This window comes from Bufo bufo, chromosome 2 (genome assembly GCF_905171765.1).
Source record: "Bufo bufo chromosome 2, aBufBuf1.1, whole genome shotgun sequence".
NCBI lineage: Eukaryota > Metazoa > Chordata > Amphibia > Anura > Bufonidae > Bufo > Bufo bufo.
Genome location: NC_053390.1, coordinates 315,950,212 through 316,022,300, shown reverse-complemented (window position 1 = coordinate 316,022,300; position 72,089 = coordinate 315,950,212).

Sequence of the window (72,089 nt, the reverse complement as noted above, 5' to 3'; positions counted from 1 at the left end):
ACCAGTTGGGGTTAAATAACTTGTTGCCAGCTGAAAGATAAATCGCCCTTGCAGTAATTATCCAATAGGAGGCTTATAACTATTTTCTTAGTTAAATCCAGGTAGCGACTTTTTTTGTGCAGCAGTTGTGTGCGGTTGTCCTGAGATACCACAGCTAGATAGAGGGACAAATGCTATTGGAATAACTAATTGCAACTGATGTTATACCTGTTGCCCCAAAAAAAACTGATTAAGGGGTGCGATATACCTGCTTCCACAAAATACTGATTAAGGGGTTTGAAATACCTGCTTCCACAAAATACTGATTGAGGGGTGAGATACACCTGTTTCCACAAAATAATGATAGAGGGGATTGATATACTGGCTTCCACCAAATATTTTTTGAGGCCTGTGATACACCGGCTTCCACCAAATATCGATTAAGGGGTTTGATTTACCAGCTTCCAGCAAATACTCATTAGGGGTTCTATATACCTATTTCCGCAAAATACTAAAAGAGGGGATTGATATACCGGCTTCCACCAAATATTCATTGAGGCCTGCAATATACCTGCTTCCACACATACTGCTCTTCTATAGGGACTTTGTCACAGGGTCATTTTGAAAATGACAGGCAGAGAAAGAGGTAGGCCATTTTGCAGGGGTGGTAGGGGTCGGGCAGGTGCACCAGGCCGGAGTCCCTGTGGGAAGTTGGAGAAGGTGTGTGCGATTACGTCAAAGGATGGACCAGAGTTGGTTGAGTGGCTCACTCAGTCTTCCGCTTCTGCACCCTCCTCATCCTCTGTATCAGCACCCTCCTCACTCTCTGCTGTGTGTACCCGTAAGGACATCACCACCACCACCACCACCACCATAGCGCCTCCACTCGAGTCAGAGGAATTATTTTCCCATCCATTCCCATCCATTCCCAGATGACATGTCGATGGATGTCACGTGGGTGCCCACAAGAGAGGAAGAGGAGGGGAGTTCAGAGGGAGAAACAGAGCAGCCGATAGGGGGTAGAAGGAAGAAAAGCAGGCAGAACTCGAAGTGCACAAGAGGCTAAAAGCAGACTGCAAATGTATCTGGAGTGAGCCATCCACTATGCACGGTCACATCTGGCGCTCCCAGGATGCCGGCACATGGTTCCGCAGTGTGGGCTTTTTTTAACATATCCGCTGCTGACAATAGTGTTGCCATCTGTAGCCTGTGCAGTCAACGCATAAGTCGCGGTAAGCCCAACACTCACCGAGGGACGACCGCATTAAGAAGGCACCTGGCCTCCCATCACCGAGCCCAGTGGGAGCAACACTGTCAGAACCCACAAACCCACACTCCCGGCGCTCCACGTCCTGTCTCTTCTCCATCTCCTCTCTCCTCCCATTTGTCCTCCACTCCACCTTGCACCGTGCGTTGTCGCGTTCATCTGGCAAAAGGCAGGCTTCTGTGGCCCAAATGTTCGAACGCAAAAAGTTGACGATGCCGGAAAACCCTCTTGCCCAACGGCTGACCGCTGGCTTGTTGGAACTGCTAGATGGCCAACTACTGCCATATAAACTGGTGGACTCGGAGGCCTTTAGAAAATTTGTGGCCATTGGCGCACTGCAATGGAAGGTCCTTGGAAGAAAATATTTCGCCCAGAAGGACATCCCAGAGCTATATGGCTCAGTGGCAAGTGAATATATCTCTGGCACACAGTGTCGGTGCCAAGATACTTCTGACCACAGACACGTGGTCTATCAAACACGGGCAGGGAAGGTACATAACTTTTACTGCCCACTGGGTGAACCGTCTGACGTCTGTCAAGCATGCAACCCGTGGCACCCGTGTGGATTTGGTGTTACCGCGACAGTTTGCATGCAGGCCTGTCTCTTCTTCTCCTCCTCCTACTCCATCCTCCGTCTCCTGCTTGGCTGACTCCTCCTTTTCCACTACTACCGCCTCTTCCACTGCACCTCCCAAGCTCCCCAGAACCTATTCAATGTGCCAGGTGAGACGTTGCCATGCTGTGCTGCTGCTATTGTGCCTGGAAGCCAAGAGCCACACCGGTCCTGCACTGCTTTCAGCTCTGCGGTCAGAGGACGATCAGTGGCTAACCACGCTCAATTTGACAGTTGGTAAAGTGGTGTGCGACAACGGTGCCAATCTGCTAAGTGTGCTGAAACAGGACAAAATGACACACGTGCCGTGCATGGCACCCATCCTGAACTTAGTCATGCAGCGATTAGTTGCCAAATACCCGGGGGTCCAGGGCGTCTTGCGGCAGGCCAGCAAAATCTCTATTTAGAAGATCGTACACGGCCATGGCTCGCCTTGCTGACGTTCAGCGGCGACACTACCTGCCCATCAGATGTCTGATTTTTGACAGCCAGACGCGCTGGAACTCCTCCTTGTATATGCTTGATAGGCTGCTCCAGCAGCAATGTGCCGTTAACGACTACCTGTATGAACTCTGCAGCAGGACAGGTTCTGGGGAGCTTGGTTTCTTTTCACTGTGCCAGTGGCTGCTCATGCGCGACGCATGCAGACTTCTGCGGCCATTTGATGAGATCACCAAACTGGTCAGTCGCAGCCAGGGCGCCATCAGTGACATTGTGCCTTACGCCTTCTTTCTGGAGTGTGCATTGCATCGTGTCATTGATCAATCCGTCGAGGAGCAGGAGCTGGAAGATGAGGAAGTCACAATGCTAAATAAATTCCCAGGGGGGCCGCTCCAGCTGATACAAGTCAGCAGGAGTCTGATGAGGAGTCAGAGGAGGATGATGCCTGGGAGGAGGAGGAGGAGGAGCAAGAAGAGCAGGCTTTAAACTTTTCGGGGATCCCTGGTGTTGTCCATGGATGGGGGGGGGAGACCGAGGACGACATTCTCCTGAGTGATGAGCAGGAGCCAGGGTGCTCCACTGCTTCCTATTTAGTGCAAATGGGGGCCTTCATGCTCCAGTGGTTGAAGAGGGACCCCCGTATAAAAAGCGTAAAGGGCAAGGGCCAGTACTGGGTGGCAACGTACTTAGACCCTCGGTACAAACACAAAATGGTGGACATGTTACCAGCATCCCAGAGGGATGTCAGAATGCAGCATTTTCAGGCCTTGCTGCGAGAGATGCTGCATTCTGCTGTTGCAGGCGCTGGCAGAGGAATTTCCACCCACAGAGAAAAAGTTGTGCATGCAAGAAGAGGGCGGTATGAAGATGTGTTGGTCACTTCGGATATGAGATCATTTTTGCAGCCAAAGTATCGACAGCCGCCCTCCGGATTCAGCCTCAGGGAACGCCTAGACCGACAGGTGTGCAACTACATCGGGTTAACGGCCGATGTGAACGCTCTGAGAAGCGAGGAACCCCTGGACTACTGGGTGTGCAGGCTTGACCTGTGACTAGAGCTGGCACAATTTGCCATGAAACTCTTGGCTTGCTCCTCGTCCAGTGTCCTGTCTGGAAGGACGTTCAGCGCAGCAAGGGGCATCTTCAATTATATAAATGTTAAAAAGTATAAATCTGAAGGTGTCGGCCCTTTAAAGAGTAATGAGGGGGGAGTCGCAGAGAGCGACGAGGAGAAAGCGAAACTGTTAAATATATTGTGTATTCACTGAGGAAAATAAACTGTCAGATGACATGCAGAATGTAAAAATAAATTCCCCATTAAAAGTGTCCTGTCTGACCCAGGAAGAAGTACATCAGCGACTTAAAAAGATTAAAATAGACAAATCGCCAGGACCGGATGGCATACACCCCCGTATCCTAAGGGAATTAAGTAATGTCATAGCCAGACCCTTATTTCTGATATTTGCGGACTATATACTGACAGGGAAAGTTCCACAGGATTGGCGCATGGCAAATGTGGTGCCAATATTCAAAAAGGGTCCAAAAACAGAGCCTGGAAACTATAGGCCGGTAAGTTTAACATCTGTTGTGGGTAAACTGTTTGAAGGTTTTCTGAGAGATGCTATCTTAGAGCATCTCAACGGAAATAAGCAAATAACGCCATATCAGCATGGCTTTGTGAGGGATCAGTCGTGCCAAACTAATTTAATCAGTTTCTATGAGGAGGTAAGTTCTAGACTTGACAGCGGCGAATCAATGGATGTCGTATATCTGGACTTCTCCAAAGCATTTGACACTGTACCACATAAAAGGTTAGTATATAAAATGAGAATGCTCGGACTGGGAGAAAACGTCTGTATGTGGGTAAGTAACTGGCTCAATGATAGAAAACAGAGGGTGGTTATTAACGGTACACACTCAGATTGGGTCACTGTCACTAGTGGGGTTCCTCAGGGGTCAGTATTGGGCCCTATTCTCTATAATATATTTATTAATGATCTCGTAGAAGACTTGCATAGTAAAGTATAAATTTTCGCAGATGACACTAAACTGTGTAAAGTAATTAACTACGTGTAAAGTAATTAACTACTACAGAGGGATCTGGATAGATTGGATGCTTGGGCAGATAAGAGGCAGATGAGGTTTAACACTGACAAATGTAAGGTTATGCACATGGGTAGGACTAATGCAAGTCACCAGTACATACTAAATGATAAAACACTCGGTAACACTGACATGGAAAAGGATCTAGAAATTTTAATGAACAGCAAACTAAGCTGCAAAAACCAGTGTCAGGTAGCTGTTGCCAAGAAAAAAGACGACTGAGTGGAGATCTAATTACTATGTATAAATATATCAGGGGTCAGTACAGAGATCTATCCCATCAGCTATTTATCCCCAGAACTGTGACTGTGATGAGGGGACATCCTCTGCGTCTGGAGGAAAGAAGGTTTGTACACAAACATAGAAAAGGATTCTTTACGGTAAGAGCAGTGAGACTATGGAACTCTCTGCCTGAGGAGGTGGTGATGGTGAGTACAATAAAGGAATTCAAGAGGGGCCTGGATGTATTTCTGGAGCGTAATAATATTACAGGCTATGGCTACTAGAGAGGGGTCGTTGATCAAGGGAGTTATTCTGATTGCCTGATTGGAGTCGGGAAGGAATTTTTTATTCCCCTAAAGTGCGGAAAATTGGCTTCTACCTCACAGGTTTTTTTATTGCCTTCCTCTGGATCAACTTGCAGGATAACAGGCCGAACTGGATGGACAAATGTCTTTTTTCGGCCTTATGTACTATGTTACTATGTTACTATGTGACCGATAAGCGCACTCGCCTAGCTCACGACAGTGTGGACTACCTCACATTTCTAAAAATTAATGAGGCATGGATCTCGGAGGAATTCAACACCTGTGACGACCACGTTTAATTGAATTTCCTCATGTCAGCCCACACATATCCGCCACCATCCAGAACAAAGAATGGCCCCTGTCTTATGTAAATAGAGTGGCTCAAAAGGCCTTTTCTTTCTGGTGAATGCCTAATGTTTGGGGCCTGTACTCCACTGGCCTGCAGTAAAATTGGTATCCAATGACCATCTAATATACCTCCAGCCACATAATCACTTGATCTTTTCTGTATGGTGAATGCCTAATTGTTGGGGCCTCGGAGGAATTCAACACCTGTGACGACCACGTGTTATCGAATTTCACCTATTATCATTTGGGGTTTATTCAAGAGGGGGGATTTCGTTAGCCATGTTTTTAATCCAATTTTATATTTTTAGTTCTTTTAAACATATGTATTTGTACTGGCTTACAGTAAAATTGTTATCCAATGACCATCTAATATACCTCCAGACACATAATCACTTGATCTTTTCTGTACGGTGAATGCCTAATGTTTGGGGCCTGTACTCCACTGGCCTGCAGTAAAATTGGTATCCAATGACCATCTAATATACCTCCAGCCACATAATCACTTGATCTTTTCTGTATAGTGAATGCCTAATTGTTGGGGCCTCGGAGGAATTCAACACCTGTGACGACCACGTGTTATCGAATTTCAACTATTATCATTTGGGGTTTATTCAAGAGGGGGGATTTCGTTAGCCATGTTTTTAATCCAATTTTATATTTTTAGTTCTTTTAAACATATGTATTTGTACTGGCTTACAGTAAAATTGTTAACCAATGAGCATCTAATATACCTCCAGACACATAATCACTTGATCTTTTCTGTACGGAGAATGCCTAATTTTTGGGGCCTGTACTCCACTGGCCTGCAGTAAAATTGATATCCAATAACCGTCTAATATACCTCCAGCCACATAATCACTTGATTTTTTCTGTCCGGTGAATGCCTAATGTTTGGGGCCTGTACTTCACTGGCCTGCAGTAAAATTGTTATCCATTGACCGCCTAATATACCTCTAGCCACATAATCACTTGATCTTTTCTGTCCAGTGAATGCCTAATGTTTGGGGCCTGTACTCCAGTGGGCTACAGTAAAATTGCTATTCAGTGACCGCATAATGTACCTCCAGCCACATAATCACTTGTTCCTTTCTGTCCAGTGACCGCATAATGTACCTCGAGCAGCATAACCACAATTTCTTTTATGTCAGATGAATGCCTAATTTTTAGGGCCCGTACTCCCGTGGCCTAAAATAAAATATTTCTAGGCTCCAGCAGGGCACATAATAATGGCCCATGATTAAAATACATATTTTTTTGTGGAAATTTTTAACATTGATCCCCCTCTATTATGTCACTGTCCATGTTTGGTGGCTGCAAATAAGACCTGAAGGTTTTTAAGGTTCGCCTGCCATTAAAGTGAATGGGGCCCACCGCGAACTTGCGAATCGTCCCGGCCGATGTTCGTCCATCAATATTAATAGTACTGATGAGCAAATTTCTATAAATTAGATTCCGCTAAATCAGTTGAATGATTCAATTCGGGTCCAAATAAATTTGACCTGACTGGAAAGTGCTCCAATTGCCCTGAAGAGTTGTTGATCATATTTTGGGGTCTCCTAGGACTGTATGCAACTCATTTCAATCTCTTTAAAGGTGTATTCCCATCTTCACTTTTCATACTTACCTTCGCTGAGTGCGATGTTCACTTCCTGGATTCTTCTCCCGGCCGGGCCGCGCTTACGCAGAAGACTGAAGATTTTCTCCCGGCCGGGCCGCGCAATGTCCTGAACATGGACGCCGCCGCTCATGCGCCATGGTGACTTATTCCTGCCCAGTATAGTACAGAGCCAGCGTGCGCATTCGCGGCTCTGTACTATACTGGCCAGGAAAAAGTCATCATGGCGCATGCCCGGCGGCGTGCGCGTTCAGGACATTGCGACAGGAGAGGTGGCTGTAACCAGGGGAAACGAAAGACAACGATCAGGTAAGATGGGACTTATTTTCTCTAAAAGGGTGGGAATTGGGTAATTAAATGTATTTACAAAAATGATCACTGTCAAATCATTAACAGATTTAACAGTGATCATTGTGATGGGAATACCCCTTTAAGGCCAATCCAGCATTAGTAATCTTAAAGTGACAGTGTCATATATAAACGCATGGCAGCAACAAACAAACTGCACTGTAGAGTCTTTTTCATTAAATAATTGTATGAAAATGTTCGCTTTTTGGAGGCAAATTCCGGCTGGTGTGTATACACACATCCTGAGGTCATCCTTCTTCATCTTTCCTGTCTTCTAATAATGGCTGCCATTTTTAGACATTCACCAGAATCGAATTGCCAAAAATTCGGATTTGACCAGAATTCGATTAATTTAGAATCGATTCACTCATCTCTATTTACTAGCATTGTACAATTAACCTGGAATAATTATGTTAAGTACATACCCAAATGGATTTTATAACTTCTTTGTAGCCTTGATCCCCTGAAACAAATGGCTTAAACGCACAATGATATGCTCATACAATGACCTTCTCTTATTCAGCACTTTGAATTATATGTGTCTAAAAGTTTTGCCCTGAACCATGTCCTACTAGGTACAGTCTTTGGCCTCTTTCACACGACCGTTTTTTTTTTCCGTTTTGGAGGCCGTTTTTTGCGTTCCGTATACGGTCCGTATACGGAACCATTCATTTCAATGGTTCCGCAAAAAAAACGGAATGTACTCCGTATGCATTCCGTTTCCGTTTTTCCGTTTTTCCGTTCCGTTGAAAGATAGAGCATGTCCTATATTTGGCCGCAAATCACGTTCCGTGGCTCCATTAAAGTCTATGGGTCCGCAAAAAAACGGAACGCATACGGAAATGCATCTGTATGTCTTCCGTATCCGTTCCGTTTTTTGCGGAACCATCTATTGAAAATGTTATGCCCAGCCCAATTTTTTCTATGAAATTACTGTATACTGTATATGCCATACGGAAAAACGGAACGGAAAAACGAAACGGAAACGGAAACACAACGGAAACAAAAAACGGAACAACGGATCCGTTTAAAACGGACCGCAAAACACTGAAAAAGCCATACTGTCCTGTGAAAGAGGCCTTTGGCAGATGCTAAGTGGCAGTGACAGCTAGTTGAAAGGAACTTGCTTCCGCTGGTCTGTAGAGTCAAACACTGTGCCAATATTATGCATTTCCAATTCAAACAAACACAGAACTTAGGTGAAAACCATCATTGGATATAATACATTATTTTTTGGAGGGGGTCATAAGCTTAACAGGTTTTTGGCTATTTTAACCATAAAGGGTTGGATTTGCAGAGGCTTGCTAGTTATGGCAATTCATATATGGTATGTGTGGCAAAAGAACAGAATAGGAAGCAGTAAAAAATTATGTACAAATACTTAGTTGCAAAAATAGCATATATGGCTCTCATTCAACAAGGATATGCAATTGTAGTCATCTATATATAAGGGGCTAGTTGAGTATACAGTGGAAGAATTATAGACTTACAATGTGAAATATTGCCCTTGAAGACAATGGGACAGATTTACTAATCCTATAGATGGCAAAAGCTTAGATAAGATGTCTAGAGCTGCACCAGATTTATCACAGTGGGTCAGGCTGGATGATAGATGTAGTGCAGGGATAGACACTTTTCTCTGACTCTACACCAACTATTAGTTGGCTTACTTCCAGGCAAAGTTTCTCACCAGAATTGTGGTGCAAAATGGTGGATCTTAGGCCATCCCCCCTTTTCTGTGAAGCCCCACCCTTTCTTCTAAGCCCCAACTACTGCTGAGCATGTGTAGATACCATAAATGCTCCAAATTAGACCAATTTGCGCCAGGTTTTAGACAAATTTATGGCAGACACATTAGTAAATCAGGTCCAATGTTCTAGTCCAATGTTCTAGTACATAATCTCATAATGACTGTCTGTCTTTTATTACCTGTACCTGTGGTGGGGTTGTGCTTATACAGAACAGGCAAAGCTACAGTGTCAGTTTTCCAGTAAAAATATGCATTCTACATAAAGAATTCTGAGACAAATTGTATTAGAATGCTACATTGTTCCTTCATTATTACACCTGGAACCGTTTCAGTAAATCAGTGCTACAAATTTCACTTTGCACTCTAACACTGGTCATGAGGTGCTGAAGACTATATAGGCACTTTACTATGAACTACAATAACTAGTACTACAAAGAACTTTGGTTGTGGGAATAACAAATAGCTGTAATAAATAGTACAGCAAATAAGCCTTTATCACATGGAAATTCTGACTTCCGACTGTCAGTGTATTTTTGCTCACTAAAATGCAGGTAGCCAAATCTTATTCTGTATTCTAGGGAGTTTACTGATGATAGCCAAATCATGCACAATGGAATGAATTTATTAAAGGTTCTACACCAATTTTCTGGCATAGAAAATGCAAAATTTTTTCCCCCAGTTTGCCCAAAAATGTGTAACTTACAGTATATGCTGCACTTGACACTGCATAGAAAAGTCGGAAGTGAGCAGGAAGGGATGATTTCAGATTTTGGTGCATGGACCTGATAAGATGTGCCAAAAATGATTGCGCTAAGTGCCTCTTGAAAAATTTGGCTCACCTCAAGTCACTGCATACTAGATCAAGAAGAAATGCTATTCTTGATAATTTCCCCCCAGTGCGTTCTTCGGCTCTGCAGTGGGAGTGCGCTGCACAGGAGGCACTTCTCATCATACATAGCACCTCAGGGAAAACGTAGACCCGGTAGCAACAACGTGTGGCAGCACCCCAAAAAGAAGAAACACAAAAACTGTAATATCATAAATAGCAAAGTATTTTTATTTTAAATATACTGTAGGATTGTGTCCTAGATCTAAGCAAAGCAAACTACTGTACAAGTTCATCACATGCTGATATGTTTTTCCTCATGACCAAGTGACTGTGTTGGCCACATCCTTTAACAGAAAAATGCAAGGTCTTTTTTGACAAACATGTAACTTTCAGTCCTGGGAAAGGTCACTCTCAAATATTCACTAGGCAAGATGTCTTATAAAGGGTCTTATCTGTATAAAATACTGTTTGGGCCTTGAAGAAGCCAGTCTAGTAGTCATCGATGCACTGTGGCGGACAGGTGTAAGCCAGAATTGGCGCAAGGATTGATTCGTAAAGCAAGTAAATTTAACAACTGAATTCCAAAAAGAGAGAAAACATGTATCATACAACCACAATATATCCATTAATCTGTTGCTTTTCAGCATAATTACTAGCATAGAAAGCCATAGTCCACTTAATGTACACAAATCCATTTGTATACATTGTGATCAAAGTGCATAAGTCCACTCACTATGTCGGAGGTTGCTTCAAGGTGTCTTCTGGGACCTACTCTAATTTGGAGCAGCACCACGTGGCAACCACCATCCCCAAAACACTGCACCCAAAGGCGATGAAACCAAGCAGACTAACAGCAGCCCTGCTGTCAGACTGAGCCCCCTTGGCACTGTGCCCCACCAACCCACAGGCACAGCATTAAAGCAACAGCAGCAACCACGCAATACTGCACCATGTGAATAGGTGTCTAGAACTCATCTGTCTATGTGGTCTTAAAACTTAAACTGAGACCAAGAGGCAACCTTGACATGGTGAGTGGGCTTATGCACTTTGATCAAGATGTATACAAATATCCTTGTGTACATTAAGTATACAACTATGGCATTGTATATTATGCTGAGAAGCAATGTAAATTGCAACAGATCAATTCAGAGCTTGTGGATGAGTGATCCACGTTTATCCACGTTTTATTTTTTAATGGAAATTTAACAATTGAATGTGTTTATATGGTCAACAATCTCTGGTGGCCCTTGGAGACCTCAGTCCTTTAGCTGGTATAGTATCAAACCTATAACGGGCAAAAAAATGTGTTACTGTTTAACCAATGCATTAAATTCATATTCCAAGGGACATCCAACATTATGTTCCCGGTGATCTCATTGACTCATTTTGATGTTACTGAATGTTGCTCTTTTGCACCAACCCTAAAGAGAAATTTTGGGAAAACTTAGAAGTATCTAGGTATTCATGATGTGGGTCTATGGAGCTTACAAAAAAGACCTTAGTTATACTGTTGCTATGTAATGTCCGATTTTGTTTGTTGATATACATTAGATTGTAAAGTGCTATGGAATATGCTGGCGCTATATAAATAAATCTTATTATTACCATATATTCCCTGCAGATGTTGCCCCTATTCATATTCAAACCCAGGACCCCTGTGCTGCTAAGCAGCAGTGCTAATTACTGAGTCACCGTGATGCCCACACCATCCAGATCTTCATAACATGCGTTTTTTTTTTTTTTTTTTTTTTCAGCAGTCAAATATATATCCTTTAACAGGAGAGGTACAGTAAGTATGTATAGTAAATTATATAATAATTTGATAGTAAGGATAGATTAATAGCCACATAGATGTCTATATACCGTATTTTTCGCCCTATAAGACGCTAAGGTTTTTGGGGAGGAAAATAAGAAAAAAAATATTTTAACCAAAAGGTGTGCTTTTGGTGGGTTTGGAACTAATGGTGGTCTGTGGATGGCACTATTACTGGGGATCTGTGAAGGACACTGTTATGGGGGATCTGTGGATGACAGACACTGTTATGGGGGGATCTGTGGATGACGGACACTGTTATGGGGGGATCTGTGGATAACGGACACTGTTATGGGGGGATCTGTGGATGACGGACACTGTTATGGGGGGGGATCTGTGACGGACACTGTTATGGGGGGATCTGTGGCTTGCACTGTTACAGGGGAATCTGTGGCTGGCACTGTTACAGGGGGGATCTGTGGATGGCACTGTTACAGGGGGGATCTGTGGATGGCACTGTTAGAGGGGGGGATCTGTGGGTGGCACTGTTAAATATATGCCATCCACAGACCCCCCAGCCCATAACAGTGCCATCCACAGACCCCCCCCAGCCCATAACAGTGCCATCCACAGACCCGCCCAGCCCATAACTGTGCCATTCACAGATGTCCCCCGCCGCTTCAGTATACAAATATAAAATGTCTTATTCAATTAAAAGTTATTACACATGCCCCCCAACTACTAATAGTACCGTACATCCTAACCGCTTCAGTACAACGCAGGCAGGCCGGGCGGCCGGCGCGTCACTCACTGACGTCACTTGCCTGCGCCGCCTGCTTCATTCATAAAGTAGGCGGCGCAGGCACGTGACATCAGGGAGTTACGCTGCCGCCCGCCCGGCCTGCCTGCCTGCATTCTACTGAAGCGGTTAGGATGTAAGGTACTATTAGGAGTGAGGGGGCATGTTTAATAACTATTAATTGAATAAGACATTTTATATTAGTATACCGGAGCTGCGGGGCGGGGCTATAGTACACTGACTGCACCGCCCCGCCGCTATTGCCGGCCCCCAGCTCCTCCTCCCAGTCCCTCCCCCCGCTCTCGCATACATCGCAGCCAGCGATGTAAAACTGCCAGCATTCGCCCCATAAGACGCAGAGGCATTTTCCCCCCATTTTGGGGGGAGAAAAACTGCGTCTTATGGGGCGAAAAATACTGTAGTTAAGGCTTGGTTCACATCTGCATTATGGTATTCTGCTAATCTGTCTGGCAGAGGAGCAGACTTCGGTAATTACTGTATCGGGCATAGCTGGAGACTGCCACGGCACGCTGGATCCCTATTCACTATAATAGGATCCACCGAGTTTCCGGTATGAATGCCGGCTTCCTGCTGGAGAAATGCCTCTTCATGCAGCAGTATTTTTCAAGCTGTCGGCATTCATACCAGAAACCTGACAGATCCCATTATCGTGACTGGAAATTATTTATATTAGTTGAAATAGGGAGGCTCTTTTCTTCATTCACATGCAATCTGTGAGCTTCCTGTCACGAAAAGGTAGGGATAAGTGCAGCCCTAATCTCCACCCACTCCTCAATCCCTACCTACTTGCACAGTTCATCCTATCAACGGGGTACAACTAGGATATGTACGTGCAGGGGCCTAAAGGAAGGAAATAATGAGGGAAGAAAACAAAAGACAAAGACAGAACAGACAGAAGCGCAAAGTTTCCCAGGCTGGGAAAGTACCACAACAGGAACAACTGGAAGCTGAGGTCAAGAGCCAGGAGGTAACACAGGCACAAAGGGTTAATACAAAATCAAAGTCAATACAAGCTGAGGTCAGGAGCCAAGAGATCGCCGCTGTCAGTACAAGGGATAACACCAGGTCGAGGTCAAATACAAGCCGAAGTCAAACAAACAAAGTCACACATGCAGAGAAGGCTAGTGAGGTAATAAGACCAATCACAGGCAACCTGTTGCCAACAGGTTAGTTACCTGTTTAAATAGATCTAATTGATGGGTCACATGATGTGGCCAGCGTCACGTGACCCATGTCCATCATATCTAAACCCCTGAGCACCGACTCATTGCCATCGGCGCTCAGTTCCCCCCCTGATCGTTGTCTAGGGGATGAAGGATGCCGGCCATGCTGAGGAGGCGTGCGCGGCCAGGTCCTCTCTGCCCCCTTGTTACTATGGAGACGAGGACGTCGGCTGCGTCCTCGCTCCTCCTCAGGAATAGGATGCCGGCGGCGCTGCAGGGAGCGATCGCATCGCTGGCTCCCCGTTACACTTCCTATTGCTTAAGACCTGTATCATTTTTTTCTGTATAGTGTCTACATTCCTTGAAATTGGTTGCTATGTGGACCTCATTGTGATGTCCTGCACCAAGATATAAAGTATTTTACAAAAGTGAGTACACCCCTCACATTTTTGTAAATATTTTACTATATCTCTACATGGGACAATATTGAAGATATGACACTTTGATACAATGTAAAATAGTCAGTGTACAGCTTGTATAACAGTGTAAATTTGGTGTGCCCTCAAAATAACTCAACACATAGCCATTAATGTCTAAACCGCTGGCAACAAAAGTGAATACACCCCTAAGTGAAAATGGCCAAATTGTGCCCAAACTGTCAATATTTTGTGTGGCCATCATTATTTTGTAGCGCTGCCTTAACTCTCTTGGTCACGAAGTTCACTAGAGCTTCACAGGTTGCCACTGAAATCCTCTTCCACTCCTCCATGAAAACAGTCATCAAGGAGCTGGTGAATGTTAGAGAACTTGCGCTACTCCACATTCCATTTGAAAATGCCCCACATATGGTCAATAGGGTTTAAGTCAGGAGACATGCTTGGTTAGTCCAGCACCTTTACCCTCAGTTTCTTTAGCAAGGCAGTGGTCGTCTTGGAGGTGTATTTGGGATCATTATCATGTTGGAATACTGTCCTGCAGCCCAGTTTCTGAAGGGAGGGGATCAGGTTGTGGTTCAGTATGTCACAGTACATGTTGGCATTTGTGGTTCCCTTATTGAACTGTAGCTCCCCACAGCCGGCAGCACTTATGCAGCCCCAAACCATGACACTCCCACCACCATGCTTGACTGTAGGCATGACACACTTGTCTTTGTACTCCTCACCTGGTTGCCATCACACATGCTTGACACCATCTGAACCACATAAGTTTTTTTTTTGTCTCATCAGAACACAGGACATGGTTCCAGTAATCCATGTCCTTAGTCTGCTTGTCTTCTGCAAACTGTTTGTGGTCTTTCTTGTGCATCACCTTTAGAAGAAGCTTCCTTCTGGGACGACAGTCATGGAGACCAATTTGATGCAGTGTGCGGCATATGGTCTGAGCACTGACAGGCTGACTCCTTATCCCCCACCCCATTAACCTCTACAGCAAAGCTGGCAACACTCATACGTCTTTTTTGAAAATACATCCTTTGGATATGATGCTGAGCACGTGCTCTCAACTTCTTTGGTTGACCATGACGAGGCCTGTTCTGAGTGGAACATGTCTTGTTAAATCGCTGTATGGTCTTGGCCACCGTGCTGCAGCTGAGTTTCAGGGTGTTGGCCATCTTCTTATAGCCTAGGCCATCTTTATGTAGAGCAATAATTCTTATTTTCAAATCCTTAGAGAGTTCTTTGCCATGAGGTGCCATGTTGAACTTCCAGTGACCAGTATGAGAGAGTGCAAGAGCGATAACACCTAATTTAAAACACCTGCTCCCCATTCACACATGAGACCTTGTAACACTAACGAATCAAATCCTACCGGGGAGGAAAAATGGCTAATTGGCACAATTTGGCTATTTTCACTTAGGGGTGTACTCATTTTTGTTGCCAGCGGTTTAGACATTAATGGCTGTGGGTTGAGTTATTTTGAGGGCACGACAAATTTACACTGTTATACAAGCTGTACACTGACTACTTTACATTGCATCAAAGTGTCATACTGTATCTTCAGTGTTGTCCCATGAAAAGATATCATAAAATATTCACAAAAATGTGAGGGGTGTATTCACTTTTGGGGGATACTGTAGTTTAGCCACAGTCCATAAGAGGCCTACACATGCAGAAGCTGACTAGCCAATTATGGGGCAAGAACTAGAAAGGGGAAGGATGCTGAATGGCACTATGGATTTTACATTGTATAAAAGGATTGTTGTTAGAAATATATTAAAGCATTCTGGTTTACGATAAATTCCGTAAATACTATCTGGAACAATCGGAGTAATTTGCAATATCCAGGTAATAGCACCGTGATACAAAACTATTAGGGCCACAACACACCACTCGGCATTTCTAGATATTTGGACTTGATCGGCCCTGGGGGGGCGGCACGCCGCAATTAGTCTATGGATATTATCATACTGCCCACTATGTGAAGGAGCAGTGAGGGCAGCAGCCCAGCAGCTCCTAGCTCATCTTCACAGTACTGTACTGTACTATACTAGGAAGACAGATGTGCCTTAGTAACGCTCATTTAAGAGATCGCTGCTAAGGGAGATTTCTGGGCAAGTTTTCTACTGTAAATGTACAAATTCTCTAAATAAACCAAAACAGAAAAATGTTCCCTATCTCTGTCCATACACATTAGGAAGAAAAAATGTATTGATGAAAGCATGCTCATGGTTCTCAAGGAGCTCTGTGCTTTGCAGATTCACAGTAAGGTTGTTATTATAGTACTTGCTGCATAGTCTGCTAAAAACAGCCCTGCAACAACTGTAGTTCATTTGATCTATCACTTATACATATAATATATAATTATACACATGGTAAGCACTGAAGTAAACGTTCACAATCTGTGATTTGGCTGAAGACACCAACCTTTTTCCAGAAAGAAGCAGTCTGGTTTTATAAAAGAGTGTAATTTGTGTTTGAGTCAAGTGCTTCTTCTGCCCCTTAGCAGAGAAACGTTACACAGATTTAGCAAACCCATATGAGGGTAGAAGACAGGAGTGATAACAGCAATGATGGTGGCAGTAGTTACACACGCTGACACTCTCCTGACCCATGCAGTGATTAGAAGGGACACACCTCTCTTCCCTTCAGGGGCACTGCTTGGCTTTGGGGATTCTCCTGGCAGATAGTGATTTGGGGCACTTGATGGTGTTAGGTTTTTGAGGTATGAAGCAGGGTTCCCTGAAACTTGAATCAATGATTAGGCGAGTACAGTTCACTGCACTGCAGCAGTTAGTAGATGGTTCACACAGGCACTGTACACATTACCTGCAGTCATTACAGTCGGCATAGTCAATTCCCAAGGTTGTATATTGGAGATAGAGTCCTGAGTCTCTGAGTCTTCAAGATCTTCCCAACTCAAACAAGGAGTATAACTAATCTCTCTCACTATATAGGTGTCTCCCTCAATATCAGTTGATTGGTCTTTCTAAACAGGTGATGTGAAGAATATGGATTATCATTTACTGGCAGCCCTGATTGTCATTTGATTCACCTTTTTTCATGTACACAGTCAATATGGATTATCATTTACTGGCAGCCCTGATTGTCATTTGATTCCCCTTTTGGCATGTACACAATCAGTGTACATGCAAAATATGTTCTCTCCCCCCAGCCATCTGCTGTCAGCTAGCAACGGAGGAAGCCCCAGGGGTCCAGGATTCAAGGAGGCCCCAGCTGGATAAAGTCTCACCTCAACCAGCCAGTTTGGAGGCAAGCTAATCCTGCAGGAAAACCCCCAGCAGGAGGTCTCAGCCCTTGCCCACGATCAATGATACCTCCCAGACATGTTAGCACCTACATTTCATAAGGAATTATGAATCGTCCTTCCATCCCAGGCTTAATTTGGTTATCTTTTTGCGATCCTGGGGCAAAGCCAAACATCCACGTAGTCCTGGCTTGACGCTAGGATGCCCGGGAGGGGAGATGTACATATCTCCCCACAGAAACCACATAGCGGCACCATGTTTGAACTCTAGTTGTAGTCAAAACCCAGGCGGATCAACTGGGCCCGGAACCATCTTCCTGCGACATTCTGGTCTGGGATCATGAGCCCTAATGGGTTTTATGGGTCATTTTTTGCCAGCACCCGAGAAGAAGGAGTGGTCCCTACCCATAGGTAGGGAGGGGAGCGGCCGGCTACAGGTCATAAGCCTATGCAAGCCAGTGGGCGGGGTCTTTTCTGAAGGGGGTCACATCATGCCAATGTGTTTGGAGAGACCGGGAACCAGCTGACATCACTGCCCCCACGTGACTGCAGCCAAGGACTATTCCACCATTATAACCCAAAGGAACTTGCTCTGCTTAACTGTAATGACCGGCGTCACGCACAGGGAGGGAAAAGGGAAAGCCCTGCCCAAGGGAGAGGGAAAGGTGGTGACCCCTGACTCACCTTGCGGCTGGCACCTGACTGCCCTGACGTCCCTAGACGGGTTCCTCACCCGTGCGGCGATCACGTGCCTAAACCCTGGCTTTCCCTAAAATGAGCCCTAGATAGTGAACAGGCCGGTGGGATCGCTTGTCCGCACCACTGACACTAAGAGGGAAACACCAGGGAGAGGACAGACAATACAGACAAACACATACACCTAGGTGGGCGACCACAGCAGACCACAAAGGTCCAACAGGGATCCGGAGGGTAGCGTTCTGGACCAACAACCAGAGAACGCAGCAACACAGCTCCAGAGGGTCAGAATAGAAGTCCAGGCAGGAAGCTCTATATCTGGCAACCAGAGAAGTGTGAGAAGGGAATATAAGGAGGTTGGGAGTGCTGGACAAGGAACAGCTGAGGAGAAGGAGCTACGGATCCCTGAGTGAGCCAAAAAGGGTTGCAAAGCAAACACAGAAAGCTACCATAAGGAAACAGCCCTATCTTACATAGAGCGTGCAGCCAACCGCTGCGACTTCCTGACCCCGGGTATAACGGAGTCAGGCGTGGTTCTTGACACCCTCGTGACAGTACCCCCCTCTCTACAAGGGGCCTCCGGACACTCAGGACCAGGTCTCTCAGGATGAGAGGCATGAAAAACCCGAACTAGCCTGTCGGCGTTTACCTCAGACGCAGGAACCCAAATTCTTTCCTCGGGACCGTAACCTCTCCAATGCACCAGATATTGAAGAGAGCGGCGGACCCGACGAGAATTAACAATTTTGGATATCTGAAACTCTAGATTACCATCCACAACAACAGGAGGGGGTGGCAGCGGTGACGGTTCTAGAGGTGGAACATATTTTTGGAGTAACGACTTATGAAAGACATTATGGATTTTAAAAGTCTGAGGTAACTCCAGGCGAAAAGCAACGGGGTTGATGATGTCTACAATTTTGTAAGGACCAATAAACCTAGGACCCAGTTTCCAAGAGGGAACCTTCAATTTAATATTCCTAGTAGACAACCACACATAGTCATTCACTCCTAGGTCCGGACCTGGCGACCGTCTCTTATCAGCCATGCATTTGTATTTACCTCCCATATTTTTCAAGTTAGCTTGCACCTTCTGCCATACCGATGAAAGAGATGACGAAAACCGTTCCTCTTCGGGAACCCCAGAAGACCCCCCCTCTTTGAAAGTACAGAATTGGGGATGAAAACCATATGCACCAAGAAATGGTGACTTGCCAGTGGATTCCTGACGACGATTATTTATGGCAAACTCAGCTAACGGTAAATATGATAACCACAACTCTTGGTTTTCAGACACAAAACATCTTAGATATGTCTCCAGGTTTTGGTTGGTACGCTCAGTCTGTCCATTCGACTGAGGATGGAAAGCTGAGGAAAAGGACAAGTGTACCCCCAAACGGGAACAAAAAGCTTTCCAAAATTTTGAAATAAACTGGGTACCCCGATCCGAAACAACATCGGAGGGGACCCTGTGAAGCTTCACGATTTCACTGACGAATACCTGAGCAAGAGTCTTAGCATTAGGTAGTGCGGGTAACGCAATGAAGTGTACCATTTTGCTAAACCTGTCCACTACTACCAAAATAACTGTTTTACCCGCAGACAAAGGTAAGTCAGTGATAAAATCCATTGACAGATGTGTCCATGGTCTATTGGGAATGACGAGAAGGTAATAGAGACCCTGCAGGACGTGTATGTGAAACTTTTGCGCGCGCACAGGTAGAACAAGAAGACACAAAATCCAATACATCCTGACGCAACCTTGGCCACCAAAAACGACGAGACAATAGCTCCAAGGTTGCTTTACTACCCGGGTGCCCAGCAAGTGCCGAATTATGATGTTCCTTTAATAGTTCGAAACGCAGGTTCAACGGTACAAACAATTTCTCTGAGGGGCAAGAGACCGGGGCGTCCCCCTGGGCCTCTAACACCTTCCCCTCCAGAACAGAGTGTACCGCAGAAACAACCACTCCTCTTTGAAGAATGGGTACCGGATCACTCACATTACCCCCTCCAGGGAAACAACGAGATAGTGCATCAGCCTTTGTATTCTTTGCCCCAGGACGATAGGTAATCACAAAGTTAAACCTGGTAAAAAATAGCGACCACCTAGCTTGTCTAGGGGTGAGACGCTTAGCTGATGCGAGGTACGGAAGATTTTTGTGGTCCGTAATCACAGTGACGGGGTGGACTGCCCCCTCTAAAAAGTGACGCCATTCTTCAAACGCTAGTTTAATAGCTAATAGTTCCCTATTGCTAATATCGTAGTTCTTTTCTGTTGTAGATAGTTTTTTAGATAAGAAAGCACAAGGACGCCATTTGCCAGGAGACGGACCCTGAGACAGCACTGCCCCCACTCCCACCTCTGACGCATCGACTTCAACAATAAAAGGCTGAGAGACATCAGGTTGGACTAGTACAGGTGCCGAGGTAAACCTCTCTTTTAGAGAGGAAAAAGCAACTTTAGCGGCGTCAGACCATTTAGAAAAATCAGTCCCCTTCCTAGTCATGTCAGTAAGGGGTTTTACAATAACTGAATAATTTTTTATGAATTTCCTATAGAAATTTGCGAAGCCCAAGAACCGTTGCAGAGCTTTGAGGTTCTCAGGAAGATCCCAATCTAAAATTGCCTGGACCTTCCTAGGATCCATACGAAAACCTGATGCAGATAAAAAATAACCTAGGAATTGTATCTCCTGAACGGCGAAGACACATTTTTCAATTTTAGCATATAAGACGGTTTCTCACCCGTGCGGCAATCACGTGCCTAAACCCTGGCTTTCCCTAAAATGAGCCCTAGATAGTAAACAGGCCGGTGGGATCGCTAGTCCGCACCACTGACACTAAGAGGGAAACACCAGGGAGAGGACAGACAATACAGACAAACACATACACCCAGGTGGGCGACCACAGCAGACCACAAAGGTCCAACAGGGATCCGGAGGGTAGCGTTCTGGACCAACAACCAGAGAACGCAGCAACACAGCTCCAGAGGGTCAGAATAGAAGTCCAGGCAGGAAGCTCTATATCTGGCAACCAGAAAGTGTGAGAAGGGAATATAAGGAGATTGGGAGTGCTGGACAAGGAACAGCTGAGGAGAAGGAGCTACGGATCCCTGAGTGAGCCAAAAAGGGTTGCAAAGCAAACCCAGAAAGCTACCATAAGGAAACAGCCCTATCTTACATAGAGCGCGCAGCCAACCGCTGCGACTTCCTGACCCCGGGTATAACGGAGTCAGGCGTGGTTCTTGACACCCTCGTGACATTAACCCTGTTGTACCTATATCACCTGTATCTGTAACCTCAGACCACTGTATATATTCTCTGTGTATATTGTATCATCTAGTGTGTCCTTAAGGCGATTTAATTTATAATTTAATCTTGTGATATCTTGTATCTCAATCACGAATCCCCACGTCCATGTTTCTGCCTAGTTATAAGCTACCGCGGGTTGGTTTCTCACCCTATATAATCCCGTTAGCGGATCGGGCTAATATTAAATGAGAAGCTGGTGGCAGATTTCCTGGGCTGAGGACGCGCTGTTTCACTGCGGCAGTGAAAAGGCTCTCTCAGCTTGTTGCTTCTCTGTACCCACGTGGACAAAAGGTGTCTGTGTAAACTGTACCAAGCTGACCTTACCTACTACTCTGGAGGGCGTAACATCACGCTTTGGTAACCTGTGACCATAACGTGTCTCGTAAGCTCGACGTAGGTGACGTCAAGCAGGCACGAGGTCTGGTATACGTCACAGGTGATTATGCTGTTCTATTTGTATGATGGGAAGCCTGAAGCTTATTTCTCTCACCAGTATGCAAAGAAGTATGTAGCCTCAATGTAGGTATGTTACCTTTCTCTAACAAATGCTCTGCAATACTTCTTGTATGGCTGCTGAACATTTTGCTGCATTCTCTTTCCCTGAAGGACTGGCACATATGCTGTCACTTTTGCTGCTTGTAATCCACAGGGTGAGGTTTTTCCTGACAAATCTACTCCATGATGTTTACTTATCCACAGCTAGCACTAAACTGACTGCTACTTTCTCCTAGAGAGAAAAGGGTGGTGCCAGCTCTGCTTAGCAACAGTAGCTAGGGACCAACTCCATATACAGTAAAGAATATAATGCATGAAATAAAGTACATTGTTACTTGCAGTGGGTACACTGCACAGATACTTCACTAACTCCCTATATCACTTCATTAGTTCATCCTTGCTTTACATGATGAGCCGAAAATATAAGGTCTCTTTCACAGGTCAGTGAATAACGAATGTGTGCAGTCATTTGGCTTTCCAGTGGTTTTTCATGGATTGTGGGTCCGTGGTAACACCACAGAAGCATGCTCTATTTTTGTCTGTGATTCAGGATCACTCATGTACAATAAAGTCTTTTGTTTGGTCTATGGTTTTCTCAGACCATTGGAAGGAGATGCTCTGGAAATTCATTTTTAACCTAGCATTGTCTGTGGAATATTGTGACTCACAGAGGGCAAAAAATTTACACATGGACCAAAACAGAACTCTTCGTGGATATCTTCACAGATAAACCAGTAAGCATCTTTTTACAGATGTCATCATTGACATGGATGTGTGAATGAAGCCTAAGAGTGTACCAAGCAAAAACAAACTAAAAGGAAAAAAATCCAAGAAATAAAAATTTGTAAAAATATTTGAGAGTTTACATTTTATGATTATTATAGTCAAAATTAAACCTTCTTATAAAAAAAAATACATAGATCATAGAGAAAAATGTATGGATGAGATGCATGTAAATGTCGTCCTCACTCACCTTATATCCAGTATAGCTGAGAACTTCGATTGTAATAGAGCATTTTTAGAAGAAAGATATTACTTATGCGCATGTGGTAAACATCACTTATGTTAAAAATTGGTGCTTCAAAAATCCTTTTTAAATGTGTTGCAGACAGTAAGGGCTGTTTCACACGAGCGGATGCTGTGCGTGTCATCCGCAACGTGAATGACAGCCAAGCCCCGCACTGGACAGCAGAGACACGGAGCATTAACATGATTGATAATGCTCCATGCCTCTCTGTGTTCTTTTTACTACAAAACCACATTGAGATAAAGTTGTCACTGTGATTTTGTAGTAAAAAGGTCACAGAGAGGCACAGAGCATTATCAATCATATTAAAGGGGTTGTCCGAGCTATGAAAAAAAAAATATATAGCACAGAAAATCTGATGGGCAGTAATATATAACAGCTAAGCAAGTTTCAGGCAAAAAAATATATATATACCGTATTTTTTGCTTTATAAGACGCACTTTCCCCCCCCCCCCCAAAAGAGGGGGGAAATGGCCGTGCGTCTTATAAAGTGGATACTTTGCTGGCCGCTATGCTGCACAGCGCGGCCAGCGAAGTATCAGTGTGGAGGGAGGAGGCGGGGACACTCATGGCGGGGCCCGGTGCAGTGACTCTACTCTAATACACCGGGCCCCCAGCTGTTAAGTACATTCAATCCGAATGGGTCCGCAATTACTGTACTGTACTTACTGTAGTACCTTATGTATAGCATTAATACGGCGCAGACCGGCAGCTCCCTCGGTCATGCGCCGCCTGCCCCAGCTCCCTCCTCATGAGCCGCCTGCCGCAGCTCCCTTCTCATGCACCACCTGCCCTGCCTGCCTGTTCATTCATAAAGTAAGATAAGCAGGCAGGCGGGCAGGCGGCGCATGAGGAGGGAGCTGCGGCAGGCGGGGCAGGCGGCGCATGACCGAGGGAGCTGCCGGTCTGCGCCGTCTTAATGCTATACATAAGGTACTACAGTTGCAACGAGCAGGACACTGGGTCAGTGGGGATGCTATGCAGTGGGTCAGTATATATGTGCATAAGTTCGTGACGCCAGTTCCAGCTTGAGGAGGTACTATAGCAGGGCCCTTTAAGATGGTATGAGCACACGTACAAGGTAAGGAATGCCAGAGGGGGAATATTGTCTCTGTATAGTGTCAACGGTGTCTCCTACCTTGGTACGGCTGGACTCCTGTATCCTGGCTCACATGCAACAAAATGAGTGCTGTTAATAGGAGTAATTGAGAAATGATGGAATTCCACACAGATAATAGGGTCCAACTTGTCTTTACTTGGTGTTATAATATGCAGCTTTTGATCCATACAAGTTATACAGCAATAGTCTAGGGTCCCAGCAGGTATTGGCAATATGTGGCAGGAATTTTATATATATTCTGCATCTGTTACATACGCCTATTGGAACTGGCAGGTATCTATCTTCTGCTCTGTCTGTGGTCTGCTTGATATGGGTCTGACTAGCTGTGGAGGTACTTATCTTCTCCTTGTCTTGGGATCTGTACTTACAGGACTGCTCGCAGGGGATTGTGTTGGCTTCCAGGAGATCTGATAGTTCTGTAGATGGCTGCTTTCTTTGTCCACAGCTGAGGTAAGGGACTCAGGCTGGGAAGGTTGACCTTGGGCCTCAGCAGAGGCTTGGATCCTTGGTTTGGTTCCCTGCTTCTGGGAGCTCCTATCAACACAGCCTACCCCAACAGGGGGTGGCTGGTACACTGCCTAGAACTTTCCTTCCTCCCCCTGAAGTAGGATGTGGGAACATTCCACTCCTCCTCAGAAAGGGGGAAGCTAGCCTGGAATGAACTATTCCAGTCTAGAAGCTAACTCTGACCTGTTACATACTGCTGCCACCTGCTGGTGTACATTAAGAACTACAGCAAATATATAAAATACAGGCATAGAAATACATACATTGGTAATGCACGGTTATATTACATCAGATGGAAATACACATGTACACCTAACATTATGAAGCAAGGTGAAAGAGTTTTAGTGACATACTCTGGGATGTTACACAGTAAGTACAGTACAGTAATTGCGGACCCATTCGTATTGAATGTACTTAACAGCTGCGGGGCCCGGTGTATTAGAGTAGAATCACTGCACCGGGCACCGCCATGAGTGTCTCCGCCTCCTCCCTCCACACTGATGCATCTGATGGGGGATCTGTAGATGACACTGATGGGGATCTGTGGATGACATAAGTGTCATCCACAGAGCCCCATAAGTGTCATCCACAGATCCCACATCAGTGTAATCCACAGATCCCACATCAGTGTAATCCACAGATCCCCCATCAGTGTAATCCACAGATCCCCCATAACAGTGCATCATCCACAGATTCCCCCATAACAGTGCGTCATCCACAGATCCTCCCATAACAGTGCGTCATCCACAGATCCTCCCATAACAGTGCGTCATCCACAGATCCTCCCATAACAGTGCGTCATCCACAGATCGCCCCATAACAGTGCGTCATCCACAGATCCCCCATAACAGTGCGTCATCCACAGATCCCCCATAACAGTGCGTCATCCACAGATCCTTCATAACAGTGCGCCATTCACAGACCACCATTAGTTCAAAACCTACCAAAAGCACACCTTTCGGTTCAAAATATTTTTTTCTTATTTTCCTCCTCAAAAACCTAGGTGCGTCTTATCATCATAAAGCATCTTATAAAGCGAAAAATACGGTATTTCCTCATTTCCCTGGTTCTCTTCTGGTCCTTTGTTTACTTGCAATAAAAACAACCTCTGCCCCTCCCCCTGCACTGTTAAGGGAGTGAATACCATAGCTGCCCTGAGTGCTGGGAGAATCAGCAGCAACTTGTATGTGTAGAACTACAAGTCCTAGCTGTATAATGACACTGCTAAGGGAGTGAATACAAGAGCTTCCCTGAGTGCTGGGAGAATCAGCAGCAACTTGTATGTGTAGAACTACAAGTCCCAGCTGTATAATGACACTGCTAAGGGAGTGGATACAAGAGCTGCCCTGAGTGCTGGGAGAATCAACAGCAACTTGTAAGTGTAGAACTACAAGTCCCAGCTGTATAATGACACTGCTAATACACACAGGATCTTCCCCCTACCTTTTGTGCAATGCTCTCTCTAGTCTGTCAGCTCCTGTGCCCAGAATTTTCACTGCCTGCTGCTACCCAGTCTGTGCAGCTGAAGGGGTTAAGAATCCTACGAGAGAGCAGACAGCCCGGCAGCAGTGATGGCCAGTTCGCAGTGTTCGCCAACGAACACATGCGGGCTGCCATCTTTAGTAAGGTTAGACTCACCCGTCCAGCGATGCACAGGTAAGCCCTTACCTGTGCCTGTGCCACGAGCCGGTCTGAAATCAAGTGCGGTCACCGGGAGCAGGCAGTTCCGAGAACAGCCCGATGAAGGCAGGGAAAGGGGGCGTGGCCAGCACAGTGACGTCTCGTTTACAGGCTTGTAAGCAACTTTATCAGAGCAGGGAGAGAAGCTGACATCACAGGTCATGTGACCCTCAGTCAACTCTGATAAACCAGCCACTGCAGATAAAGTGAGTTAATTGTAAAGTTGTTATATTTGCCTAGTTAGGAACATAGAAAGAACAAATAAATAACTCGGACAACCCCATTAATGCTCTGTGTCTCTGCTGTCTACAGCTTGGCTTGGCTGTCATTCGCGCTGCGGATGACACACACGGCATCCGCTCGTGTCAAACAGCCATAAGACAAGGGAAATACTAATCTCATTACAGAGATGCACATCACCTAATATGCTTAATTGGTATTAGGCTTTCGAGCCTATACAGCTTGGAGTAAGACAACATGCATAAAGAGGATGATGTGGTCAAAATACTCATTTGCCTAATAATTCTGCACTCCCTGTATAGTGTAAAATACAGTAGATCTAGTTTAAAAAAAAAGGTAAATATGGTCCTGTTACATTATACCAGGGTTATTATGTATAGACAAAAATGTATACATAAGCTTGGAATGTTACACCTAGGGGTACAGCGATGGGGGTGGGGGGTAAAAGGGGCACATGCCACGGGTACATGCCACGGGTACAGAGGGTTGAGGGCATGCCTGCATGCAGGGGCGTACATAGAAACCACTAGGCCCCATGGCAAGAATATGAATTGGGCCCCCTTGTGAGTGACCCATAGCACCCCTTAGGGTATGTGCACATCTGCTGCAGAGGTTCTAGCAGAAGCCTCCGTTGCAGATTCTGGCAAAACCAAAGCAGTGTTTGGCATATGCTGGATCTGGCGATTCTGGAATTCAGCTGGTATGCTGGAAAAGAACACCAAAATCGTTTTAAAAGTGATTACCTAGCCTTACCCGATGAACTGTACCAGCTGCTGCTACTTTTTATGTGCTCCTCCGATGTTGACTTACTGTTTGTGCTGCTGGCAGAGCGCAGTCAGGGCCGGGGGCAGATCATCACCGAGATGGGCTGGAGTCTGGACTGGTGACACTGCTGGATCAGGTCAGGTCCGGACTGGTTAGTCAGATTGTTGTACTGGCAGAGGAACAGGACAGGAACATTTTACAAAGTGCAGACACCGAAAACGAAAGGACCTAATCCAGTCACAAATGATGTTTCTCTGACTGCTGCAGAACCACCTAATACACACATCAGATGCTGCAGAACTTCATAATACACACATCAGCTACTGCAGAACTTCATAATGCACACATCAGCTGCTGTATAACTTCATAATACACACCTCAGCTGCTGCAAAACCTCCTAATAGACACCTCAGCTGGTGCATAACTTCATAATACACACATCAGCTGCTGCAGAACTTCATAATACACACATCAGCTGCTGCAGAACCACCTAATACACACCTCAGCTGCTGCAGAATCTCCTAATACACACCTCAGCGCTGCAGAACATCATAATACACATCCCACCTGCTGCAAAACATCATAATACACACCATAGCTGCTGTAGAACCTCCTAATACACACCTCAGCTGCTGCAGAACCTACTAATACACACCTCAACTGTTGCAGAACTTCATAATACATCCATCAGCTGCTGCAGAACTTCATAATACACACCTCAGCTGTTGCAGAACGTCATAATACATACATCAGCTGCAGCAGAAACTCATAATACACATATCAGCTGCTGCAGAACCTCCTAATACACACCTCAGCTGCTACAGAACCTCATAACACACACCTCAGCTTCTGCAGAACATTATAATGATGCTAGAGAACATATAAGACTTTGATCACATCTGTGTTGGGGCCTCATTCGCAGATCAGATCATAAATGCTAGACACAATTTTATAACCTGGCTGATGCAACCCTATAGATCTCATCATAGTCAGTGGGATCCATCAGGTGTTGTTGTCCATGAAGTGCCAGATCCGGAATTGCAGTGATTTTCGTTGTTCTGCTCCTATGACAGGTAGAACTGTGAACGTCACCAGCACAAATTTGAACGAAGCCTAATACACAACTCAGAAGCTGCAAAACATTATAATAGTGACAAGGGAACTACAAGTCTCCTAATCATCAGATTGTTATTATTGGAAATTAAAGGGCAACACAGAGAGGTAAAAGTGGAGAGAACTACAACTCACAGCATGTCCAGGCTGTTATTATTTGATACAAGTGGATATTACACAAAGAGTGTATTAGGCCAGGTTTACATTACTGTTTTGTTTTTCTGATCCATCAGGTGTGCATTATTGGCATCCGTTTATGCCATTTCTGTCTGAGATCCGTTATTTTAGACGGAAAAAACGGAAAACTAAACGGTGATGTGAACCCAGCCTAAGAAGAGAGAACTACAACTCCCAGCATGTCCAGATTTTTATAGGACTAGGTGAGAGCTTTAAAAGGAAATAACTATAACCCCCAGTATAGCCAGACTTATTATGGGGCATCAGTATACATTACAGAGAGGAGGTATGAGTGAACTACAACTTCCAGCATTACCAGACTGTACTAGGGCATACGTTGAAATTACATGGACAGGACAGAACTACAACTCCCAGCTTTTATAGGATGTTATATGGGTTATCTCTGGACAACACTAACCTCTCCTTCAGCAGGCAGCATACAGAAGCTCCGCCCCCTCACAGCGACATCCACTCAGGGCTTTCACCAGTCCTCTGCACTGGTCACATGATGATGACATCACAAAAGGTCCTTCAGACTTCTGCTGCTCTGCTATTCCTTGGCTTCCTGTGCAGGTCACATGGTTGATGACATCACCAAAGGTCCTTCACCACTTTTTACATTCTCTTTTCACAGGTAGCTTTACAACTGTAATTAGTGGGCGGGGCCTATACTCCACTGCAGGCTCTTTTCCCCCAGGGGCACCATAGCAGCTGCGTGGTTTGCCTCTATTGGAGGTACGCCACTGTCTGCACTATATAATAGTAAATATGCGCTGGATAGGTGGGCACAGATATGTTTTGATCAAAATATATTGACTAAGAGATTTTATCATCAGAGTGAGGGCTTAGTCCATATGTTATGTTTGCATCTATTGCTACAATCTAGCTTTAACCCAAATACATGTTGAAAGCAAAATACCATTAAGTTCATAGTATGGAGGAATCCCGTATTTTATGGAGGGATCCACATTGGCTAAAATTTCGTTGCACTGCACACATTGTCCCTAGCACTTGCCACATCTCTCCCTATGCTCAGTTCACAGTGAAATGGTGACGACCGTGCAGGATGAGAATTTAATAAGGCTGTGACATAACAGGGCATGGCTGCACAGCATTATGGGTCATATCGCGTTCAGGGGCTTCTTACTTTCACTTTGTAACACGTGTAGCTGCCATTTTAGGAAAAAAATGATTTGTTACCACGAAGTGCAAGGAAATTCGGGTTTGTGGCGAATTGTATTTTTCCTGAAAGTCGGATCGAAGTCAATTTGTTTCACTTCGATTCACTCAACACTAGACATAACTACTGTGAGGGCGTACAAGGAAGACATAACTACAGTGAGGGGGCACAAGAAGGACATAACTACTGTGAGGGGGGCACAATGTGGGTTAACTACTCTGAGGGGGCACAATGAAGACATAACTACTGTGAGGGAGCACAAATAAGACATAACTACAGTGAGGGGGGCACAATGTGGGTTAACTACTCTGAGGGGGCACAATGAAGACATAACTACTGTGAGGGGGCACAAGGTAGGCATTACTACAGTGAGGGAAATACAAGGAGGACAAAAATACTGTGAGGGGCTACAAGGAGGACATAACTACTGTGAGGGGTGTGGGGTTTTGCTCTGGTAGACAGGATTAGCGGACGCAGTATAGAGGCAACAACAAGTTCTTTGGATCAAGTTCTTTGAGGCAAGTGACAAAACGAGTAACAAAACGAGCAGTCATAATCAAAACAAAAAGTCACCTTGCGATGTTGGTGGTAATTCACACCATGCGGCAATTCTGCCTCAAAGAGTCCTTGACCATAGCAGCACTAACCCTTTTTCCCGCCAAACAGGTAGCAAGCCTTCATCCAGACACAAGGCTCCCAGATCCCAACACAGAGACACGGCTTCTGAGCCCAGCTGCCTATTTAACCTCTTACGGACACGTATGGGTACGCCCTGATGTCCGAGTCCTAAAGGACACAGGGCGTACATGTACGCCCTGTGTATCTCCGATAACCGCCGTGCAGCGGGCGGTGATTGGAACAGGGTGCTTGCGGAAATCATTCAGCAGGCACCCTGTGACAATGCAGAAGGGGGGTCCTGTGACCTCCCCCGTATCGGCGATTGCTGCAAACCGCAGATCAATTCATACCTGAGGTTGCAGCGTTTCCGGCTCATTCGGGTCTCCGGTGATATACACCAACAATCACCCTCTGCAGATCCTGTGAGGTGGCGGTGATGCCACCTCTCAGGATCGCCTGTGATTGGCTGGACGGACGAGTGGACGGAGCGCCGCTCTCCCGCCCACAGACCTCCGTGTGAGCGAGGAGACAGGAGCCCCGTGTCGGTCCCTCTGCCTCCCATGCGATCCGCTGCCATCTGTGGACCCTGAGCCACCATAAAGTGCCATCTGGCACATAAACATTTAGGAAGAGCTTTAGGTTAGGCAGGGAGAGTGGAAAAAAAAAGTTTTTTTTGTGTGCAGCACTCGGATCTGAGGGTGTCTGGGGTCCACAGCAGCTTGCAGCTTGCACCCACCCCCCCCACATTTTTTGGGGCACAAGCGCTTTTTTAAAGTTTTTTGTAGGTGCGCTGACTTTGGCCGTCACTCTTAGCCGTAAAAGAACGTCCTGCCACTGTTTAGCGCATCGCCCACCCCACTTCAGGGTATACGTAAAAACACACCGTCCCCCCACACACACATACTAAATAAAGTTTTACACACACACATACTTATTTATGGGGGATTTCTAACATAAAGACCCTCAAATTCACTTCAAAACTGAACTGGTCACGAGCTCCTGACTCTTCCCGCCTACCTGCTGCTGATTGACAGTTATTTTCCATATGAATCAGCAGCAGGTGGGCAGGGGAGTGGCTATAGCTGTTAATTAAATAAACGCTGGACTCACTGACATCACGCTGGACTCAAATCAGCTCATTAGCATGCGGCATGAGGCATCTTTGTGTGTATATTATGAGGTAACCATCTGTCACACCAGTAAGTGAATACATCTAAGGTACTTTTTAGTAGTTAATGATTGTATATAATTAGTTAGATTATAATCAAATATCCACATGACAGGTTCCCTTTAAGGTGAAAATAAGCCCGGTCCTTAAAGGATTAGGGACAGCCAGGTGCTGCCAAAACCCGGATCGGCACTTAAAATCCGGTCTGGTATTTGACCTCACCTGGCTGTAAATCAGCCCAGCAGCAGATGCTGGGAGGAAAATATCTGTTTTCCCAGACAAAACCTCTCACTGTGTCACAGGGGGCACAAGGAGGACATAACTACAGTGAGGGGGGCACAATGTGGGTTAACTACTGTAAAGGGGCACAAGGTGGGCATTATTACAGTGAGAGGGAACAATGTGGGCATTTCTACTGTGAGGGAGCACAATGTAGGCATAACTACTGTGAAGGGGTACATTGTGAATATTACCTCTGTGAAGGAGGCACAATATGGGCATTACTACTGTGAAGGGGCACAATGTGGGCAAAACTACTGTAAGAGGGTACAATGTGGATATTACTACTGTGAGGGGTAACAACGTGGACATTCCTGCTATCAGAGGGCACAGCATGGGCATTAGTAATGTATGGTAGCAGTAAGGCTAAAGCAATGCCCTAAATTATCCCGTTATACAAAAGCAATTGCTGAACACATTTAGTTGCATTTAGTTTAGATAACATGTCTCATAAAGCATGTGTGTTAACCCTGCTACTTCCGTACATTGGGATTGCTAGGTCTTAAAGGGCCAGCACAGCTCCCCCTGCTAGGCATTTAGTCACCATCCCCTATTTATGTGGTTGTTCTTTTTGCTCTATCACCACAGCAACCTTGTTCAGGATCCAGTGGACATCACACCGACATGCCAGCGAAACCCTGGATGCTGTGGGCCCAGTTGGTTCTTTCATTTATTGCAAGGTGTATTGGTACCGCAGTATACCATTTGATAGATTTTATCAGGTGAGTGGGACTGGGTAGGTATAGTTATGCACTGGGTGGAGTTTTAAGGAGTGGCTTAGTGTCTGGGTGCTAGAAAGCCTAGCTACACCACGGGTTACACCTAATAAGACTATTATAAATTAAAGGGTAGGAATGTTTATGCAAATTATCTTTTTTTTTTATATATTTAAATAGTGTGCACCAATTTCTGCAAACCTAATTTAGCTTTGTCATTATGGTACATTAGTTGTACATTAACGAGAAAAAAATTACTATTTAGATGCTACCTTCAACATAATAACAGAAAATGGCAATAATTAAAAAAAATGCATAGTATGTTTCAGTGAGTTAGGCTGACCTCTGTGCTGTTTATTTCTTTTTTGTGCTGTTTATTTCTTTTTTTTCCTGCTTCATAATAGGAGTGGAACCATAAAAAAATAACGGTGCCACCAGATCCATCATTTGCCGGACACCTACGGTGTCTAACAGACGCCATTGAGTAAAATGGGATTAATTTGGTTTACATCGTAGTGTCTAGCATTTTTGTTGGAATCTGGGATGGAAGTTCCTAATATAGCCTCCAAAGCAGATGTGAACAAATCCTACCTTAAAATGCATTTTTTTATTCATTAATTCAGAATTTTCATATGAAGGCTACTGTCTGAGTGGTGGAAATGGCTTAAACTCTTCAGGACCGGCCTATTTTGGGCCTTTAGGATGAAGCAATTTTATTTATTTTTTTCCATTGGTGTATTCCAAGAGCTATAAAATGCATTTCTCCGTCAACGTAGCTGTCTAAATTTATGTCTTGTATTTTTCATTTGTACTATTTTGGGGTACATAATATAACTATATTTTACAAACCATTTTGGGATATATATAGTGTATTAAATAACTTTTATTATTTTATTTTTCACTGTATAGTATAAATAACATAACTTTATTATGTGCCTAAGTACAATGATGATAATGCCAAATTTATATGTATATATATTTTTTTCCTCCTACAGGCTGTCAGCTCCACAAGGTGGCTACTGTAGCTGCTTGTATATCTGGATAGGTAGTATCACGTCTGATATGGCAGGTAACAGACATGCGGCACAGAGGGGAGGGAAGGGGAGTACCCTTTCACTAGGGAGAGGGAGGAGTGGTGACCCCTAACTCACCTAGCACTGGCACCTGGCTGCCCTGACGTCCCTAGACGGGCTGCTAACCTGGTTTACCATGAAATAAGCCCTAGATAGTGAATAGGGCCGTGGGAGCACTAGTCATCACCACTGACACCTAGGGTAACAGGGAAAGGACAAACAGCACAAACACCACAAACAATCCCAGAAGTGAGACAACAAACAGGAGAGAACCGGAGATCCGACAGCACCAGTTCCAACAGCTCCACAGAAAATCCAACTCCATCAGAGGTCAGAATAGAAGATCTGGAGTGATCTCTTGAAACCGAGCGAGTAGCCACCCGCTGCGACCTTCTGACCCCAGGCACAACAGGGTTATCGATAGCTCGTGACACCCTAGTGACAGGTAGCAGCTAGAGATATGGGATTCTGAGCTTTCAAGCAATACCATAATCACAGCATTATCTTCCCTACATCAGAAGATATCACTGTTAGAATTCGGGATGGCAGTGAATGCAGCTTAAGCAAGCAAGTTTTACAGTGTTTATTCCCGACTCAATTTCTAACATCTATATCTCCTGCTGCTAATGCTGTCTTGTATGAAAGCTTGGAATGCTAGCTTTTAAACATGACCAGGCCCATTACTCTAGCTGTTACCTATCCAGAGATATGAGCAGCTAAAGCTGCCATCCCTCTTCTGCTCGCGCTCTGGGTGAACAGTTAAAAGAGTTCTCTAGGAATTAAGAAAACACTTAAATATTTATTTATTATAAATATATTCTTGAATACTTTTCATTAGTTATAATGGCTTGTTTTGTCTAGGGAGCAGGACCGGTTTTAGACAAAATGTGGCCTTGGGCAAAATCAAAAGTGGGGCCCCAAATCTTGTAATAATGTACTAACAACATAGTTACATTCTGTCGATTCCCGCCTTTCCTCACATATTTACACCCCATAAAGCTCCTCACACAGTTCTTCACCCAGTTCTTCATACCCCAGAATACACCATATACCGCCTCCCCTGACAGCAATGAGTTCCCCTAACTCATGGCATCTGAGAGTGTTAAAAACCGGAAGCGTGGAATTCCTCTTCAGGCGTGCTTTCCCCCAGCAGAGATCAAAGCATCCTGTTCTATAAATAAGCCACAGCCTGTACTAGGCTTCCAGGCTCATTGTTAGTATATCCCAGTTTAGGCCACTAGATGGCAGCACTGAACTGTGATATAGTGATTTCTATACAGACTAATGGAGCAATTTACATCTGATGATTGTAAGTTGTGGTCCACTTGGGGGACTTAACAAAAAGTAAAAAACAAACAAAAAAACATTTTGAAAATATAAAAAAAAACTTAAAAATGTAAATTAAAATCACCCCTATTCCCCAAACTAAAAAGAAACAAAAAAAGTAGCATGCATGCGAATCACCGCATGCGAAAAAGCCCATACTATTAAAATATTTTTAAAAATTAGCCCATATGGTGAATGACGTAACAGAATTTGCGTTTTTTTCATCACTTTATTTCCCAAGAAAATTTAATAAAAAGTGATCAAGTCATACACACCCCAAAATAGTATTGTCAAAAACGATAGATCGTCCTGCAAAAAAGGAGCCCCCATGCTTCTCTGTAGACATAACAATAAAAGAGTTATGAGGGTCAGAATATCACAATGAAAAGAAAAAAAAATAATTTTATGAAGTGAGTCCTGTGTATTTAAGTTTTTTTTAGACTCTCTTTTTAACCTGTTTCTATGGGGATTCAAACTCACAGCCATCTACATTGAAGGCAAGAACCTTAACCACTGGGCTATAGAGCTCAATTCGAAGTCATGGCTGAAAAACCTCATAGAAATTTCTCTTGTATTAAAAAACTCATAGAAGTTTCCCTTGTATGGTCACATGCAGTGCTCCAGCCAATGACTTCAGCTGTGACACCACTGGATTTAAGCAGTGCAGGGTCTGCAAGTTGAATAGAGTGGAAGTATTAAACTTCTATTTCAGGAGCCAGGATGTGGATACTTGCCAAAAAATTCATTATTACTGGAAATCTAATGTTTTAGCACATTTCTACAAAAGAATACATTTAAAAAATATATTTTTTGTCTTGTCATTTTCTGAGAGCCATAACCTTTTAAATTTTTTTCTCATTGGAGTTGAGGGCTTGTTTCTAGCAGAATGACCAGTAGCAATTCAGTTTTTTTTTTTTACACTGTTCTTTGTGTAGTGTAATTGATATGTTTTGTTTATTCTGCGGGTCAATACACTTATGCACACACCAAATTTTTATAGTTTTTCTTATATTTTACCAGGTTTTTTATCAACAAAATCACTTTAAAAAACATTTTTGTGTCACCATATTCTAAAAGCTGTAACTGTTTGATTTTTTCTGGGTACCATTTTGGGGTACATACAACTTTTTGATTGCTATTTTTCACTGTTTTGGGGTGGGATGAACAAAAAAAAATAAAAAAATGTTGGTCTAATAGGCATATACGTGTAAAACCCCCGAGTGGTGTTGCCACTACTACACCCTGCTATTGTCCTTAATGGTCTAACATAAAGTCATCTATGCATTATGTTCCAGGTCCTCTCCATAACATGCATCCATAATAATGTTTGCAACTGTTTATAACATGTAATATGCCTGGTTCACCAGCAAGTGGCAGCAAACCCAGCAGAACTGTACTTGCTATACAGCTATACAGCAGCACGTACCTTTCACATCCAGTGCCTCCCAGATAACATCTCCTCTGATGTAGATATTCTCTGTTATCATCTTCTCCATTCGGTCCGGACAACTTCTCTCAGCCGTGCCTCGACTCTGCAGAGTGTGAAACACAGACATCTTAGCTTCCTCACTTTTCTCTACCCCCAAATACTATCCTGAAGAAAAATGAGGGCCCCCCATAGTAATAGTACTCCTCATAGTCCCACCAATAGTAATTCCCTTCTTGAAGGCCCTCAATAGTAATACTGCCCCCTACAGTGTCCCCAACAGTGATAGTGCTCCCCAAGAGTGCGTCCATTGGTAGAGGAGCCTAAAAATAAGGCCCCCCTATTGTTATCCCAGTGGTAATAAAGCTCTCTACAGACCCATCAGTAGTAATAAGGCCCTCATAATGCTCTTAATAGAAATCATGTGGATCTATAAGTCCCTCCTATAGAGCCCCCAGAAGTAATAAGAACTCTGCATTTAAAATGTCCCCACAGTGCCCCCAGTATTTATAATACTCCCTACTGTTATAATGCTCGCCTTGAAGTGCCCCCAGTATTTATAATTCCCCCTGCAGTGCCCCCTGTAGTTATATTCCTCCGTTTACTGTCCTCAGAAATTACAATTCCTCAGCCCCTCCACCATATAGTCCCATGTGAATAATTGTATTTTCCTCCTCCACCTTAGAGTCCCATGTAAATACCATCGCGCCATCTCTCCAGCCCCCTCCAATATACAGTCCCATGTAAATAACATCCCTCTCTATTTACAGCCCCCTCCAAAATACAGTCCCACGTAAATAACATTACCTCCTCCCAGCCACCTTCAACATACAGTCCCATGTAAATAACATCACTCCTCATTATTCAGTCCCATGTAAATAACATCACTCCACCCCACTGTCCAACGTAAATAACTTCATCCCTAACATACAGTTCCAGTTAAATAACTACAACTCCCAACATTGCTCTGCCTCTCACACTGAGTAATCTACCCCTTCACTTGCCTCTCCTCATGTAGCAGACGTCACCACAGCTTCTTCCCAGGACTTTTCTTCAATGCTGAGCCAACCTCTCCTGCACTGGTCACATGATGGTGACATCATCACAGGTCCTTTTCAGCTACTGCATTTAGAACTGATCACATGGACTGTGATGTCATCACAGGTCCTTCAGCTCTTGCAAGGCATTAGATTCAATTGTATTGCCGGCCTGAGAATAGCAATACAGTTGGATCTATCTGGCAGGCAGTACATTCGGGGCCTGGGACAAAACATCGGGTGCCCAGGCCCCAAATGTTTTGACCTAGCAACGGCCCTGGTTGGAGCTCACCGGATTCTACCACATCCCTTGGCTAAACATAAGCCAGACCAAAGAGTGAAGCACAGCATCACGAAGAAAGCAAAGACACTAATTAAGCTTGTCAGGACAGCAGAGTCAGATATAGCAGAGTTGAGTTTGCCTGCCATTTTAATTCTAAAGCCTGCTGGAACCAAGATAAAGCCTGAAATCTGCTTTGGAAAAACGTTTACTCAAGTAAGGGTCCATTCACACGTCCGTATGTGTTTCCTGAAGTGCAGGTCTGCAAATGCGGATGCGGACAGCACATTCCGGCCCCATTTAAAATGAATAGGTCCGCACCTGTTCTGCAAAATTGCGGAACGGATGCGGACCCGTTTTGCGGACATGTGGATGTGGATATGTGAATGGGAACCTGTCATGTGGATATTTGATTATAATCTAACTAATTATATACAATCATTAACTACTAAAAAGTGCCTTAGATGTATTCACTTACTGGTGTGACAGATGGTTACCTCATAATATACACACAAAGATGCCGCATGCTAATGAGCTGATTGGAGTCCGGCGTGATGTCATTGAGTCCAGCGTATATTTAATTCAGAGCTATAGCCACTCCCCTGCCCACCTGCTGCTGGTTCATATGGAAACAAACTGTCATTCAGTGTCACAACAAGACAGCTGAGAAGCTCTGACAGAAGCCTTTCAGAACCTCCTCCTTGAGTTTTCTTTGTTTTGGTTTTCAGTTCCTCATCTCGTTAGCCTCTCTCAGCTGTCATGCAGTTGGACTGATTGCATCCCTTTAAATTCCTCCCCATAATGCAGTAGTGTGCGGCTTATACAACTTCCTGGAGTGTGTGTGCATGCTGTTCCTATTTCCCAGTCTTCTGCAAGATAAGTGCTGTTCTTTTATTTGTGATTTTCTGTTTGCCGGATCTCAGGAGACCCTGACTCCCTCCGTGTCTAGTGTAGGGAGCCGGTGGTCGTGTCCCCTCACTATTGTAGGGTCTTCAGGTGTTAGATAGTCGAGGTACGTGGATATGCGACCATCCACCTTTGGGGTGTTTGCATAGGCTGAGCAGTCAGGGAGAGTGCGCCAGGTCTCATGCAGGGGTCTCCCTTTTGTTCCTTAGTTGTGGATCCAGTGAGTCATAGATTATTTTGCATTGTCTTGTTTCCTGTACACCATCCGTGACATTATAAGCCGCCATAACCGTCTCAAGCATGGATCCGGTTTCACTTTTGGCTGAACGCTTCCAGGGTCTTTCATTGGAGGTACCTGATCTCCGTAATACTTTTTTTCAGTTTCAAGTGACCGGTTCAGCTTGCGTTCATGGAGTTTGTTCGGAGCCTAAGATCTCGCTCCCGGATACGTTCTCCGGGGGTAGTGAGAATTTTGTGCATTTTAGAGAGGCTTGCAAACTCCATTTTCGCCTTCTTCCCCATTCCTCTGGTGATGAGGAACGGAGGGTGGGGATCATTATATCGCTGCTCAGGGGTAACGCTCAGTCCTGGGCCTTTTCACTGCCGGAGGGGGCCCCTCCGTTCAGTGGATGAATTATTTTTAGCCCTGGGTCAGATATATGATGATCCGGATCGTATTGCTCTGGCTGAGTCTAGACTACGTCTGTTATGCCAGGGTAAACAATCCGCAGAGATATACTGCTCAGAATTTCGGAGATGGGCAGCTGATACTGGTTGGAATGATGCTGCACTCCGAAGTCAATTTTGCCATGGTCTTTCAGAGGGATTGAAAGATGCATTTGCCTTTCATGAGAGGCCTATCTCCTTGGACTCTGCTATGTCCCAGGCCGTTCGCATTGACAGGCGTCTTAGAGAGAGAGACGAGAGATCTCTCCTTCCTGTCATACTCAGTCCCGGGACAGTGCAGCGGTCTCATTCTGTGCGCAGGGGTCTCAGTCGCTGTCAGCCCCTTCTGAGCAGGAGCCCATGCAGCTGGGGTTGATTGCCTCTGACAATAGAAGATTCACCTCGCATGGGAGGGTTTGTTTTTGTTGTGGAGGTATAAATCATTTGGCAAATGTTTGTCCCTCTAGGAGATACAGGCAGTTTTCTGGGAGTAATAAAGAAACAAAAAGGAAAAAATCTTTTAAAAATGTTCCGTCTGTTACTATTGGCAGGGTTGAGGCGGAAATAGAAGGTTTTCCGTTTGCTTGTAGTTCCCGTTTTGTCCTGCCTGCTAGGGTGGCGCTAGAGAGCAAGAGCATTTTTTGAGAGATTTTTGTGGATAGTGGAGCAGCTGTCAATCTCATTGATAATCAATTTGCAATAACTCATGGTTTCCAGGTATGCACTTTGGGAAAGGATATTCCTGTTTTTGCTATTGATTCTGCTCCACTTTCTCAGAAATCATTAAAGGGCATAGTTCACAATATCCGTTTAATTGTGAGTGAATCTCATGTTGAGGATGTGTCATGTTTCGTCCTTAGCGGTTTGCCTACTCCTCTAGTGTTGGGGCTACCCTGGCTCACTAAACATAACCCCACCATTGATTGGCAAATAAATGGTTGGAGTGACTTTTGCAGAGAGAATTGCCTCACGACATCTGTTTCTGAGGTTTCTACTAAGACTGTACCACCTTTCCTCTCTGAATTTTTGGATGTCTTCTCTGAGAGTGGAGTTCAGGATTTGCCCCCGCACAGGGAGTACGATTGCCCTATTAATCTCATCCCAGGCGCCAAGCTGCCTAAATCTCGTTTATACAATCTTTCCCAACCTGAGAGGGTCGCTATGCTTGCTTATATCTCTGAGAGTCTGAGAAGAGGACGCATACGACCCTCGAAGTCACCTGTTGCCGCTGTTTTTTTCTTTGTTAAGAAAAAATATGGTTCTTTAAGACCTTGTCTGGATTTCAGGGAGCTGAACAGTATCACTATTCGTGATCCTTATCCGCTTCCTCTGATCCCGGACCTGTTTAACCAGGTTGTTGGGGCTAAAGTCTTTTCCAAATTAGACCTAAGAGGGGCATACAACCTGGTCAGGGTCAGAGAAGGAGATGAATGGAAGACGGCCTTCAATACCCCTGAGGGCCATTTTGAGAATTTGGTTATGCCTTTTGGATTGATGAATGCCCCAGCCGTTTTTCAGCATTTCGTAAACAGCATTTTTTATCATTTAATGGGAAAATTTGTATTAGTGTATTTGGATGACATTTTGATTTTTTATCCTGATTTCAAAACTCATAAGGAACACTTACGTCAGGTCTTGCTCATCCTGCGGGAGAATAAATTATACGCGAAACTGGAAAAATGTGTGTTTGCGGTTCCAGAAATTCAATTTCTGGGGTTTCTTCTCTCTGCTTCTGGTTTTCGCATGGACCCCGAGAAGGTCCGCGCTGTACTTGAGTGGGAGCTTCCTGAGAATCAGAAGGCGCTGATGCGTTTTTTGGGCTTTGCCAATTATTACAGGAAGTTTATTTTGAATTATTCCTCTGTTGTTAAACCACTCACTGATATGACCAGAAAGGGGGTAGATTTTTCTTCCTGGTCGGTAGAGGCGCGTAAGGCCTTTTCTAATATCAAGGAGAGTTTTGCTTCCGCTCCCATCCTGGTACAACCTGATATTTCTTTACCCTTCATAGTTGAGGTTGATGCTTCTGAGGTAGGTGTGGGTGCGGTCTTGTCTCAGGGTTCCTCTCCTGCCAAATGGCGACCGTGTGCCTTTTTCTCGAAGAAACTCTCCTCCGCAGAGAGAAATTACGATGCGAGAGATAGGGAATTGTTGGCCATCAAGTTGGCTTTTGAGGAATGGCGCCATTGGCTAGAGGGAGCCAGACACCCTATTACCGTGTTTACTGACCATAAAAATCTGGCCTACTTAGAGTCAGCCAAGCGTCTGAACCCGAGACAGGCCAGATGGTCTTTGTTCTTTTCAAGGTTTAATTTTGTTGTCACGTTCCGCCCTGGGGTTAAGAATGTGAAGGCAGATGCCCTGTCACGTTGTTTTCCGGGAGGTGGGAATTTTGAAGACCCGGGTCCCATTTTGGCTGAAGGTGTGGTGGTCTCTCCTCTTTTTCCTGAATTGGAGGCAGAGGTGCAGGCAGCCCAGTCAGAGGCTCCTGATCTTTGTCCTCCTGGGAGGTTGTTTGTGCCTCTCGCTTTGAGACACAAGATTTTTAAGGAACACCACGATACGGTCCTTGCTGGGCACCCGGGGGCAAGAGCCACACTGGATCTCATCGCTCGGAGATTCTGGTGGCCTGCGCTTCGTAAGTCGGTTGAGGGTTTTGTGGCAGCCTGCGAGACTTGCGCTCGTGCCAAAGTCCCTCATTCACGGCCATCAGGTCCTCTCCTTCCCTTACCCATTCCTTCCCGTCCTTGGACACATCTGTCCATGGACTTCATAACGGACCTGCCTCGTTCCTCGGGGAAGACTGTGATTCTGGTGGTGGTGGACCGTTTTAGCAAAATGGTGCATTTCATCCCTTTTCCTGGTTTGCCCAATGCTAAGACGCTGGCGCAGGCATTTATTGACCACATTGTCAAATTGCATGGTATTCCTTCAGACATAGTCTCTGATAGGGGCACGCAGTTTGTTTCCAGATTCTGGAAGGCTTTCTGTTCTCGCTTGGGGGTTCGGTTGTCATTCTCTTCTGCTTTCCACCCGCAGTCAAATGGCCAGACAGAGCGCGTCAATCAGAATCTGGAGACATATCTGCGCTGTTTTGTGGCGGAGAATCAGGGGGATTGGTGTTCTTTTTTGTCCCTTGCTGAGTTTGCTTTAAATAACCGTCGTCAGGAGTCCTCTGATAAGTCACCATTTTTTGGTGCATATGGGTTTCATCCGCAGTTTGGGACTATCTCGGGAGAGGGGTCTTCTGGTTTACCTGATGAGGACAGATTCTCCTCGTCTTTGTCATCTATTTGGCAAAAGATTCAGGATAATTTAAAGAGCATGAGTGAGAGATATAAGCGTGTGGCAGATAAGAGACGTGTGCCTGGTCCGGACCTGAATGTTGGTGATCTGGTGTGGTTGTCTACCAAGAATATCAAATTGAAGGTTCCCTCCTGGAAGTTGGGTCCTAGGTTTATTGGGCCTTACAAGATCCTGTCTGTCATCAATCCTGTTGCCTACCGTCTTGATCTTCCTCAGACTTGGAAGATCCATAATGTTTTTCATGTCCTTATTGAAACCTTATGTTCAACCCATTGTGCCCTCGCCTTTGCCTCCTCCTCCGATTATGGTTGATGGGAATCTTGAATTTCAGGTCTCTAGGATTGTGGATTCTCGTCTTGTCCGCGGTTCTCTCCAGTACCTCGTTCATTGGGAGGGTTATGGTCCTGAGGAGAGGATGTGGGTCCCAGTGACGGACATTAAGGCCACTCGTCTCATCAGGGCTTTCCATAGGTCCCATCCTGAGAAGGTGGGCTCTGAGTGTCTGGAGTCCACTCGTAGAGGGAGGGGTACTGTCACAACCAGACAGCTGAGAAGCTCTGACAGAAGCCTTTCAGAACCTCCTCCTTGAGTTTTCTTTGTTTTGGTTTTCAGTTCCTTATCTTGTTAGCCTCTCTCAGCTGTCATGCAGTTGGACTGATTGCATCCCTTTAAATTCCTCCCCATAATGCAGTAGTGTGCGGCTTATACAACTTCCTGGAGTGTGTGTGCATGCTGTTCCTATTTCCCAGTCTTCTGCAAGATAAGTGCTGTTCTTTTATTTGTGATTTTCTGTTTGCTGGATCTCAGGAGACCCTGACTCCCTCCGTGTCTAGTGTAGGGAGCCGGTGGTCGTGTCCCCTCACTATTGTAGGGTCTTCAGGTGTTAGATAGTCGAGGTACGTGGATATGCGACCATCCACCTTTGGGGTGTTCGCATAGGCTGAGCAGTCAGGGAGAGTGTGCCAGGTCTCATGCATGGGTCTCCCTTTTGTTCCTTAGTTGTGGATCCAGTGAGTCATAGATTATTTTGCATTGTCTTGTTTCCTGTACACCATCCGTGACATTCAGCAGCAGGTAGGCGGGGAGAGTCAGGAGCTCATGAATATTCAGGACTCATCATTATCAGCTGGAGCTTTTCAATACAAGATGTTGGCAGATTGACTGGGTCAATTAAAGAAAGTGACACAGCATTGTGCTAAGAGAATCAGTAACTTATTTATGTTGCCCTTAGGACACCATAAAACTGGTGAAAGGTTCCCTTTAAGCTGCCATTGAACTTCATCTCAAGGTCTGGACTCAAGTTCTTCCTTAAACCCTCAAATATTCTCTTTATTTATTGCTTCTGAGCCAAAGCCTGGGGTCCAGCGGTATCCAGGTAGGAGCACCGTGACACACATACAGAGACATTTTAGGCCGCAACATACCACTCAGCATTTCCTACACCTGGGACGCGTTATATAGAGGGCCCTAGGGGGAGGCACCAATTGCAATTTTGGCATCACGAACAGGATGTACTTTTGTGCCTGGAAGGCCCCCTCTATCTGTAAAATAAGAGACTTTATAGCATCTACTTACTGCTGGAGAGTGTGAATCTGCATCAGTTGCAGCACTGTGGCAAAATAGGGGTTAATCAGCCATCTTGGATTTGGGCATACTGTGTTGAGAGGAAGACATTCACCCAGCAGAGGGCAGGGAACCAAACAGCCCGCCTCCACAAAGGAACCATTCTTGCAGCAGAAAGAACTAAAGTGCTCAGTACCAGTTCCCAGGAGGACAGAGAAACCAACTATACCCCCTACAGGAAGTGGAAGCGGTGGCCATCTTGGAAAAGGGAACATACAGTTCCTTCTTCCCTGGATCCTGAGAAGCAATGTTTGAGTGAGTACTGCTGGGGAAACTAACCTTGCTAAAGACTTTTTAGGGTCATTATCTGCCTGCCAGAGCAGCATACTCCCCAAAATTGAGCAGTTGCCCAAAGCAACGCGCACTTAAATTGTAATTTAGCTTACATTAACCCCTCTAGTCTGGTACAGGGTATCACAAGCAATGTCTGACAGCAAAGATAGCACCCATTTGGACTGCAGTGATCCACTAGCAGCATCTGCAGCCACCTGCAACATGCCTCTTACTATGACATACTACTTTGGAGCACCTTGGCTTCCACATTATTCAGGAGAACCTCATTCACCCAGGGAATTCCGTGATAAAATGTTGGCCACCTTTAAGTTACACGTATATCCAGTATCTCAGGACCAAAAAGTGGAAATCCTGATTGGCCAGTTACAGTGAGCTGCGCTCCAGGAGGTTAAGTCCTGGCCTCGGCCAGAGCGAAATACAGCTGAGCAGATCCTAGACTGACTCAGTACCATCTTTGAAACTAGGACCGCCTCCGAGCTTAAGATGCGCTTCTTTGGGAAGCGACAGCAGTCAAAGGAGACTTTGAGAGACTTTGCACTGTCCCTGCAAGAAGCTGTGTGGGCAGTTATCCACATAGATCCCCGTGAAGCTCAGGGACAAGATCAGACCCTCAGAGAGCAGTTTATTGAAGGTGTCCTTGACAAACCTCTCAAACGTCAGGTGAAGATGCCGTCAGTTTAGCACCTGGATACCCTGTTCTTAGATTTTAAGGAGCTTGCTATTGGCATCCTGGGGGAAAGTCACAATTCTGAACCTCCTAAAGATAAAAAGGGATGGCCCGTCCTGCGACCTGCTGCCCACAGCCAGATAGCTGAGCATGAGGCTCAGGCACCTGTCCCAGATGCTGTCGCAGCCCTGACTGTTCAAGTCTCCCTCCTAGCTGAGAATAAGAAGAGGATGAGGAAGCAGCTAGAGCGACTGGAACAGCAGCCCAAGGCTGAGAAAGGGACTACTACACCAAGAGACCGTCCTACACCCAGTCCACGAGAAGACCGACGCCGGCCGACCGGTAGGTCAGTGGCGTATCTATCACGAGGCAAACAAGGCATTTGCCTAGGGCGGCACTTGCCAATGGGGCGGCAAAATGCCTTGTTTGCCCCTTGTCCCATCCGTCTTATATGCCGGTATACTCAGAAGATCCGATGGTATATTCTAACCCCCAGGGGTTCCCATGGTGACAGGGACGCTTGCCTGGGGGTTGGAATATACAGGGCCACGCCGCTCACAGGAGTACATTTATAAACTAATCAGTAACTTTAACTTTAATCATTGCTGATCTCTTTACTTGGATACCTTACTCTGTCTTAGCTCCGGTAAAAGCAGGCAGTGCGGGCGGGCGGTGCTCACTCACTGACGTCACGCGCCTGCTCCTCCCACTAGGCGGCGCAGGCGCGTGACGTCAGTGAGTGAGTGCCGCCCGCCCGCACTGCCTGCTGTTACCGGAGCTAAGACAGAGTAAGGTATCCAAGTAAAGAGATCAGCAATGATTAAAGTTAAAGTTACTTATTAGTTTATAAATGTACTCCTGTGAGCGTCGGGGAGGGGGATCTGTGGATGTTACTGTTTAGGGGAGGGGGATCTGTGGATGTCACTGTTTAGGGGGGAGATCTGTGGATGGCACTGTTTAGGGGAGGGGGATCTGTGGATGGCACTATTTAGGGGAGGGGGATCTGTTGATGGCACTATTTAGGGGAGGGGGATCTGTGGATGGCACTGTTTAGGGGAGGGGATCTGTGGATTGCACTGTTTAGGGGAGGGGGATCTGTGGATGGCACTGTTTAGGGGAGGGGGATCTGTGGATGGCACTGTTTAGGGGAGGGGGATCTGTGGATGGCACATAGGAAGGTGTGGGGTTTAGAGAGAAAGGGGTTTGGCCTTGACAGGAAGGGGTGGGTCAAATTTATATTAGTGGGGTGCCCGAGTTTAGTCTCGCCTGGGGCAGCACAAAACCAAGATACACCACTGCGGTAGGTTGTCAGATTCTGGGTATCGAGACACCAGAAAGCGTGTATGCCGGCATTGTCAGAGGACCTGGAACATAATGCATAGATGACTTTATGTTAGACCATTAAGGACAGTAGCAGGGTTTAGGAGTGACAACACCACTCGGGGGTGTTACATTCGTACATGGCAGTCCTGGACCCCTCTGACCACAGCATCTAGGGGCTTAAGCAGCCTGGATCAGAGCCAGCTCCCATCTTAGCCATTGCAGCAGGAGCCCAACTGTATATTACAGCTGGCTCCTACTGCTGGTTTTGCAGGCACGACCGCTTTGCTCACTCCTTCCTGGCGATGTAACTGTAAGTCAAGATGCACAAAGTAATGCCTTGACATACAGTTACATCAAGATGCAGGAAGGGCTGTAATATAAGAGCTTAGCTGTTTCTAATCATCCCTTTAATTTCTGTGGAGAGCAACACTGCATTCAGGTACCACGTTTGATGAAAAAGTGTGCCCTATAAATATACAACTATTTGTTGTTGCAGTTGCATATACTTCTTTGCCATATATCTACCAATGTATTCACTGTATACTTTTTTTTAAGATGTGTTGAAAAAATGAATTGACTATGCTTTTCAATACACTTGAGGCAAAAGGTATAAAAGCTAATAGTACTATTCATTTAAACAGTGTTAACCTGCAATACCAGACAAAGTGAATAGGGAAAATGTGGCATTGTGTTTTTAAAAAAAAAAAGCTGAGATAAGCTCTTTAACTCACCCTGTAAATGCATAACTTGTTTAACCCCTTCACATCCTCTGATGTAATAGTATGTCAGCAGGTGTGTAAAGTATATGGGCCATCAGTTGACCCCCTTTTAATACGAGGCACGTGTCATCTGTGTATAACAGAAAGCACCTCTCCACAATGACTGAGATTAAAGATAATACCATAGCCCATCATTTAATCCCCTCAGATGCCACAGTCAATAGCAACCACAGCATCTGGATCAGCAGAGGGAGCCTCTTCCCTATGTCTAACCCTATAGCACCCGTAGCAAAATCACAGGTCTCCGATCAGTTGCTATGACAGCCTGGGGCCTTGAGAAGAGTCCCAGCATTGCCATAGCAAGCTGCCCTAAAAGCTGTGCCCAATGCATGGCCTGACAGGCAGCATGTGAAAATCCCATAGACTGCAATTGCATACTACAACAGTCTATGATACAAGCGACTGCATGTACCAGTCTGCTAAGGGGACTAAAAATTACAGTGAAAAAAAAAGCTTAAAAAAACATAATTATACTAAACATTCACATAATCTTTTCCCAATTTTACATATACAAATAAATAAAAAAAATTAAACATAATAGGTATTGACACATCTGAAAGTGTCCAATCTGTTAAAATATGAAAATGTTTTTCTTGCATGATGAATGCAGTAACAGAAAAAAATACCTAATTCGCAATTTTTTCGGTCAAAAAAGTGATCAAAAGGTTGTATGTACCCCAAAATGGTACCAAGAAAAATTACAGCTTGCCACACACACACACAAAAAAAAAAGCCCTCACACAGCTCTGGAGACATAAAAATAAAAACGTTATGGGTGTCAGAAAATGGCAATGCAAGATTTTTAAAAGTAGTAAAACAAAATAAAAACCATATAAATTTGGTATCACAGTAGTCACACTGACTCACAGAATAAGCTTATAATCCAAAATAACATAGGATGGAGACAGTACTCCTTGTTGCAAAATGTTAAGAATCCTTTTATTCCACATGCGATGTTTCAGCTAACCAAGCCTTTTCAAACATAAACGTACGCCAATTAAAGGGGTTTTCTGGGATTTTGCTACTGATGACCTATCCTCAGATCATTGGTATCTGATCGGTGGGGATCCAACACCCAGGACTGCCGCCGATCAGCTGTTTGAGAAGGCATTGCCGCTCATAGAAATGAATGGGACTGAGTGCAATACCAAACACAGCCCCTATATAATGTACAAGGCTGTGCTTGGTGATCACGGACAAGAGCACGGCGCTCACAAGAGTACCGCTGACCTTTTAAACAGCTGATCATCAGGGCTCCCAGATGCCAGACCCCAACGATTAGATACTGATGACCTATCCTGAAAATTAGGCATTCACCTGACAGAAAAGGCCTTTTATGCCGCTGTATATACATAAGACGAGGACCATTCTGGGTTCTGGCGGATATGTGTGGGCTGGCATGAGGAAATTCAATTACACATGGTCATCACAGGTGTTGAATTCCTCCAAGATCCATGCCTCATTCATTTTTAAAAAATGTGAGGTAGTCCACAGCTGCGCTGAACGTCCTTTCGGACAGGACACGCAACGAGGGGAAAGCCAAGAGTTCCATGGCAAATTGTGCCAGCTCTGGGCACAGGTCAAGTCTGCACACCCAGAAGTCCAGGGGTTCCTCGCCTCTCAGAGCGTCCAGACCGACACCGGCCGTTAACCTGATGTAGTCGGACACCTGTCGGTCTAGGCGTTCCCTGAACCTGGATCTGGAGGGCGGCTGTCGATGCAGTGGCGTACCGCCAATAGAGGCAGGGTACGCCACTGCTATGGGGCCCGCGGCACCGGGGGGCCCGGAGCGCTCAGAAGGCCCCGCCCCCTCCGTTTATTTTAGCTAAGTAGTAAGCAGTACTAGTACAATTATGAAGAACACACTGGGCGGCGCAGGGACCGCGGCACTTGCCTTTGATCGGCGGGCCCCCTCCTCCCTCCTCTTCCCTCCCCCCTTCCCTATTAACCTGCTCATCATGCTGCCTCACTTGATTCTCCCGCCCGGCCAGCCTGCAGGTGTGTTCTAATTTTCACACTGGCCAATCAGCGCAAGTCAGCAGCACACAGAGGCAGCTGCTGATTGGCCAGTGTTTGTGGGTAGCAGGGACGGGCGCCGGACATACACTGTCTGTACACATTGATTCTCTCTCTGACCTGAGCGAGGAGTGAAGTAGGCAGCTGCCTGGCTGTACCCTGCATCGATCCCAGCCCCAGACTGAAGGACTGCCTGCCCGCTCCTGACCGGACACGGTTGGTGCCAGACTGCCGGTGGTTTGTTATATTGGGAAGGGTCCCCAGCCAGGAATGGGATGGATAGATAGGTTAATGCAGGCAGCAGCAAGATAACTCATAGGGAGGGGGGGGCCCATAGAGAACAGTCTGCTTTCCTTCTACTCTGTCCTGTATGAGCCTCTTCCCCCCCTGAATCCTCTATGAGCCCCCTTAATGCCCCCATTACCCCAAAATGTCAAGGGGGGGAAGAGTAGGAGGAAAGCACACTGTCCTCTATGAGCCCCCCCCCCCCCCCCCGAGTCCTCTATGAGCCCCCAACCCCTAATGCCTCCCAAAATGGGTTTGCTGCAAGAATGATCTCATATCCAAAGTGACCAACACATCTTCAAACCGCCCTCTTCTTGCATGCGCGGTAGGATTGGTACCCGCACATGTTTCGCTGTGGGTGAAAATTCCTCTGCCAGCGCCCACAACAGCAGAATGCAGCATCTCTCTGAGCAAGGTCTGGAAATGCTGCATTCTGACAGCTCTCTGTGATGCTGGTAACATATCCGCCATTTTGTGTTTGTACCGGGGGTTTAAGTACGTTGCCACCCAGTACTGGTCCTTGCACTTTATGCTTTTTATACGGGGGTCCCTCTTCAAACACTGGAGCATGAAGGCCCCCATTTGCACTAAATTGGAAGCAATGGAGCACCCTGGCTCCTGCTCATCGCCCAGGAGAAAGTCGTCCTCTGTCTCCTCCCTCCACCCACGGACAACACCAGGGATCCCCGAAAAGTTTAAAGTCCCCATCAAATCCTGCTCTTCTTGCTCCAAATCCTCCTCCTCCAGCCACCATCGTGTTCTGACTCCTCTTCAGACTCCTGCTGACTTGTCTCAGATGGAGTAGCCCCCCCTGGGAATTCATTCAGCATTGCGACTTCCACATCTTTCTGCTTCTGCTCCTCGACGGCTTGATCAATGACACAATGCAATGCACGCTCCAGAAATAAGGCATAAGGTACAATGTCACTGATGGCGCCCTGGCTGCTACTGACCAGTTTGGTGATCTCATCAAATGGCCGCAGAAGTCTGCATGCGTCGCGCATGAGCAGTCACTGGGTGAAAAGAAACCAATCTCCCCAGAACCTGTCCTGCTGCAGAGTTCGTACAGGTACAGTAGACGGTACGGCACATTGCTGCTGGAGCAGCCTATCAAGGTGAAGTTCCAGTGCGTCGGGCTGTCACAAATCAGACTGCGTTTTTGTGGGTCCGCGCGACTTTTCACTAATTTATCGTCTCTCCGTCGGATCATCAAACTATACAAGCACCGATAGGACATCATATTCTCCTAAAAATCCTCCTTCCACTACAGCTCCTGCAGAAAAAGCGCACCAATAGTGTAGCACTGTAAATGCTTCTCACCCGCACTTTCGCTGTTATACTCACAGGGGCAGGTGGAAATCAGGCACATCAGACACATTAGACACAAGACCATTGCATCCAGCTACAATTCCTCCGGTGTTTTTTTTTTCACCTGTAGTTCTATAGAGTATAAAGACTCCAATAGTGAAGAACCGCTGTTCAGTTTAATTAAAACTTTTTTTAAAATACTCACAAACGTAGGTGGACACATAAGCAGATAAAACAAATCTCAGCCTACTGCTCCTGCCCGACCCGGGTTTCGCTCCAAAGCTTCATCAGGGGCGTAACCTAAAATCCCACATCCCGTCTTTAAATACACTTACCCCTCCCCCCTTCTGCTATCTCCACCTAAAATCTCTTTAAAAGGTGGAGGTGAACATATAGCTCTGGGATGACCTTCTGGGAGAAATATTTCCTTCCAGGGACCTTCCATTGCGGTGTGACAATGGCCACAAATTTTCTAAAGGCTTCCGAGTCCAACAGTTTATATGGCAGTAGTTAGCAGTTTCGACAAACCAGAGGTCAACTGTTGGGCAATAGGGTTATCTGGCGTCATCCTCTTTTTACGCTCAAACATTTGGGCCACAGTAGCATGCCTTCTGCCAGATGAACGTGACGATTGGATGGTGGAAGGTGGAGTGGAGGACAAATGGGAGGAGAAGGAGAAGAGGCAGGACATGAAGGGCCGGGAGTGTGGCTTTGTGGGTTCTGATGGCGTTGCTCCCACTGGGCGCGGTGATGGGAGGCCAGGTGCCTTCTTAAGGTGGTCGTCCCTAGGTGAGTGTTGGGCTTACTACGACTTATGCGTTGACAGCACAGGCTGCAGATGGCAACACTATTGTCAGCAGCTGACACTTTAAAAAAAGCTTACACCGCGGAGCCATGTGCTGGCGTCCTGGGAGCGCCAGAAATGACCGTGCATGGTGGCTGGTTCGCTTCAAATACATTTTCAGTCTGCTTTTTGCCTCCTGTGCCCTGCGAGCTGTGCCTGCTTCTACTCCTTCTCCTCCCTCTCTGCTGCTCCGTCTCTCCCTCTGAACTCTCCTCATCCCCACATGACGTCCATCGACACATCATCATCGTCACCTTCACCACCACTGACATTTGAGATCTCAGAGTAGGTAGCAACAGCGGGGATCTTCCTCCTTGGGCTGATCTGGGTATTGTCGTCAGACCGATGGGTGGCGGCCGTTGCTACTTCCTCTTCCTCATCCGATGTCAAGAATGGCTGCGCATCGGTAAGGTCTGGGAATGGATGGAGAAATAATTCCTCTGACTCGACTGGAGGGGCTATGGTGGTGATGGCGTATTTGGGGGTACACACAACAGAGAGTGAGGAGGGTGCAGATACAGAGGATGACGAAGGTGCAGAACCGGAAGGGTGAGTGAGCCACTCAACCAACTCTGGTGCGCCCTTTGAAGTAATCGCACGCGCCTTCTCCAACTTCCTACGTAGGCTCCGGCCCGATGCACCTGCCGACCCCTACCACCCCTGCGGAATGGCCTGCCTCTTCCTCTGCCTGTTATTTTTAAAATGACCCTGTGCCTAAGTTCCTAGAGAAGAGCAGTATTTGTGGAAGCAGGTATATCGCAGGCCTCAATCAATATTTGGTGGAAATAGGTATATCGAACCTCTGAATCAGTATTTTGTGAAAGCAGGTATATCGGTAGGTCTCAATCAATATTTGGTGGAAACAGGTATATCAAACCCCTTAATCAGTATTTTGTGGAAGCAGGTATATCGCAGCCCTCAATCAGTATTTTGTGGAAGCAGGTATATCGCAGCTCTCAATCAGTATTTTGCGGAAGCAGGTATATCGCAGGCCTCAATCAATATTTGGTGGAAACAGGTATATCGAACCCCTTAATAAGTATTTTGTGGATGCGGGTACATCACAGTCCTCAATCAGTATTTTGTGGAAGCAGGTATATCAAACCCCTTAATCAGTATTTTCTGGAAGCAGTTATATCTCAGCCCTCAATCAATATTTTGTGGAAGCAGGTATATCAAACCCCTTAATCAATATTTTGTGGAAGCAGGTTGTCGGGATTCAAACCCCTGACCAGCCACATCCCAGGCGGTAGCCCTGCTTACTAGGCTACCGTCCTCTCTGGACATTCCTCCCTGAAGCCTATTAGTTAACCTCATTCTTGCCTAGCTTTGCTAATTACCCTTGATTCCCCATACCTGGTACTTCCCTATATAGTCCAGCCCCTTGCACTCCAGTTTGCTGATTATTGAGCTCCTGAGCCTTGATCAAGCTTCTCCTCATCTGTTGCTCTTGCTACTGTTGGAAGTCCACTGCTGACCAGGAATTGCCTACCGACTACTCTTCTGCCTTATCCCTACCTACTGAACTGCTACCACCGTTGCCATCCGGATTGTCTGACCACGCTTACTGCCGCCTGCCCTGACCCACCGCCTGCCTACCGACTACTCTTCTGCCTTATCCCTACCTACTGAACTGCTACCACCGTTGCCATCCGGATTGTCTGACCACGCTTACTACCTGCCTGCGGTCCTTGCCACTGGGCTCCACTCCTACCTCCAGCCAGTGGTCCTCTGACTCAGGTGAGCCTGTAGGACTGTTACACAGGTATATCACACCCCTCAATTATTATTTTTGCCACAACAGTTATATCACACCACCCTGTTTATTTGGGGCAACAGGTATATCGCAGCCCTCAATTAGTATTTTGTGTAAGAAGGTATATCACACCGCTCAATCAGTTTTTTTGGGGGCAACAGGTATATCACACCTGTTGCAAGTAGTTGTTCCAATAGCGCTTGTCCCTCTATATAGCTGCGGTATCTCAGCAGAACCGCACACAACAGCTGCACAATACAAATGCAGTATATGCTTTCTATGTTAGAAAGTATATTATAGGTATATCACACCCCTTTAATCCGTTTTTTTGGAGGCAATAGGTATATCACACCCATTGCAATTAGTTGTTCCAATAGTGTTTGTCCCTCTATATAGCTGCGGTATCGCAGCAGAACAGCACACAACTGCTGCACAATACAAATGCACTATAATATACTTTCTATGTTAGAAAGTATATTATAAGTATATCACACCCCTCAGTATATTACACCTATCGATAGCACATCTATACTAGTCCTTAAAAGGACTTTTGTGGCCCTATTAGCTAGAGTTTGGTTTTCCTAACAGCCTGTCCCTACTCCACAAAGCATCCTCTCCCTACACTGGCAAAACACAGAATGTAAAATGGCTGCCAGATCGGGTTCTTTGATAGGGTGGGGGTGTGTCCATGTGCTGAAACGTCTCATTTGGCTGTCTTGTCCCACCTGATGGATGTGTCATAGGTCAAAATTCAGCGCAATGCAAAATAATATGGCGTCGGCGGACATCGCCATATGTTCGCAAGTTCGGCGAATCACGAACGCGCAAAGTTCGTTGCAAAATGACCGCCGGGCGAACCGCAAGGCCATCTCTACTAGTAAGCATGGGAAAAACATTCTCAGTAATGTAATTTAAAATATTACCAGGCACACTTTCAAATGGAGTGCGTATTTATTAATCTGAATATTAAAATAAATATAAAAAAACTGCACACATAAAATTGTTGATCAAAAAATGTACAATAGCAGCAAGGATATACAGTATAAATACGTACTCCATTTGAAAGTGTGCCTGCTAATATTTTAAATTACATTTACTGATCAGACTGGGTGTGTCTTAGCAGTAGCACCTCGATCATTCCAACTCTTGGTTGAGCAACCCAATACGTTACTTTTTTCCCCCATCTAAAATAACGGATCTCAGATAGATTTGGCTCAAACGAATGACAACTGATGCAACAGGATTAGTCTTTTACAGGATCCTGTTTTTTTCTCCCTCTCTTCTTCTGACGGATCAGAAGAACGTAAAGCTAAATGGTGATGTGAACTCAGTATAAACTTGTCATGTAATTTTTTGTGGAACTTGAACACCATAAAAACTAAACCTGAGAAACCTTGGTGGTTTTTATACCACCCAACAAAGATTTTTTTTTTTCAATACAAGATATGGTAAATTAAAAAATACGTTTTCATCAAAACATAAGACTTAATAAGGCTACATGAACAGAAAATGTAAAAAGTTATCTGTCTTGGAAGGCGGGGAAACAGAAACGAAAATGCAAAAATGAAAATTGGCCCAGTCTTTAAGGGGTCATGATAACAGACAAACTGATTTACGTGTGGAAAATTAGTTTGGAAAATGTAAGATTTCTTTTGTAAATATTGTTAATCTTTGCCTTTATCTAACTCATGAAGTCATTTGATTTTAGGGAACATTAGAGCAAACATTTTGTGCTTCTTGTTGATTCAAAGTTACTACAAGTAAAATATACAGAACAATTGATGTTATTACTTTGAAAAATAAAAAAGATGGCTCTCTGTCTTTACTGGAAAGGCTACATTCTTGACAGTTTGTTTTATTGTGGTTTCAAGATATACAACATTTATGTAAGCAACAACGGAAAGCCATAAATTTCAGCATTTAGTAAACACTCATCCCAGCATCTGTTTCATCATGAGAAAAGAGGATGAATCAGAGCTAGTGATCTACGAATCTGTAACCTTAAAGGGTTGTCTCGCTTCAGCAAATAGCATTTATTATGTAGAGGAGGTTAATACAAGGCACCTACTAATGTATTGTTATTATCTATGTTGTTTTCTTTGCTGGCTGGATTCATTTTCTATCACATTATACACTGCTCATTTCCATGATTACAACCACCCTGCAATCCATCAGCGGTGGACGTGCTAGCAGACAATAGAAAAAAGCGCTGGCCTCTCTGGTGGCAAGGACCATGGGACCGCATATAGACTAGTGCTTTTTCCTAAAGTGTGCAAGTATGTATTTGGGTATAAAAGGAGGAGGTGTTGACTGTGGTTCTTTATCCCCGGAAGAAGCTTTAGGGCAAAATGGCGTTGGGAAGAGGACTCTGCAGAGTCGGTCTGTAATCCATATGAAGTTGTTATATGCTATGTAATGACATGATCCCCATATCACTACGTCCAAGCTATTAACTCGCTCTCTTGAGCTTTTTCTATATGACCATTGTAAGTGTTGGGTGCATAATAAGTCATTTAAACTTTTGACATAGGTGGATTTGTGTAGACTGACTCTGCAGCGAACTTTATGTCCTCTTTTGGAGTATCAACTGCTGCTATATTTATGTCTATGTATTTGTTTGTATTCAGTAAAGCTGAGTTTTGATTAATTTATGTGGAGGTATTTTTGTATTCAAAATAGTAGATATACTTCCACTACATACAAAGTGGTGTATCCCGGTTAGTATATTAGGTATGTATCATCTCTAAAAGTGATCTATATTTATTACTAAAATTAAAAATTAAAATGGTTGAATACATCATTCAAGTAATTTGCAGAAAGTTAAAGGAGTTGTCTCACTTCAGCAAATAGCATTTATTATGTAGAAGAAGTTAATACAAGGTGCTTACTAATACATTGTGATTGTCCATATTGCTTTCTTTGGCTGAATTATTTTTTCCATCAAATTATACACTTCTCGTTTCCATGGTTACGACCACCCTGTAATCCATCAGTGGTGGTCATACATAAAGCTGAGTTTTGATTAATTTATGTGGAGGTATTTTTGTATTGGATGTTACTTTTAAAGATGAGCAAACCAGTTCGTATTGAACTTTAAGTGGACAAAGCCACTTAAAGTGCGTGTAGCGCCATTTTAGTGCACATGTCGGCGGGAAAAAAGCACTAGGGTGAAAGAAGGGTTCTCATTAATTTCTATCGGGAGCCGGCTTGGTGGTGTCCGGACCGGAGTCCTCCAGCCACCACCTTGGGGGCTCCGTTCTTGATATAGGGGGACCTGCACCTATAAGACAATGGGGGCATATCCTAGCGATATGCCCCCATTGTCCATGATGAGACAACCCCTTTAAGAACAGGAACATGTAGAAGTGTCACAGGTGCAGCTCTCCACTGTCTTCTCCCCACTAAACGCAACTTGATTGATAGGAAGAGGCATGTCAATCATCTCGAGTCAGGTGGGTAGAAGCTGGAGGGCAGCCTCCCCTATAACTGTTTAGTCCATTTTCTGATAATTTTTAACAAATTTTTGTCTGAAACTCTGAAGCATTTCAAAAAGCAGTTGTTTGTAGCCAGGGAGCCTGTCAGATGCCACTGTAATAACCACAAGCTTTCCATGGTTCTTGCAGTATGAAACTCCTAAATTATTCTATCAAGATGACTTCTGAAGCCCAAGGACGTATTAGGAGTTTGATGCAACGTAAAGTAAACCTCTAGGCTGCAGCAATTTTCCTTGCTGATGTCATACTTTTCATCACATTGTACAAATAAAAATCTTTTTTTTATTTAATGTTTTTGCCCAATCAGTGTGACACTGGTAGCACTGATTGGATAGTGTCAGACTGTGCAGGGACACTACCCCAACTGTTAATACCCAGATGAACCTATTACAGACTTTTGGCGATTCATTCATAAACTTCTAGTAGCAAGAATAGAGAAGTGGCACAACATAGAATAGTACATTGTATCTGTGACATACAGTACACGCACACATATGCTATTATCAGCAGCGTACCTAAAGGCTCATGGGCCCTGGTGCAAGAGTTCAGCTTGGGCCCCCCTTCACTCAGTGCTTTGTGGCCAGGGGCAGGGGGGCCTTTTTGCTGCCTGAGGTAAAAATTTAAACAGAAGTCCTCCATGCCAAATTCTCAGCCTAACACCTTCCCTACTGTTAAAGACAGACTTGGAAATCATTACATACAGCTCTACAAAGCATACACAGTAATACAGCAGCACATAGCTCTTACATCCAGTGACGTCTCCTCTGATGTAGATATTCTCTTTCCTCATCTTCTCCGTTCAGACGAGACCGCCATGATGGTTTCTTTGATCCTTCTCTTGTCTCTGCAGAGTTTGACAGACATCTTAGCTTCCTACTTTTCCATCATCCTCCCACATTCTGAATCTGGTACCCAATACTATACAGAAGAAACAGATAAACCACCTGAAAATACTAGTTCCACACAGATAGTGCACTCTTCAATAATTATTGGCATACTGTGTCGTAAAAAATAACTGCACCAAGCAAATAGTGTCCCTGACACTAATAGTGCTGTAAACAAAAAATAATTTTGCTAACCTGATACTACCCACAGTAATAGTGCTCTTCAAAGTCCCACCAATAGAATTAATTATCTCCCAGAGTGCAGTGTTAACAGTGCTCCCAATAGTAAAAATGCCCCTGTTGTGTCCTTCAGTAGTAATACTCGTTATAATGCCCCCTTAAAAAGGCCCCCTAATATGTGCCAGTACAAATATAATCCCTTATAATATGTGCCAGTACAAAAATACCCCCTTATAATGTGTGCCAGTACAAAAATATTCCCTTATAATGTATGCCAGTACAAAAAATAACCCCTTACCTTTTTGTTCAGACCCCCATTTCTTACCTCAGATCAAACCCTCATATCAGATCTTAACCTCTTCTGGACACAGGGCGTACAGGTACGCCCTGATGTACTGGTACTTAAGGACACAGGGCATACCTGTACGCCCTGTGTATTTCCAATCACCGCCGCACGGCGAGCGGTGATCGGAAGCCGGTGCCTGCTCAAATCATTAAAAGTTTAAAGTAAAAATAAACAAAAACATCATTTTCCCCAAATAAAGTTAAAAAAATTTGGTAAAAAATAGACATATTAGCCGCGTGCGTATCGACCGGCTCTATAAACATATCACATATAACCTAACCACTCAAATGGACACCGTAAAAAAAAAAAATGCTAAATAAACAATTTTTTTGTCATCTTACATCACAAAAAGTACAACAGCAAGCGATCAAAAAGGCGTACGCCCACCAAAATAGTACCAATCTAACCGTCACATCATCCCGCAAAAAATGAGTCCCTACCTGAGACAATCGCCTAAAAAATTTAAAAACTATGGCTCAGAATATGGAGACACTAAAACATCATTTTTTTTGTTTTAAAAAAGCTGTTATTGTGTAAAACTTACACAAATAAATAAAAAAGTATACATATTAGGTATTGCCATGTCCGTATCGACCGGCTCTATAAAAATATCATATGACCTAACCGCTCAGAAGAACACCGTAAAAAATAAAAACTGTGCTAAATAAACCATTTTTTGTCACCTTACATCACAAAAAGTGTAATAGAAGCGATCAAAAAGTGATATGCACCCCAAAATAGTGCCAATCAAACTGTCATCTCATTCCTCAAAAAATGAGACCCTACCTAAGATAATCGCCCAAACACTGAAAAAAAATATGGCTCTCAGAATATGGAGACACTAAAACATGATTATTTTTTTTGTTTCAAAAATGATATTATTGTGTAAAACCTACATAAATAAAAAAAGTTTACATATTAGGTATCGACGCGTACGTAGCGACCAGCTCTATAAAAATATCACATGACCTAACCCCTCAGATGAACAACGTAAAAAATAAAAACTGTGCTAAATAAAAAAAAATTGTCACCTTACATCACAAAAAGTGTAATAGCAAGCGATCAAAAAGAGATATGCACCCCAAAATAGTGCCAATCAAACCGGCCTCTCATTCCGCAAAAAATGAGACCATACCTAAGATAATCACCTAAAAACTGAAAAAAATATGGCTCTCAGAATATGGAGACACTAAAACATGATTATTTTGTTTGTTTCAAAAATGATATTATTGTGTAAAACCTACATAAATAAAAAAAAGTATACATATTAGGTATCGCCGCGTCCGTAGCGACCAGCTCTATAAAAATATCACATGACAATTTTTTGTCACCTTACATCATAAAAAGTGTAATAGCAAGCGATCAAAAAGTCATATGCACCCCAAAATAGTGCCAATCAAACTGTAATCTCATCCCGCAACAATGATATCCTACCCAAGATAATCGCCCAAAAACTGAAAAAACTATTGATCTCAGACTATGGAAACACTAAAACATGATTTTTTTTTGTTTAAAAAATGAAATCATTGTGTAAAACTTACATAAATATAAAAAAAGTATACATATTAGGTATTGCCGCGTCCGTAATAAGTTACTCTCTAAAAATATCTCATGACCTAACCCCTCAGATGAACACCGTAAAAAATAAAAATAAAAACTGTGCTAAATAAACAATTTTTTGTCACCTTACATCACAAAAAGTGTGATCAAAAAGTCATATGCATCCCAAAATAGTGCCAACTTACATAAATAAAAAAATTGTATACATATTAGGTATCGCCGCGTCCGTGACAACCTGCTCTATAAAAATACCACATGATCTAACCTGTCAGATGAATGTTGTAAATAACAAAAAAAAACTGTGCCAAAACAGCTATTTCTTGTTACCTTGCCTCACAAAAAGTGTAATATAGAGCAACCAAAAATCATATGTACCCTAAACTAGTACCAACAAAACTTCCACCCTATCCCGTAGTTTCTAAAATGGGGTCACTTTTTTGGAGTTTCTTCTCTAGGGGTGCATCAGGGGGGCTTCAAATGGGACATGGTGTCAAAAAAACAGTCCAGCAAAATCTGCCTTCCAAAAACCGTATGGCATTCCTTTCCTTCTGCGCCCTGCCGTGTGCTCGTACAGCAGTTTACGACCACATATGGGGTGTTTCTGTAAACTACAGAATCAGGGCCATAAATATTGAGTTTTGTTTGGCTGTTAACCCTTGCTTTGTAACTGGAAAAAAAACATTAAAATGAAAAATCTGCCAAAAAAGTGAAATTTTTAAATTGTATCTCTATATTCCATTAATTCTTGTGGAACACCTAAAGGGTTAGCGACATTTGTAAAATCTGTTTTCAATACCTTGAGGGGTGTAGTTTCTTAGATGGAGGTCACTTTTATGGAGTTTCTACTCTAGGGGTACATCAGGGGGGCTTCAAATGGGACATGGTGTCAAAAAAAACAGTCCAGCAAAATCTGCCTTCCAAAAACCGTATGGCATTCCTTTCCTTCTGCGCCTAAAGGGTTAACAACATTTGTAAATTCAGTTTTGAATACCTTGAGGGGTGTCATTTTTGGGTGGTTTCTATTATGTAAGCCTCACAAAGTGACTTCAGACCTAAACTGGTCCTTAAAAAGTTGGTTTTTGAAAATTTCTGAGAAATTTCAAGATTTACTTCTAAACTTCTAAGCCTTGTAACGTCCCTCAAAAATAAAATGTCATTCCCAAAATGATCCTAACATGAAGTAGACATATGGGGAATGTAAAGTAATAACTATTTTTGTAGGTATTACTATGTATTATAGAAGTAGAGAAATTGAAACTTGGAAATTTGCTAATTTTTCCAAATTTGGTATTTTTTTTATAAATAAAAATGATATTTTTGGACTCCATTTTACCAGTGTCATGAAGTAAAATATGTTACGAAAATACAATCTCAGAATGGCCTGGATAAGTCAAAGCGTTTTAAAGTTATCACCACTTAAAGTGACACTGGTCAGATTTGCAAGAAATGGCCTGGTCCTTAAGGGGAAATAAGGCTGTGTCCTTAAGGAGTTAAGATCAGATCCCCAAATCAGATGATCAAATCAGACCCCTATATCAGATCCTCAGATCTGACCCCATATCAGACCCTCATATCACACTTCAGATCAGACCCCCTTTTTCAGATATCTTAAGGTCAGATCCCCATATCAGATGAGACCCCCATATCAGACCTCAGATCGGAGCTCATATTAGACTTCCACATCATATCTTCAAATCAGACTCTCATATCAGATCATCAGACCCCCATAGCAGATCCTCAGATTAGACCCCTATATCAAACCTCAGATGAGACCCCAATCAGACCTTCATGTTATATCACCCCCATATCAGACCTCTGATCAGACCCCCTTTGAACCTCCATGTCAGGCCCCAGTTTCAGAACCCCATTAAACCTTCATGTCAGACCCCCACCAATATCAGACATCAGATCCCCATTAGATCTCCGTGTCAGACCCCGCCCCCCCCCCCCCATATCAGACCTCAGGTCAGACCCCCTTTAGATCTCCATGTCAGAGCCCCTTTAGATCTCCATGTCAGACCCCCATTTCAGACTTCAGATCAGACCCCCTTTAGATCTCCATATCATACCCCAGATCAGACCCCTTTAAACCTCCATGTGAGACTCAGGTATCAGACCTTAGATCTGGACTCCATGGCAGGCTTGCCCCATATCAGACCTCAGATGAGACCCCGTTAGACCTCCAAGATGGACTCCCAATTATCATACCTCAGATCAGACCGTAAATAAATTAACTTACCTCTCCTGCTCTGGCGCTCCTCTCCAGGTCTAGTGGTCTCCCCTGCTTCTTCTCTCCCTGACCTTCTATGGGCACATGCTGCACTGTCACCTGACTGCCTGCAGCATCAGGTCAAGGTGCAAGCACCACGTCCTGACACTGTACGCAGTCAGGACAGGGCAGCGTGGACCGGAGAACATCAAGCAGGTAGAGGTGAGTGCACTTGGCAGGGATCCGCATTTTGCGGATCTGTAATTTGCGGACCACAAAACAATTTTGGCCACACACGTCGCAGCTGAGCCGTGGTTTTGGTGCCTTCCATCAAAGGGTAATACACTGCAAAACTGAATTACATTATTTACAAAATAAAGTAAAACGTTCTTTGTTGTCCATAGCAACCAATCAGAGCTCAGCTTTCATTTTACCAGAAAAGTTTAAGAAATTAATCCAGATCTTTAATTGGTTGCTATAGTCAACAAAGACAGTCTAAAGCTAGGTTCACATCACATTTTTGTCTATGTACGGAGGACTCTGACAGATGTCATACAGTGGCATCCATCACCATAGAGTTCCACTGTAAAAAAAAAGCATATGTTAACGTATATGTTTTTTGCCGCAGTTTACAGTATGTTAAAGCATAGTGAGCTATGTGATGGATCAGAACACAATAGTCTGAGTTGGTGAAGTGAAATCAGAAAAATATAAACTATTGTTTAGAAATAGAAAACAGAAAATTGCCATGTGCGTATGTATTTACCCCCTTTGTTAGAAAGCCCAGGAAAAGCTCTGGTGCAACCAATTACCTTCAGAAGTCACATGATTAGTGAAATGATGTCCACCTGTGTGCAATCTAAGTGGCACATGATCTGTCATTACATATAAACACCTTTTTTTTGAAAGGCCGCAGAGGCTGCAACACCTAAGCAAGAGGCATCACTAACCAAACACTGCCATGAAGACCAAGGAACTCTCCAAACAAGTAAGGGACAATGTTGTTGAGAAGTACAAGTCAGGGTTAGGTTATAAAAATATCCAAACCTTTGATGATCCCCAGGAGCACCATCAAATCTATCATAACCAAATGGAAAGAACATGGCACAACAGCAAACCTGCCAAGAGACTGCTGCCCACCACAACTCAACGACCGGGCAAGGAGGGCATTAATCACTGAGGCAGCACAGAGACCTAAGGTAACCCTGGAGGAGCTGCAGAGTTTCACAGCAGAGACTAGAGTATCTGTACATAGGACGACAATAAGCCGTACGCTCCATAGAGTTGGGCTTTATGGCAGAATGGCCAGAAGAAAGCCATTACTTTCAGCTAAAAACAAAAAGGCACATTGTGAGTTTGCGAAAAGGCATGACTCCCAAAATGTATGGAGGAAGGTGCTCTGGTCTGATGAGACTAAAATTGAACTTTTCTGCCATCAAAGAAAACGCTATGTCTGGCGCAAACCTAACACATCACATCACCCAAAGAACACCATCCCCACAGTGAAACATGGTGGTGGCAGCATCATGCTGTTGGGATGTTTCTCAGCAGCTGGGACTGGGAAACTGGTCAGAGTTGAGGGAAAGATGGATGGTGCTAAATACAGGGATATTCTTAAGCAAAACCTGTACCACTCTGTGCGTGCTAAAGCAACACTTGAGTGGTTTATGGGGAAACATGTAAATGTGTTGGAATGGCCTAGTCAAAGCCCAGATCTCAATCCAATAGAAAATCTGTGGTCAGACTTAAAGATTGCTGTTCATCCAACTTGAAGGAGCTGGAGCAGTTTTGCAAAGAGGAATGGGCAAAAATCCCAGTGGAAAGATGTGGCAAGCTCATAGAGACTTATCCAAAGCTACTTGGAACTGTGATTGCCACAAAAGGTGGCTCTACAAAGTATTGACTTTAGGGGGGTGAATAGTTATGCACATTGAATTTTTCTATTATTTTGTCCTTTTTGTTTGTGTCACAATAAAAAAAAAACGAAAAAAAACATATTCAAAGTTGTGGACATGTTCTGTAAATTAAATGATGCAAATCCTCAAACAATCCATGTTAATTCCAGGTTGTGAGGCACCAAAATACGAAAAAGTCAAGGGGGGTGAATACTTTTGCAAGGCACTGTATATGGTAAATGTATGCAAAAATGTGATGTGACTCAGCCTTTCTATTAGACAGTTTTGATAAATAAGACTAAACAGTCTCTTTACAGGTGACCACACTGTAGATGTGTATCCAATGCTAGGGACACCATTTTTGAGCCAAAGTGGAGAGCTCCTCACAAAGGGCTGCTCATTTGAATGACCCGCATGCTATATTGCATGTCCCTTGCAGTGTTGGCCAGGGATAAAACAAGATTTTTATTTTAAAAAGGGTGGACTTAAAGGGGTTGTGTCACTTCAGTAAGTAGCATTTATTATGTAGAGAAAGTTAATAAAAGCCACTTACTAATGTACTGTTATTATCCATATTGTTTCCTTTGCTGGCTGGAAATCATTTTTCCATCACAGTATAAACTGCTCGTTTCCATGGTTACAAGCGCCCTGTATTCCAGCAGTGGTGGTCGTGCTTGTACAAACCGGATTCCAAAAAAGTTGGGACACTATATAAATCGTGAATAAAAACTGAATGCAATGATGTGGAGGTGACAACTTCTAATATTTTATTTAGAATAGAACATAAATCACAGAACAAAAGTTTAAACTGAGAAAATGTACCATTTTAAGGGAAAAATATGTTGAATCAGAATTTCATGGTGTCAACAAATCCCAAAAAAGTTGGGACAAGGCCATTTTCACCACTGTGTGGCATCTCCCCTTCTTCTTACAACACTCAACAGACGTCTGGGGACCGAGGAAACCAGTTTCTCAAGTTTAGAAATAGGAATGCTCTCCCATTCTTGTCTAATACAGGCCTCTAACTGTTCAATCATCTTGGGCCTTCTTTGTTGCACCTTCCTCTTTATGATGCGCCAAATGTTCTCTATAGGTGAAAGATCTGGACTGCAGACTGGCCATTTCAGTACCCGGATCCTTCTCCTACGCAGCCATGATGTTGTGATTGATGCAGAATGTGGTCTGGCATTATCTTGTTGAAAAATGCAGGGTCTTCCCTGAAAGAGATGACGTCTGGATGGAAACATATGTTGTTCTAGAACCTGAATATATTTTTCTGCATTGATGGTGCCTTTCCAGACATGCAAGCTGCCCATGCCACACGCACTCATGCAACCCCATACCATCAGAGGTGCAGGCTTCTGAACTGAGCGTTGATAACAACTTGGGTTGTCCTTGTCCTCTTTGGTCCGGATGACATGGCGTCCCAGATTTCCAAAAAGAACTTCGAATCGTGACTCGTCTGACCACAGAACAGTCTTCCATGTTGCCACACTCCATTTTAAATGATCCCTGGCCCAGTGAAAACACATGAGCTTGTGGATCTTGCTTAGAAATGGCTTCTTCTTTGCACTGTAGAGTTTCAGCTGGCAACGGCGGATGGCACGGTGGATTGTGTTCACTGACAATGGTTTCTGGAAGTATTCCTGAGCCCATTCTGTGATTTCCTTTACAGTAGCATTCCTGTTTGTGGTGCAGTGTCGTTTAAGGGCCCGGAGATCACGGGCATCCAGTATGGTTTTACGGCCTTGACCCTTACGCACAGAGATTGTTCCAGATTCTCTGAATCTTCGGATGATGTTATGCACAGTTGATGATGATAGATGCAAAGTCTTTGCAATTTTTCGCTGGGTAACACCTTTCTGATATTGCTCCACTATCTTTCTGCGCAACATTGTGGGAATCGGTGATCCTCTACCCATCTTGGCTTCTGAGAGACACTGCCACTCTGAGAAGCTCTTTTTATACCCAATCATGTTGCCAATTGACCTAATTAGTGTTAATTGGTCTTCCAGCTCTTCGTAATGCTCAAATTTACTTTTTCCAGCCTCTTATTGCTACTTGTCCCAACTTTTTGGGGATTTGTTGACACCGTGAAATTTTGAATCAACGTATTTTTCCTTTAAAATGATACATTTACTCGGATTAAACGTTTGATCTGTCATCTACGTTCTATTACAAATAAAATATTGACATTTGCCATCTCCACATCATTGCATTCAGTTTTTATTCACATTTGTTTAATGTCCCAACTTTTTTGGAATCCGGTTTGTACACTATAGCAAAAGGTCCCAGCCTACCTGATGGCCGGGACTGTGGGAGCGTGCATAAGCTAGTGTTTTTTCCTATAGTGTGCAAGCACAGCCACAGCTGTTGGATTGCAGGCTGGTCATAACCATGGAAATGAGCAGTTTCTAATGTGATGGAGAAATGAATCCAGCCAGCAAAGGAAGCAATATGCACCATCACAATACAGTAGTAAGTGTCTTGTATAAACTTTCTCTACATAATAAATGCCATTTGCTGAAGTGAGACAACCCCTTTAAAGGGAATCTGTCACCAGTTTTATGGTGTCCTAACTAAGGGCAACATAAACTACTGACAGGTCTCCTTAGCAAAATGCTGGGGAACTTTCTGTAATTGACCAGGTCATTTTGCCAAAATCTTGAATTGATGAGCTTCAGCGCATGCCAATTAGTCCCCATATTCATGAGCTCATGGCTTTTCTCGCCCACCTGCCTCTGATCAGCAGCAGAGAGCTGTAAAGCCATGGATATGAGGACTCATTGGCATGCGCTGGAGTTAGGGTAGCAGAAAACTGGTGACAGATTCCCTTTAAAATTCAAAATGGAAGATTTTATACTTTATTCTTTTGAGTAAAGCAAATATCTATGTTAAATACTAAAACCCTGCATCACAATAAAACAGTCAAACGTCACATTGTTTAGTTAGCTGAAAACTATTTTTTCAGCTGGAGAACTGGTATTTCCATGTTGGCACTGTCCTTCTAGCAGGAGATCTCTGCAGCAGAAGGCCAGGACTCCAGCTGCATCCATCCCTTCACGCCTCACCCAATCTAAATAAACTTTAGTCTCTTTGGTGTGAACAGGACATCAAAGCTCATTTACATTCAATGCTCATTGCTTCATATCTACAAGCATACTGATTCAAAATAAAGGATTATCAGTGCTTCATACAAAACCATTGGGTGCTTTGTATGGTGTCCACAGATCGGCAGATCTACCGGTTTGTTTGTTTATTTATTAATGTTCAGAAGAATAAATGAATTCTATTTGAGCCCTATTGTTATTGGGTCCATAAGGATAACATTTCCTGTTACACCAGGTTCACACAAGGCAGAAGAAGTATTTTCTTAATGGTGGTTCCATTAATTTGTTATCATTGGGTGCTTGCTGTCATAAAGATCATCTCTCCACGCAGTGACTTTCTGGTGTGCTTGTAGAGAGCAGCCAGCTGGCACAAGCACATCTGTAGTGTACAGCACAAGGAGGGAAGTAATAGCCTGAGCCTGTTGAGAGGGATGCAAGCAGATTTTGGACAATGCAGGTCTGCTTAACATATGTCCAGTGACCAGGCATGCTGCAGTTTTATCTCCGGACAAAAATACTGAACACTGGCCGGAATGCCGGATCCGGCATTAATTTACATTGAAGTGTATTAGTGCCGGATCTGGCATTAAGTGTTCCGGCAAAATGGATCCAGATTTTCTATCTGCGCATGCGCAGGCCTTTAAGAATGCTAAAACAAATTATACTGGATCCGTTTTTCCGGATGACACTGGAGAGACGGATCGGTATTGCAATGCATTTGTCAGACGGATCCGTTTGCCATCAGTTTGCGTCCGGATTGCCAGATCCAGCAGTCAGTTCCGGCGACAGAACTGCCTGCAGGAATCATCTGCTGCAAGTGTGAAAGTACCCTTAATTACAAAATTGAGTTACATTAATGTCATTTAGGTCGGCCGCGTGTTTTCCTTTGCCGGAAGAAAACGTACCATAAATATGTTGTTATACACTGCGTGCAGAATTATTAGGCAAATGAGTATTTTGACCACATCATCCTCTTTATGCATGTTGTCTTACTCCAAGCTGTATAGGCTCGAAAGCCTACTACCAATTAAGCATATTAGGTGATGTGCATCTCTGTAATGAGAAGGGGTGTGGTCTAATGACATCAACACCCTATATTAGGTGTGCATAATTATCAGGCAACTTCCTTTCCTTTGGCAAAATGGGTCAAAAGAAGGACTTGACAGGCTCAGAAAAGTCAAAAATAGTGAGATATCTTGCAGAGGGATGCAGCACTCTTAAAATTGCAAAGCTTCTGAAGCGTGATCATCGAACAATCAAGCGTTTCATTCAAAATAGTCAACAGGGTCGCAAGAAGCGTGTGGAAAAACCAAGGCGCAAAATAACTGCCCATGAACTGAGAAAAGTCAAGCGTGCAGCTGCCAAGATGCCACTTGCCACCAGTTTGGCCATATTTCAGAGCTGCAACATCACTGGAGTGCCCAAAAGCACAAGGTGTGCAATACTCAGAGACATGGCCAAGGTAAGAAAGGCTGAAAGACGACCACCACTGAACAAGACACACAAGCTGAAACGTCAAGACTGGGCCAAGAAATATCTCAAGACTGATTTTTCTAAGGTTTTATGGACTGATGAAATGAGAGTGAGTCTTGATGGGCCAGATGGATGGGCCCGTGGCTGGATTGGTAAAGGGCAGAGAGCTCCAGTCCGACTCAGACGCCAGCAAGGTGGAGGTGGAGTACTGGTTTGGGCTGGTATCATCAAAGATGAGCTTGTGGGGCCTTTTCGGGTTGAGGATGGAGTCAAGCTCAACTCCCAGTCCTACTGCCAGTTTCTGGAAGACACCTTCTTCAAGCAGTGGTACAGGAAGAAGTTTGCATCCTTCAAGAAAAACATGATTTTCATGCAGGACAATGCTCCATCACACGCGTCCAAGTACTCCACAGCGTGGCTGGCAAGAAAGGGTATAAAAGAAGAAAATCTAATGACATGGCCTCCTTGTTCACCTGATCTGAACCCCATTGAGAACCTGTGGTCCATCATCAAATGTGAGATTTACAAGGAGGGAAAACAGTACACCTCTCTGAACAGTGTCTGGGAGGCTGTGGTTGCTGCTGCACGCAATGTTGATGGTGAACAGATCAAAACACTGACAGAATCCATGGATGGCAGGCTTTTGAGTGTCCTTGCAAAGAAAGGTGGCTATATTGGTCACTGATTTGTTTTTGTTTTGTTTTTGAATGTCAGAAATGTATATTTGTGAATGTTGAGATGTTATATTGGTTTCACTGGTAAAAATAAATAATTGAAATGGGTATATATTTGTTTTTTGTTAAGTTGCCTAATAATTATGCACAGTAATAGTCACCTGCACACACAGATATCCCCCTAAAATAGCTAAAACTAAAAACAAACTAAAAACTACTTCCAAAAATATTCAGCTTTGATATTAATGAGTTTTTTGGGTTCATTGAGAACATGGTTGTTGTTCAATAATAAAATGAATCCTCAAAAATACAACTTGCCTAATAATTCTGCACTCCCTGTATATAGATATGCTGTTGCAAAAACCACATGTGTTTTTTATGTTTTTTTTTATTTCCACACCCAAAATGCAACACATCCCTGACGTGTGCCAATACACTTAGAGTAAGAACAGAAGGGTTTTTGTACGGCGTTCACTGTAAACACTATATTTTCCAATGTGTTTATGCCAGAGCACTAACATAATTATGTGTACAGGCCACTTTCACATAGTCAAAGTTTGGTCAGTGATTTCCATCAGTGATTGTGAGCCTAAACCAGGAGTGGAGGCTACATAGAGATAAGGTATAAGGGAAAGATCTGCACTTGTTTTGTGTTTTTTACCCACTTCTGATTTTGCCTCACAATCACTGATGGAAATCACTGACCAAAACACTGACCATATGGAAAAGGCCTAACGGGTGGACTATCCTGTTCCTCTTAGGCTTTGGCAGGGGCGTTGCTAGGGTCTCAAAAGATCCGGGGTCCAAGCCCCAATGAATAGGGCCCAGTTCTCTAAGTCGCCCCCCTACCTCCCCCACACATAGCATTTTGCTGTATTTGGTATACAGCAGCGCATACCTCCAGGTGACATCTCCTCCAATGTAGATCTTCTTTGTCATCATTTTCTCTATTTGGTCCGTACAACTTCTTTCAGCCACTCCTCATCTCTGCAGACTGTAACATACAGGCATCTTAGCTTCTTCACATTTCTATCATCATCCCCCAACCTGGAGTCCCCACAGTGTTATCCTGCTGCTCTCTGTGCTCCCCAATACTCCCAAATACTATCCTGAAGTAATATTAGTGCCCCCATAGTAATAGTGTTCCTCATAGTCCCACCAATAGTAATTCCCTTCTAGAGTGCCCGCATTAATAATACTGCCCCGTACAGTGCCCCCAACAGTGATAATGCTACCCAAGAATGCCCCCATTAGTAATAATGCCCCCTACAGTGCCCCCAACAGTGATAACGCTCCCCAAGAGTGCCCCCATTAGTAGAAGAGCCCTCCAGTATTAATAATACCCTGACAGAGCCCCCAGTAGAAATAAGGCCCCCTATTGTGCCCCCAGTGGTAATAAAGCTATCTCCAGACACCTCAGTAGTAATAAGGCCCCATAGTGCTCTTAGTAGAAATAAGGCAGATCTATAAGTCACTCATATAGAGCCCCCAGTAGTAATAAGAACGCCTAATATCCCCTGGATTTATAATACCCCTACAGTGCCCCCAGTATTTATACTGCCCCCTACTGTTATAATGCTTAGCCTGAAGTGCCCCCAGTATTTATAATGTCCCCTGCAGTGCCCCCTGTAGTTATATTCCTCCCTCCACCATACACTCCCATTTAAATAACATCAAACCATCTCTCCTGCCCTCTCCGATATACAGTCCCATGTAAATAACATCTCTCTCTATCTACAGCCCCTTCCAAAATACAGTCCCATTTAAATAACAGAACCTCCTCCCCAGCCGCCTTCAACATACAGTACAGTCCCAAGTAAATAATATCACCCCTCCCCAGCTGCCTCCAACTTGCAATCCCATGTAAAGATCAACCCCTAACATTCAGCCCCATGTAAATAACATAATTCCCCCCACCAGCCACCTTCAACATACAGTCCCATGTAGATAACATCATTACCTCCCTCAGACCCCTGTAGCATTCAATCCCATGTAAATAACATCAATTCCTCCCACAGCTGCCATCAACATACAGTCCCATATAAATAACATCACTGCCTCCCCTAGCCCTCCCCGACACACAGTCCCATGTAAATAACATCACTCCCTCCCACAGCTGCCTTTAACATACAGTCCCATGTAAATAACATCACCCTGCCCCCTCCAACATTCAGTCTCATGTAAATAACATCACTCCCTCCCACAGATGCCATCAACATACATTCCCATGTTACTAACATCACTCCCTCCCCCAGCCCCCCTCCAACATTCAGTCCCATGTAAATAACATCACTCCCTCCCACAGCCACCATCAACATAAAGCCCCATGTAAATAACATAACTCCCTCCTACAGCCACCATCAACATACAGTCCCATGTAAATAACATGACCCCTCCCCAGCCACCTCCAACATACAGTCCCATGTAAATAACATGACCCCCTCCCCAGCCCCCTCCAACACACAGTTCCATGTAAATAACATCCCTCCTTTCAGCCCTAACATACAGTCCCAGTTAAATAACCACAACTCCCAGCAATGCTCTGCCTCTCCCTTCACTTACCTCTCCTCATGTAGCAGACATCACCACAGCTTTTCCCCCCAAAACTTCTCCTCTTCACCACCGTCCTCTCCTGCAAGTGTCACATGATGGTGACATCATCGCAGGTCCTTTTCAACCACTGTCTGTTTTACTGGTGACAGGTCCTTTAGCTCTTCCAGTGCATTAGATTCAATTCTATTGCCGTCCTGAGGGTGGCAATACAGTTGTATCTAGCAGGCAGGACATTCAGGGCCTGGTACAAAACATCAGGGGCCCATGCCCTGAATGTTTTAACCTATCAAAGCCCCTGGGGTTTGGTATCAGATTTTGCCCAGATTAGTCCCAGTGACAAAATTTCCTCCTTATTACTTGCAAATTGTAATGTTGGCACAGGGTAGGTCATCTGTAGATTGTCGTGGGTCTGATACCCCCACACCCCTGCCAATCAGTTGCTA